Below are 72,089 nucleotides of genomic sequence, written 5' to 3'. Positions count from 1 at the left end.
ACGGCAAAGCGGCCGCTGTAGACGAATGGCTTGGTGCGTGACTACCATTCAGAATTTACAGAGAGAACGTTGGTTCGAATCTCGCTGAAACACCAAAATTAAGAAAATCGTTTTTCTAGTAGCGGTCGCCCCTCGGCAGGCAATGGCAAACCTCCGAGCGTATTTCTGCCATGAAAAAGCTCCTCATAAAAATATCTGCCGTTCCGAGTCGGCTTGAAACATGGAGTGACCCATTTGTAGAACAACACCAAGACCCACACCACAAATAGAAGGAGAAGCTCGACTAAACACCCAAAAAGGGTGTACGCGCCAATTATAATTTAATTTGTAATTTATTTGTAATTTATTTATTTATTGTCTTTGAATGGATACATTCTTACAGACTATATTAAGCTAATGTACAAAAGTTTAGTAGTTACTAAGAAAAGAACGATTTACCATGTTAAATCAGCGGCATATTTAAATCTGCACATGCCCTAGGAATCGGAGCATTCACCCCATAGTTGGTTCTCGAGAAGCCAATTTTAAAGGTTTCGTACTGTCGGAGCCTCATATTGTGTGTATTAAATTGCATTTTACTTAAAAGGGAAGGACAATCAATAGATCCAGAAATGATACGAATAATAAATGAGCACTATAGAATAGATCGCCTGCTATCAAGAGGTCTTAAGTCAATCAATAAACATCGAGAGCGGTACGATGGTACAGGTTCAGAAAAGTTTAAAGATCGGAGCGCTAAACGGAGAAAGACTTTCTGAACTCTCTCAATCCGATTAGACAGACCTATTTGGTACGGTCTCCAAATAACAGCGGCATACTCTAATCTCGATCTAACAAAAGCACAATACAATGTTTTGAGGGTGTGTGGAATGGTAAATGCAGAACAATTTCGGCGTACGAATGCTAGCATCGCATATGATTGTCTTATGACGTGGTTAACATGGCTAGTGTAATTCAGCTTAGAGTCGAAAATAACGCCTAAGTCTTTAATTTCCTCAACGGATTGCAAAGGTAAGCCTGCAATACTATACGAAGTATGCAAATTATTGTTTGATTAAGCATATTTTACGTGAAAGTATTTGCTTATATTTAGTGACAAACGTTTTAAATAGCACCAGTTCCGGAAATTGTGCAAGTCGGTTAGCAAATTTTCAGAGTCACTAACACTGTTAATCACCGCAAATATTTTAAGATCATCAGCATACAAGAAGTGTTCAGCAAAAGAAAAGCAAGAATCAATATGGGTAATAAAGAGTATAAAGAGAAGGGGTCCTAGAATACTTCCCTGTGGGGCAGCTACAACGCAGTGCCTGTTGGACAAATATGATTTGATCCACGACAAAAACGTGGAGTGTATACCTAATGACGCAAGTTTCGACAAGAGTATTCGGTGCGATACTTTGTCAAATGCTTTAGAGAAGTCTGTATAAATTGTATCAACTTAAGATCTGTTCTGGAAGGCTGAAATGCAGTACTCATTGAAAATAGACAAATTAGTGACAGTGGAGCGACTTGCAACGAAACCATGCTGGTTGGTAGATATTGGCCTTTGACAGCAAAATATATCTTATCATTCACTGTTATCGCAAAAAGTTTTGAGACAGACGAAAGCTTCGAAATCGGTCTGTAATTGCTAACATCGTTTTTATTTCCACTCTTAAATATAGGCGTAACGGAAGTAAATTTCCAGTCGTCAACAAAGATACCGGGCGACAACGATGTATTAAATATAATTCTAAGAGGCTCAGCAGTTCTTCAGCAAGATGCCCGAAAGGCCATCCGAGTCAGTTTTCGATGTAGGCTTGAGCTTCATAATACCCTTGACGACATCAGTAACAGATAAGCACAATGTCCCAAAATTTAGAGGTGAAAAACTATTAGAGGGCAAACTAGAATCGAAGTTTAAGTCGAGTTCAAAACTAGAGCAAAAAAAGTCGGCAAATAATAAATATGAAAAACTATGTTTGGCACCGTTGAGCAAGACTTTTTTGATTTGATGAATTGCCAAAAGGCCTTCGAATCCGAAATAATATTGTTTTCGAAATTCAAGACGTAATTTCTATATAAGAACTTGTTCAAACAGTTAAATTCTTTTAAATGGCATTGAAATTTTGAGTAGTGCATTGAGTCTCCAGACCTTTTATACAGTTTAGAAAATTTGTTTTTTTAGATTCTTTAGATGCCTAAGCCGTTTGGTATGCCAAGATGTCTTATATACTTTCTTATGATAAATAGGAATGTGCTTCAAACACAGCTCAGAAACCTTAGTCTTAAAAAAATGAAAACAAGAGGTAACATCATTGTCGTTTAAGGTATTATTCCAGTCAATACTTAATAAAATTTCGTTAAAAATTGCATGAGTTGTAGTTAAATTTGATGTTAGGCTCATCGGATACCTCAGAAAATTCATAAAATTCCAACTCAAGAGAAAGAGGAACATGATGTTTATCAGTTAAAGATATTGAAGCAATGCCTTCCGACAAGGTGTAGTTGATGTTATTTGAAGTAAACACTAGATCTAGGATTCTATTAAGGCTATTATAAAAACCATTAATTTTTGATAAATCAATATTTAAAAAGCTATCAATGACATGAATTTCGGTTGAAGAATTTACGTTAGAAGCCATAAAAGCAGCCGAGTTTCTAAGTGAGGACCAACTGAGGCGACATAAATTAAAATTACTGAGGACACAGAGATGACTGTCACCACCTATGCTTGATGCTAATAACACAACATTATCAGCATGTGCAAAGTATAAATAATCCGGACTATTCGGCGGAATGTAGGATGCACACACATAAACTGTTCAAGATGAGCCATAAATACGTATACAAAGCTGATCGATGAATGTGTCAGAATTGGTAAGCGTTACCAATGATAACCCGACATTTTCTCCGAACAGCAATGAGAACACCACTTCCTCTGGAACATCCTGATTTGACAGGGTCACGGTCTTTACGGAAAACATCGTACAAATTGAGGTAAAAAATTTCACAGTCGAAAAAATTTTCATTCATCCAAGATTCAACGAATACAAAAATATCAAAGTCTAAGAAAGAACTTTTCATATACACCGTAGAACATTTAGTCCGAACTCCAGATATATTTTGAAAATACAATTTTAGTAATTTATTACTAGCGATGGAGTTAGCTGCGAGCAGTTACGGAATTAGAGGTGGAGTGACGTCTTTTTGAAAAAAAGTTAATGGCCGAATTTTTACGTTCGTAGGCTATATATCCGCATTTAAAAGCTTATCACAAGAAAACTCAGAAACGCCTAGCTTAAAGTTGATTTTCTTGAAATCCTTTACGAGAGTATCCTTCTTGATAAACCTATAGCAGGAAAGAAATTTGCGGTCCATTTCTGTATGTTTCGCAACATAGTCCACAATATCGGCAGCTGTCACAGTGTTTGAGAATGACGATATGTGCAGCCACTTCATGTTAGGAACTACACTTAATTCATTATTTTGGTTTGAATCGATAACTAAAGCTTGTTTAACCTTTTTTCTATTAGCTCTAGTTACGGTTTTCCATACACGTGTACGATTAGAGAGATCATTTAACCCATCAGCCATGGCTAATTGAGCTGGCACTTCCAGTTGAATGCGATTTGATGAAGGTGCAGGAGAAGTCGGCATTGCCGACGCTTTTTTACAAGTTGATGTTGATGGGAGAACGGACGAGTAGCAGCAGCAGCAATTCGCGTCAGCTTCACTTAACCCTCCGATGTTCGGTGCCTTATGATGCGGTAAGTGCATCATAAGGGTCTGCCCAGACCCATACAAATAATGTAAGAAATACGGTTTTAAAAATAATTTTATTTATTGATTGAACGGATTAGTATTAATTACGAAGAGCAATTGTCCTGTCCATATAATTTTCTATCAATTTCATGACGACCCGTTCACCTTGATTCGTTTCTCGCTGGCCACCTGGTGGTTTTCCGGTATAAATTATACCTTTCAAAGGGTAGTTTGAAACAGAGTCACAAATCCATTACACTTTCATGCCATATTTTGCCGGCTTACTAGGAATATATTGGGTGAATCGAGTGCGCCCACGATATGGAAATAACTGTTCATCGACGGTTACATGACAATCCGGAGTGTATGCTTTCTCTAAATTGGCCATCAGCATGAGCCATACATCGTCCAGGACAGCAGATTTGCTTTGCTTCAACCTCTCAGCACGAGTACCACTGTTATCGAAACGGATGAAAGTAGTTAAGCTCTTGAACCGATTCAATGACATAGTGGTCTTATAAATTGGCATATTGTAACTGGCCCACAATTCTTTCGCTGGCTGAGAATTCGAGTGGAATACACCAGCAATAAGTAGCATCCCAAAAAAAGCATACATTTCGTCTTCGTTAGTCATTACCCAAGAACGCTGTTTATTACTGGGATGCTTTTCATTCCATAGACGAAACGCTTCAACGGCTTTTCTGTTGGTTTCCCGCACAATGCTACTTACGATTTCAGGAGACAGCAATAGCTTGAAAAGAGCTTTATGACTCGGTGACGCTCCTCGTAGTGGCCCTTTACGAGTAAAAGTTGTAACATTGTGACAACGAGGCATTCCAAGTGGTGGAGGATTTGAATTCCACATCTTACCATCTTTCGACCTGTATATAAGGCCCTGGGTAATAGATGTGCTGCATGGTTCCATTGTGGTTGAAGCCTGAAGGGCGATAGCTTCTTTATACAAATCCTCAATATCATCATGGTTTTCATCCAGAACAGCCTCTAACTCGATTTCCTGTTCTATATCTGATGATTCCCCGAAGTCATCTTCATCTGGAAAATATTCATCATCTTCTACCTCGCCACTTGTTTCAAATGGATCGGACTCCTGTCCCATAATTTCTTCAATTTGTGTCAGAAGTCGCTAACGTTCTTCCGGACTCACATTTGCTGCACTTAGCTTACGAAGCAAACGCGTCATCACATCAACTTCATCCATATTTACTTGTTCCATTTTATTTAAAAAAACGTTTCCCACTAATTAAAAAACACGTGTTCACTTTAATTTTCAAATGTCAACTAAAAAATTATCTCCTCCGCCAACAGTTTAGTTGTTTACACCTAACGGTTAACCAATTTATATGAGAAGCTTATATGGGTCTGCACAGATCCATGTGAACTTAATTAACGAAATTAGTTTAAAATTATTATTTTTACAACAAATATAGCAAAAATCTTAATTTTGCTACTTCATTGTGTTTAGCACACTACATTTTAGGAAGTCATGGATTAAGAAGCCTCAGATATTAAAAATAAAAGATCTACATACATTTAAAGATCGAATGGGTCTGGCCAGACCCATATGAACATCGGAGGGTTAAGCTGTATTAGTAACAGCAGCGCTATAAGAGAGCGGCGCATCGCCAACAGCAGCATGAGAGTGCGAAGCAGAGGAAGACGATGCGGAGCAGCAACAATAGACACGTTTACAGGCGACGTAGCAGCAGTCACTGGTAGTAGTGTCTCCTGTCTCTGAGATTTGCTTTTCGCATTTTTTGTGTTCCTTGCATGACACTCACATGCAAGAACACAAGCACTAAGGTCTTTCACCTTAGCTATACAAGAGCAGAGGAGACATCAATCGTTTGATGTTTTCGTAATTCCTTTACTTCTGCACACAATTCAATTATTTGCGAAATCAGCAACTGCTTATCCTCTTTGAGAGAGCTAATTGCAGCCATCGCACGACCATTTTCTGATTTCAGAGCAGCAATTTCTCTGATAATTGTTTTCAGACTTATATCTAATTTTTTTACCTCATCAGCTGATGTTGATTTCGGCAGTTGTTGATGTGGTGATAATTGTGCACTTAGGTTAGCTGGATTCACTGGTACATTATCAGCAATGGCAATTTCATCATCCAGGTTGATGGGAGCTGATGGTGCTCGAAGGGATTGACGTCGAACAGCGGCACACTTATCACAGATAAATTGCTTACCCGTTTTAAGCAAAAATTCTAAGTCAGCAGGTTGTAGGTTGACACAATTTAAATGAAGAAGATCATTGCACTTGTCGCACTGCACTTTCTCTTATGTGCGCTCAACTTTGTTGGCACATAGACACGGCATTGTTAGTTCGGTATAATATGCAATAGCCAAAAAGAATAAGTGTAATAAACTAGAGTCACTGTCTCATTAAGAAAATTACAGAATTTCTAATTTTTGTTGGTTTATGTTCATATTTAAAACTTCGATAGCGGAGCAATCAAAAACCCGACCGTTCAAGTTTGCACAGCAACGAAAAATGTTTGCTATAGGGAATGACACGAAACAAGTTCTCACGCTTGGGAAATTGATATTCTTCGATATCAATTTGCGAATTGATAGCTCGTTTGAAGTCTCCACATGTTCTTATGAAATCATCCGATGTTCACATTATGAGATGGTTTGGTTCCCATTGGGAAAATTTTAGAAGTTTCCAAATATACGCATTTGTAATTGCTTCGGCTTCTTGTTTAATTTCGACATTTGTGAATGAGAAATTTGACGGCAATTGTAAAATTTAGGGACTGTGTTTGGCTATGGGTATATCGTGGCTTAAAAGTTTTGGAATGTGCCAAGAGCAGCCTCGCATAATTCACATTGCTTAAATAAGTTCAATCTGAAAAGATTATCTCCATTGTGAACTACCGCAAATTCTACTTCTATTGTACTTTTGGATGCCGCTAGTATGTTATTCGCCATGATGGAAAGAGTTATGAAATGGCGCCTATCGTGGTACCGTTACTTTTCGGTCAGCGAATTTGACAATGAGTTAAGTCGTTCTAACACCAGTATGGCCAGATTACCATTTTCGTAACTTGATTTAGCATTCTTTGTTATTTAGTCTCGGAGATGTAATAGGACTATGAATAAGTTCGTTTCGGTTTTACAACAGATGGCGTAACTTGATTATTATTCCATCGATCCACATTTCCAAACATTCATTGGAGAGCTACTGTCGTAAGGCACAAACGTCAGTATAAGTTTTTTATTTGAAGCGTAAACAACAATATTTTTACCACACTTGAAAATGTCGAATTTCGTGCCAAATAATGTGTTTTTGCGGGGAATTCTTCTTCATTATTTTAATATGAAGAAAAAAGCAGCCGAAAGTCATCGTATCTTGGTGGAAGTTTATGGTGAGCATGCTCTATCTGAGCGAACGTGCCAGAAGTGGTTTGCACGCTTTAAAAGTGGTGATTTTGGCTTGGAAGACGAAGAACGCGAGGGTGCGCCGCCAAAGTTCATGGATACCGAATTGGAGGAATTGCTCGATCAAGATCCGGCTCAAACGCAAGAAGAGGTTGCAAAAACTTTGGGAGTTGATCAATCAACCATTTCCAAACGTTTAAAAGCCATGGGAATGATCCGAAAGGTAGGCCATTGGGTGCCGTATGAATTGAAGCCAAGAGACGTTGAACGCCGTTTTATGGCATGCGAACAACTGCTTCAACGGCACAAAAGAAAGGGTTTTTTGCATCGAATTGTGACTGGCGATGAAAAGTGGGTCCATTACGACAATCCAAAACGTCGGGCAACGTATGGATACCCTGGCCATGCTTCAACATCGACGTCGGCGCAGACTATTCATGGCCTGAAGGTTATGCTGTGTATCTGGTGGGACCAGCTGGGTGTTGTGTATTATGAGCTACTGAAACCGAATGAAACGATTACGGGGGATGTCTACCGACGACAATTGATGCGTTTGAGCCGAGCACTGCGAGAAAAACGGCCGCAATACGCCGATAGACACGACAAAGTTATTTTGCAACATGACAATGCTCGGCCACATGTTGCACAAGTGGTCAAAACATACTTAGAAACGCTCAAATGGGATGTCCTACCCCACCCGCCGTATAGTCCAGACCTTGCGCCATCCGATTACTATCTCTTCCGATCGATGCAACATGGCCTGGCTGACCAGCACTTCCGTAATTACGATGAAGTCAAAAAATGGATCGATTCGTGGATTGCGGCAAAACCGACCGAATTTTTCACAAAGGGAATCCGTGAATTGCCAGAAAGATGGGAAAAAGTAGTAGTAAGCGATGGACAATATTTTGAATATTAAATTTGTAACCATTTTACGTCAATAAAGTTTCAAATTTCGAAAAAAAACCGCACGAACTTATTCATAGTCCTATTAGTTCTTTCTTCATGAATTTTTCTAGCCTGTTCTAATTAAAAGTAATCTTTATAATTTTGTAAAATATACATTTTTTAAAAAGTAGTTCAATAATTCACTCAGTTTTATTTAGCTTTACTTTTTTTTAACATCTGGTAGCATTGCCCGCGATTGCAGTTGTTGTTGGTGTTCTTCTGCTTTCAGCAGTCACATCTTTCTCTCGCTACTGCAGTGTTGTCTAGCCTTGGATATAAAAACGTACTAAAATGCCCATTTCAAGAAATTAAAACACCAAATTTTTATTGAATTACTTAAAGAACTTTGTATGCGTGACAAATTGACTTTAAAATGTGCGTTTTTAAATAAATGTGTTATGGTTATGTACAATTTAATTTATGAGTTTTTGTTTTTATGAGAAACTCTTTTGTTAAGAGAACGACTTTTTTGCTATATTTGAGGTTATGTTAAGATAAGGTATTTTGTATTGTTGCTTATTTTTACTATGATTACACTTCTTGATACCCTATGTCCCACTAAGGATTTAATTCGCATTCAGTATATTCAAACGCTTTTTCAAATGTGTAGAAAGGTTTTCAATCTTAGGAAGAGTTGAGAAAAGGAGATTTCATATTCTTGCGTAGCCTTAAAAGCAACAAAAAATTAAATTTGCACTTTCAAAATATCAAATTTTATAAGAATCAACAAATTTTCATTAGCACTAAAATCTTCTCAGAGTGACCATTTTTAACTTTCTTTTGTTTAATAATACAGTTTTTTTAACTTTCGGTAGCTTTAAATTAAAGACAAAAAGAAATAAACACCAAACTTAAAAATTTTCGCCTTTTGGGTATAGAAAAGCGCTATTTATTGCAAAGAGAAACTAGTTGGAACATTGCACAACTCGGCAAACTTGACGTCACGCCCTCTCTGATGGGCGCAATCTTGTTTCTATCATTCTTGGTTATTCTCTAACTGTCCAGTGCAAGCATAGATGACTAGATGCGAAATTCTTTTTCTCGTGAGAGCGCTGAAAAATTTGCATTTTTTATAACATTCTTCAGTATTGCCATCCTAGTTCGTATTTAGTGTGCGGTTGCCCAATAGCCTTATATGACTCGTATACATCTACATATACTAAAAATAGGCACAATCCGTATGAAATATGTACAAAAATGAGCAAAAAATTTTAAAATTGATATGTAAATGAAATTATTTAAAACTGTGCACAAGACTAATAAAAGTAGAAGGGGTAAGAGACTATGGGTAGGAAGGGTATAAGAGGATTTGGAAAATTCTAAAACTCCCTAAACTTAAAAGCCTTTGGGGGACAGTAGTTTTCTACAGGAGCTGCATTGTAATTTTTCTTTACCTCTGCAGACAGGCCTAAAGTGTTAGAAATTTCAATTGTTTCTGGCCCACTTGCATTGAGAAATATGCCGACTTTCTGTGCTCCCTTTTTCAAAATCTATTCTATCTAAGGCATATAGATACATATACCAAAATGTTGTGCTTAAGTACAACTGTAGCACCAGAGTCCATTTGCAATTTTACATGAACTTGTAAGTTGATACAACTTTTACGATTTTCGTTCTTTACAACACCTGCAACATTGTGCACTATGTCTACACTATTAATACGGCTGTTGTTGTAGCACTACTGTTGTGGCCTGGCGTTGAGTGGCGGCCGCGCCACTGGGGGCGGTTACGGGTGCAGAGCTCTGCAGCAGGGGGAACGAAGTCGCGTGGCCACTCACGCGTGGTGCCGGAGCACCTCCGAAAATAGCACCAGCCACTGCAAGAATTGCATTGGACAGTTGTCAAGTTCCGAGGAACTACGGTCTGACACACGGAGCAGACTGTGCGGGGGACCGAGAGCTGCTGGTTTGTCCCCGCACTGGTGTAGGAGCAGGAGGGTTGTGGGCCAGTGAGGGAGTTGTGTTGCACGTGGGGGCTCCTTACCGTTGAGGGGATGTTGGTGGCGGCAGTTTGACGTGCCGTCACTGAGGACAGTATCGCCGTTGATGCAGGGGCCGCCTGAGGGCGGGAGCAACACGTGGCCACATACCTTGTGGGCCACTTCCTGTGAGTCTTAAGGCCTGAGCAGGTCTTAAGATGGCACCACCCTTTGCACTTATTTCACCTAACCGAGGTGGAGTTCGGGTGGAGCCGTTTGTGGCAGATGCAGCAGTAAAATACTTCTGGTCCGGGGTTGGGTTCGACGCCAGGCCGGAAGACAAGTATTTGGAGCAAACGTGCTGCAATGAGTTGCTCCTCTGACGAAAGATTGGGGGTGGGATACACTAGACAAGGCTAGTTTACTGGGGCGGCAGCCCTTTGTCGGGAAAAACCCGAGTCGTTCCGGTATCGTAGAACCGGCTGCCATGGGAACGTAATACGGCTATTCCCTTTCACTTTATTTACATTTGTATTTTTTTCTATAATAATATTTAATATGATTTGTATATGCGTGACCGCTTTTTCTATATTTATTGCATATTGATTTTCTGAATTGGCAGTTTTGCATTATTGTTCTTGCTATTGTCTTTGCCTTTGCACTTTTTCGCATTCTCTGCATTCGTGGGCATTTCGTTTTCTTACACTTCTTCTTTAATTCCCGCAACTGTTTTTGCTCTTGCTTTAAACGTCGGTAATGCTGGCCACAGACCGAAAACAAATCTAAACAATCGGTTGAAACTCATTTCGCCACACACGTAAGGATTTGTTGACAATTTTAGTTTCACGCTGTTCGTTGCTGAGAGAACATCGAACGCGAAAAAAAAAAGATTGTCATTTATGGTATTTTATTTATTGTGCTTGGAAAGAAGAGGGGAGGGCAGATCTTTTCGCACTTTCTGTATTAGCGTTTTTGTCTACTTTATATATTTCTTATAATTCGGTTTTTAATTTGACATTTTTGTATTGATAGCCATCGCTCTCATTTTTCCACAATGATGGCTGGTCGTTGAACAAATCTTTGGTTCCTCAATAAATTATAATATTTATTTATTAATTTAAAAGATATATTATTACGAATAATTATAATGCATTACGAAAGGCGCTAGTAGCTAAGACTGTCGGCCTGTCTCAATAAATGTTTTGCTTAATGTTCTCTTTTGGCCGCTCATGTGTACAGCTCAAAATTTCAAAAGAAATGAGAATAATCGTTAACTCCGTTACACGCACGCAACCGATTGCAAAACCCGAAAGAGAAATCGTCAACTACGCCACACACACGCAACCGATTGTAAGTTGAAAAAGTGTTTGTCAATTTTCGATCAGTTTGTCAACTGCGCCACACAGGCGTCAATCTTCAAACTATTGTTTCGATTTGTTTACCGTTCGTGGTCTGCATAGAAGAAGGTTTAACCTTTTGTAACGCAGATGTGCGTACAGTATACTTCAGGGTGTGAGTGATTATTTGATCGTGAATCATCTCACCTACGAAGTAATGAACACAATTTTCTGCTGGGCACACAACTGACAATCTTTTGCTAGCCCTCGGAGACTACTGACATAATCCCGATACGATGTTCAGCTGGCTTTTCCATTTATTGTTTGTATGTTTGCTCATGTAATTTTGCACTTCCAAAGAGATGTTTGAGGATTTCAAAAATTTCCGTGCCAGCCCAAGCAAGAAAAAAAAATGTTTTTGCAGCTGTTCTAAATAAAATACGCCTATTGGTCCTTCGCAAAGCTTTGAAATGTTGGCACTATGGCTTGACCACTACCACTATTCGCACCACCAGCATGCGTAAGGAGGATGGATTGAATAGATTAATTTTGCTGTCGAAGCGAATTTTTTGTGAAAGCTTGTTGTTCGAATAAACGCTTTTTAATTGTTTCACGTTTGTTCATCATCGCGATTTAATTACAACAAGACGCAACCCGAATTGAATTTTTTTCCTCTTTATGTAAGATTATATCCGCAGGCTTGTATAACTTATAGGAGTAGATTACCTCCGTTAACACAAATGAGAGAGTTTGCCACAACAAAACTTTGCAAAAACCTAATCGTTAATGACCAGTCAACACTTTCAAAACTTACACACAAAATAATAATTTCTAAACGAAAACACAAAATTCAATCAACACTCAAACGCATAATAGAAAAATCTCTGGAATTAGATATTCCCATCAATTATAAACCTAAGACCATCATCCGATTTCCTGGATGGCAACTACCTTACAATGCCATAGATACATCACTCCACCATTGGAAAAAAGACAATACGCCTTCAACAATATTCCAAAAACTCTTCTCAGAATTAACCAACAAACTTATAAAAAAAAAGTTCAAACTAATCTTCACAGACGGTTCAAAAAGCGCAAACCAAACAAGCTTCAGCGTTATATACAATGACAGAATATTAATTAGCAAGGTCTTACCTTATTACAGCACAAATTTTGCTGCAGAAACGATAGCCATATTTGAAGCAGTACAATATGCTAGCCAAACACCTGGAAAATTTGCAATTTGTTCCGATTCCTTAGCCTCATTAGAAATGGTAAAAAATATAAACAATAATAATTATTATACAGACTACATAAGAAACTGCTTACCAAAATTCAAAAATAAAATCGAACTCAGGACACGCTAAAATCAAGGGCAACGAACTAGCAGATTTAGCAGCAAAAGAAGCACAAAACCGCCCCCTAACTGTGTCTCTGAACCTCCTACACACAGATAAAAATATTCAAAAATACACAACACTCCACATTCGAACAAACAACAAGCTGGTACAAATTTGTTAACCCAAAGAAGCAAGCGATCAATGAACACACATTTACACATAATACTAGCATAACTAGAAGGGAAATAACAAAAATAATTAGACTACGACTTGGGCACACACGACTAACACACGAATATTTAATAAAAAAAGACCTAAATATCTGCAAATAATGCAATACCTCAGCTCCAAACATCAAACACATCCTAGACGACTGTACACATTTTACAAACCACAGAAAATCACTAAACAACACAAAACCAACTGATCTACTTTTAAACAATTCTACAGAGAACATTATTAAACTTATAAACTATTTAAAATATTGTAATATCTTAAAAGAAATTTAGCTAACACCCTACATACACATATATACACACCCAGTATATTAGCTTAAGGCCACAGTAGCCATAGCTATAAGCATTTTTTGTATTTTATAGTTAACTATAAATACAATTGTCAATAAAAAAAAAAAAAATTACATTCAGAACGATATGCTAACGATTGGTTATTGGGTAGATTTCATAACATTTTACTATAGGTTATTGGAATTAATATTTTTAAATAGTTAAATGATACTTTTAGTTGCTAACGTGAACAAAATTGTGTATGTAATAAGGTAGAGTTGGGTGAAAAGAAGAGGAAGTTGTACCAAGTTCTGGAGGCGGGCAATGCCTCGTAAAAATATATCAATATTAAAAAAAATAATAATTTTTTATTCAAATTGGTCACCATTTGCTTTTATACAAGCCTTCAACGATTAGACCATTCACTTTTGCGGCACGCACGGTTTCCATGGATATTGACATCGCTGTTCAAACCAAAGATTGTTTTTGACTCTCCAAAATTCTGTGAGGTATTGACTTCTGTGAAAATAATATTTTCACGGCCGCTGACCGCGTGCCACCGAAAAAGTTGCTTGCATCTGTCGAGTCCAGTTTTTTTCAGTTTTCATGTAGAGATCATCTCTAATGACTCTTGACATGGATCTGGTCTATACTTTCATTTCTCTGGACATGATTTTCTGCTTTCTGCACTTGTTGAAACCTCGCGAGGAAGACCATTTCTTTTCTGTCTGGGGCTTCAGAGTTTGTGAGGTAAACAAACATTCTCGAAATATTAAGTTTTTTCAGCAGTTCGTAATTTTCACTTGCACTTTTATCACACTTATGCAATGCAATCACTGCAATGCGATTTTTCTTAGATCCCCACTTCATTGTTAACAAGCGTATACAAGGTATACGAACAAAAGCAAAAATAAGCGAACTTTTTTCTGCGAATTTATTCTTGCCGTATGCATTTTAAAAATTCTCACAGAATTTATTGCAAGACTAAGGATATACATACATATATACATACAGTTTGTCGAATGGAAGCGTGACCGGCAAATTCAAGCATAGAGTTCCGTTATAAATTATTTATTTATATTTATTACTGCTACAAAGGTAAGGTGTATCCTTTTCGCAACAGGCGTCGTGAAATTTGTTAGTTTTGTGACAAATTTAGAAAGCGTACCTACGTTGTTTTTAGGAAATGAGCTCCGCGCATGAAAAACAATTTAAAGCAGTGTTCCTATGTACACACCCTAAAGGTCCAAAAATGTCACGTATATCTTTAGCCAATTACTTGAAGAAGTCGAATTCGTTCATAAATAAATGGGTGCAATACCAAAGTTAGAAACGTTGACGAGTTCGTCAGGCGAGGCCCCTCAAATATACCTCTCCAAATCAAGATCAGAAGATCATTGATTTGTTTGTGGCAAATCCGAAGGTGAAGCTGAAGCAGAAGAAAACGTGTTCATGTATCCAAAGACACGATTTTGAGGATGTTTACGTGCAGAAGCCCTCATATTCCGGAGCACATTGAAAAAACTGGTGCTCCCATTAGCACCCACTGAACAAGGACTTGCATGGAATAATGCAAATTAAGAACGGAATTGGATATCAAACGTAATATTCAGGGGCGAATTTTTCTTTTGGGCGAATATTTGAATACGTCGGTCCTGGTGTTCTGCTTATAATCGACAACTTCAACGAACTAGTAAACATCTAGTTAAGGTTCATGTTTGAGGCTGTTTCTCCGAAAACGGATTTGGTCCTTTATTTGTGTTTACGGCCAATTTGAATGCAGTTTTAATGAGTAAAATTAGCGAAGATATTTGGAAGAACTATCTAATCTTGGATTTTACAAGAGGACAACGATCCCAAGTATCGAAGCCGAAGGTGTATAAGGTGGAAAGAGCAAAATGGGATTGCTATGTTGGATATACTTTCACAGTCTCCTGAAGCCAACCCTATAGGAAATGTGTGGCCTACTGTTCCACAGCATGTGCAGAAATTAACACAAAGTATGGCTCAAAGATGTGCTGGTAGTGACTATAACACGTGGGATGGAAAGTCCCGAGTCTAGCAAAGAAATCACTTTTTTCTGTTCAAAATTAGTTTTATTCATCAACGTGATTCCCATAAAGAACGCGATCAGTACAGCACCGTTCTAACATTTTAATACCACTTTTGTATAACGATTTATCTTTTGCCTCAAAATTGGCCTCAGTTTCAGTGATAGCCTCTTCATTTGAGTGAAATTTCCTAAATGCGAGCATTTTTTTAGGTTTACGAACAGCCAGTAGTCGATGGGAGCCAAATCTGTTGCATACGGTGATTGTGGGAGCAATTCGAAGTTCAATTCATGTAGTTTGCCCATTTTTTGATTTACTTGTGACACGGTGCGTTGTCTTAAAAGTATGCAAACACGGCACCCACTCAAAGTCAAGTGCTCATGCAATATAAGGCCGATCTCTTGATATCTTTATGATATCAGCTTACTCACGCAACTTCACTTTTCGATCGTTGAAAACCGTTTTGTGGATTTTTTTGAAGTTTTCTGGTTGTTGGAGCGAGGTCCCTATAACTTATTCCAAGCCATTGCTTCGCTTGAACAGTACTTTTTCCCATCAAGAAGCAGTGTAAAGCTCAATAACGAAATTCTTTTTGATCCATTGTTTTGAAAGTAACAAAAGTTGCTTCGCTCTTAGCACAATAATTCACGAAATAATGAATAGAAAATCATGAAATTTTAACAGCTGGTTTTTTAAGGTTTGTACTAACTGAACAATAGGTGAATGCAATATAACTAGTGCCATCTATGTGTTAGGCGCGGGACTTTTCAGCCCATGTGTTATAAGAATGAAAACAATAAACACATCTCCTCTTGAACTTACTGCCAACGAAAACGTCACCGCTGTCGAAGATGTGGATGAATTTTGGTACATCACTAGCCCAATCACAAAAGATGGTAGCGCAGTTCCTGATATGGCAGCTCATATTCGTAAGGCACGAACTGCGTTAACTGAGCTTAACAGACAGTGGCGATCTCCACTGTCACCCTGTCACTAAAAACGAAACTTACAATCTTCAGTACCAGCGTAAAATTGGTCCTCTCCTCTTTTATAGTTCTGAGACCTGGCTTTTGTTTGAGCATCTAAGAGATGAAAATTGAAAAAAATGAAGCTTTACCGAATTCACCGAATTAATCAAAACTCCTCTATTACTTCGATATGGAGCAAAATTAACAGACTCTGTAATAGGAATGCGTTTAAGCCCGTTATTAGTATAAGAGTCAACGGCTGTACAACATCCTATTCTAGAGAAATTGCAAATCAATTCGCCTCCGACTGGTCAAATTACTCATCTGACTTAAATTTCTCCAGTTTATTCCGATTCTCAAAACCATTTGTGATCAATTCTCATCAACGCTCTGAAGCACAGATTCAACAGCCATGATAATCAAAAAACCAATAATTAGCACCGAGTTAAGTATGTGCCTTGCCTAAGCCAAGGGCTAAACCGCGGGCTTTGACCGTATATCCTATAAGATAATGAAATCCACCTCTAGCCTCGTGAAGTCTCGTTTGCTTAGCCTTCACAACACCATTTTGGATTCTGGCAAAATTGCAACGGTAATACCCATACCCAAAGCAAATAAGGATCATCTTGTTGTTGTTGTTTTAGGAGTAAGAGAAACCCCGTCAGTGTAGAGTATATCAACAGTCGTCTTCGTCAGGCTCATGTAAAGGTAGGCCCAGGAAACGGGATAGTGTAGTAGGTGTCTCCTGAAATGCCTGGGAGGCGGCTCTGTCTCAAGCAGGTGTCTGCAAGGGTGAAACCTACGGTAGCACCCTAACAGGAACTGCTTGCTGAGCAGTTTATTAAGCGCCTTGACAGGTAGCATATTGGCCTCGTTGTGAAGGTATTGTAATGGGGACATCAGGAGGCAGCCCGTCGCTGTCGGAATGGCAGTGTTTTGGCATGTCTGAAGCTGTATCCACTGCGTGACATTAGTTCTAGGCGACCAGACAGGCGCAGCATAGCTTAGAACCGGCCGACCAATTGCCTTAAATGTCGATAGTAACAGTTCTTTGTCTTTGCCCCAAATTCTGCCGGCACGCGATTTGAGGACCTTGTTGCGATTTTGGACTTTAGTGGCCATTGTGGTTGTGCGCGCAGAGAAGGAGAGCAAACTGTCGAAGGTTACACCCAAAGTTTTGGTATGGTTTCCCGTCGGAATTGGTGTGTCATCGACTTTTACCTTAAGGGACAGTTTGACCTCCTTTGTCCAGGTGGTAAAGAGAGTTGCCGTGGACTTAGTGGGGGAAAGTTGGAGATTCCTCGCAATGAAAAGGCGAAAAAGGCCGACGCCATTATCGTGCAGTCGTTACCATATGTGGCCAGGAAGACTCCAGCTGGTGGTTGGGGGAGCTTCGAGATAGAGAAGTTGAACAGTAAGGGAGAAAGGACACCACCCTGCGGTACACCTTGCTTTATCTTCCTCTGCTTTGATGTTTGATCTCGAAAAATCACTGACGAGTGACGACCGCTCAGGTAGTTTGCGGACCACCTCTTCAGCCCTGGCGGGAGTGTTGACTGATAAATATCATCTAGTAGCGTGGAATGGCTGACTGTGTCGAAAGCCTTCTTCAGGTCCAACGCTACTAGGACAGTCTTCTCGCAGGGGCGGTTTTGGTTAAGCCCTCCGTTTATCTGGGCGTTAATGGCGGTGAATGCAGTGGTGGTGCTATGCACTCGTCGGAAGCCGTGCTGATGTGGGGCTGGGGCTAAGGCCAGATGTTTCGTAAAGGGTGGGAGTAGGAGGGCTTCATGTGTCTTCGCTACTGGGGAAAGGACCGTTATCGGGCGATAAAAATCCCTTGGCAGGCGGGTTTCCTAGGTTTCAGTAGTGGGACCACTCTCCCTGCTTTCCACTTGTCAGGGATGATGAGAGTGGCCAAGGACAGATTGAAAATCCTTGTGAGAAATCCTACTCCCAAGGGACCCACGTGCTTCAGCATTAGCTAGTTCAGTCCTTCGGCGCCAATGGCTTTTGATGATTTTGATTTATTGATTTATTGATGGCCCCCTGAACCTCATCGCAGGAGAAAGCAAGTGGCGCACTGTCGTTTGTCAGTTTGTGTAGCCGTCTGGTGGCACGATACTTGGTTCTGCCGGGCGGAGGATGCAGTCTAAACAGTTGGCTAAAGTAGCTTGGGCATCGCTTCGGGTCCGACGAAGTACAACCGTTGAATGGGATTGCCACCTTGTCGTTGTGCTTCGTCAGGTTCGACAATGTCCTAACGGTGGGCCAGAGCTTACCCACACCAGCGGTGGGATGGCAGGTCTTCATATGCTCAACCCATTTAGTCCGCTTATGTTGGTCTACCAGTTGCCGGATATCCAAATTGAGATCCCTTATGCGGGGATCCCCGGGATCGACCTGGCGTAGGTGGTCACGCTCGTTTGCTAAACTGGCTGCTTCGGCTGGGAAATTGGGACGGATGTCCTTGAGCCTTCAGTGGGAATAGGAAGAGCGGCATATCAGTGGGGATGGGAAGAGCGGCGAAGGTGTTTCGGTGAATTCCGCGAAGCCGGCCCAATTAGCTTTGTCCGGTGGTTCGCGGAAACAAAGTCGGCAGGTCTCTCAATCGAGACGATAATGGGCAAATGGTCTTATGCAAGCGATAGCATAGGTCGCCACGTTATGCTATTTATCAGACCAGCGCTAGCAATTTTTATGTCGGGCGAGCTGCTGCAATTGCCCACTATACCTTGACATTCTAAGGTACTGTCCCTGCGGTCGACGCCTTCATCGATGATACGATACTGCACTGTGTGTTGGACTATGAATGCTAGGCCGCTACCATTCGCCCTTATCGGGAAGTTCGCCCGGAAAAAATTTCGTCCAAAATATTTTTGGTCGGGCGAAATTTTTTCGCCTATCGCAAATTTCTCCCGAGGAAAATTTCACTTCGAATGAGCTGATATACTCTATTGTGAATTGATTGCGAACAAATTATTTACTTTCTATTGTGCTAATTTCGTAAGCAAACGTATATTTCCTTAAAATAAAGTAAAAATATACCTCAAAATTTTCTAGAACTATGTATAGTATTGCGCTTAGGTTACTATTGAGAGAGCGTGAGGAAAATTTGAACGTGAAAGTGCTCAGGAGGCGATTAAGGGACAATTCCAACCCTTTGGAGCTAAGTGATTCAATGTGAGATAACAAAAAATGCTAATGGGAATTTGCAATACTAACTTAATTTCTTATTTTTTAGGTTTCGGCAATATTACAGGCTACACAAGCCGGCATTTAAGTACTTGCTAGATGTCCTTACTAACTCCTTGCCACAATTGAAGCAGAAATTCGGAATTCCACCTATTGTAAAATTGAGCGCATGTTTGCGATTTTTCGCAGAAGGAGGACATCAAAAAGGCGTTGGGAAGGACCATGAAGTTGGCCTTGCTCAATCTTCTTTCGGTGAAGTACTGACAGAAGTGCTGAGTATTTTCGTGCTACTACTTTGTCCACAATGGATAAGTTGGCCCCCTTTAGTTGAACAACCCCAAATAGCACACGATTTTTTTACAAAATACGCAATGCCAGGAGTTATAGGATGAGTTGACGAAACACACATTAACATAATATCCCCTTAAAAAAACATTCATCAATTTTACAACAGAAAAGGCAAGTGCAGTTTGAACGTTATGCTCGTAAGTACTATATTCGTAATAAAAGTTAAAGTAGGAAATAAATATGTATACATAAATGGCTTTTCAGGTATGCGATAGTAATCTGAAGATTCGTTTTATAGATGCGACACATCCTGGTGCTTGCCACGATGCCTTTATATGGAACTTAAGCAGCTTATGACATGAAATGATGAGAAAATATTTGCAAACCCACAACAGAGTTTGGTTACTAGGTAACAGATTAAAACCAACGAAGAGCATATATAATTTCAAACTTTTCAGGAGACGCTGGGTACCCGCTAGAGCCGTGGCTACTTACTCCATATAGAGCACCAGAAAATAATTCAGCTCAGGCCAAATTTAATGAAGTACACACACGTTGTCGAAATATAATCGAAAGAACAAATGGTGTTCTAAAAAGCGATGGAGGTGTCTGTTAAGCGCTAGAGAGTTGTACTATGCTCCTGTAAAGGCAGTAAAAATAATTAACGTTTGCGCTGCATTGAATAATATTTGCATTCGTTACAAAAGTGATCTACATTTTTCTAACCCATCTGTTAATGGAGAATTCAATTAGATTTCCATGACAGATAATCAACAAATTGTCGAAGTCAACAGTAACTATCTGGCAGAAGGTCAGCGCATTCGTACAGATATTGCAAACACTTTTATTACAATACATTATATATTTTGGCAGATATGAAAAATTAGCTGTATTTAAAATAATAAAAATCAGTCTTACTTAAATTATTTTTAGTCTTTGGATTGGCGATTTCGCAAAATTTCTATTTTTAGTTCCTTTAATTCTAACGTCCTTCGATTAGTTGCAATTAGCTTTTCGATTTCTATTTTACGCCACTTTTCCAATTCTAAATTATGTCTTTCCAATTCATTTAGTTTTTTTTTTTCATTTTGATCGGATAAACGGTCTAATGTAAGATATATCTTTTTTGTACCGTATTGCATTTCTTTATTGTGCGTCTTCATCTCTTCCAAAGTTTCGGCTACTTTAGTGCATAGTTCTTGTTATGTTTCCAGCTCTTTTATGACCAATTCACTACTTGTTTGCTTTTTGGGCTTCGTTGCACTGTTTGGCTGCTTGCTGCTCTTTGGTGAATATTCGCTTTCATGCTGAGGAACAGGAGGTTCACTAACCCACGCGCTACTACCAGGAACTTCTTCATCCAAAACAACAATTTCTGACAAGTCTTCCGTATTAGGATTGACTCTTGCTTTTTTTGCAGGCAAACCATAGCATGGGGAAGTTTCAATGCCATCAACAGATTCTTTAATATCTAGCAGTTGGTATATTGCCTCTTCTGCACTCGAAAAAGTCTGTGTTCTATTGGGTCCACCTCCTGTTCCTCTTTCATGCATTTTGTTTGTGTGAAGCCTTCATGCGTACGTAGCGTTTTTGGTCAGTCCATACCTAGTTAATAGATAGCTTGTGAAAATAATCAGGCTTTATAAACATAACTTTTTACCTTTTTCCACTCAAACTCAGTCTTACCAGGCGGGCTTACGCTATTTAACGCCAAAGTAAGCTGCTTCCAGAATTCGGCCACCTTCTGGCGATTTTCTTCCCCAAACCCTCTTGCAATATCTGGGTTTTGCAGCATTTCATCCAACAGCCTCTCAGATTGCGATTTATTTATTGATTTACTCCTAAAAATAAGAGTACATTTATTTAAAAAATGTATATTGCTTAAAAGAAAAAAATACTTACATTTGAATTCTTTCGTGTTCGCCTGCAAAACAAAAGTGAATAAATTTCTGTTTCCCGCTCGTTCATTTCGCCCGAATAAAGAGTTGCCAATAAGGCGAAATATTTTTCGAACATGAAAAATACCATGCCGATAGGCGAACAAAAAAGGTGAACTTTTTCGGGTGAAAATATAACTCGCGATAAGGGCGATTGTCTCGCTCGCGATCGTGTCAGTGCACGTTATAGCCATCTCTGGTGATCAGGAAGGACCTAGCGTGCAGCTTGGTTTCCTGGACCGCAGCTATTGGGATACTGTGTCGTCTCATAAAGTCAACTATCTCGTCGACCTTAATCGTGAGTCCGTTGCAGTTATATTGAAAAAGCTTGAAGCATCCGGGTAAGGTGGTGGAGGATCGGGTGTGTTGGGGGAGTTATGTTGCTCTGATAGGCTCCTTTCCGTGGAGGAATGGGTTGTAGTGGCGGTGGGAGGTGCCGGCCTATCAGGGGCGGTAATAGCCGTTGAGGCAACAGACGGCTGCTGGCGGTAGCAACACGTTGGCACTTACCGTGTGGACCACTTCCTATGAAACTTAAGGCCTGAACAGGTTTTAAGGTGGCTCCACCCGTTGCACTTGTTGCACCTAACCGAGTTGGAGGTGAAGTGGAGCCGTTTATGGCATACGCAGCAATAGAATACATCTGGTTAGATTCAATACCAGCCCTGAGGAGAAGATTGTGGAGTATAATTGTTGCGAGCAGTTGCTCCTGTGACGTAAGGGGTGGGATGATAAACTGTTACCTAGGCAGGGCTAGTATACTGGGGCGGCAGCCCTTGGTCGGGCAAAAACCCGATTCATTCTTGTAACGCAGAACCGGCTACCATGGGAATGACCCTCTCGATACAAACGGATACAGATCTATATCGTATGGCATGGTTTTGTAGGTCCCTTCATTTGTAGAACAACATCAAGACGCACGCCACAAATAGGAGGAGGAGCTCGGCCAAGCACCCATAACGTGGATATATATAGATATATATATAGCATGGTTCTTGCACACACTGCAACTCATTGCCGATAACCAAGTAGAGGTTTTTTAGACGCTCTCCTCCATATCAATTATTAGGAAACAAAATCTTTATCTGCGTGACAGCACATATCTATTCTTTCTGTGGATTTTGAAAGAGCCTTTGTCCGAATTGATCCACACGTAATCCTAAAATGTCTTCATACTTCTGGAATAGGTAATAAAATTTACGCTTTGTGAAATCCTTCTCGACATATAGACAATTCAGGGTAAGGCTTGGCAATACAATTTTAGATTCGTATCTCTTACGTAATGGAGTACCACAAGTATCGCCTTTGTCTGCCATTCTATTGGGTTGGTAACTAAATAATTGTGGATTTTTTTAAGAAAATCAAAGACAATTTTTTCATGGAACTAAATAACCTTATTCTGCCTATTATATTCTTGCCATCTTTCAGGTAGCATTATAATCGCACGTTGATAAAACGTCTGGTTTTTATTAGCAAAAACCTGAATCAGGTACGATTTGACATCATTATCATCATTGAAATTTTTAATATTCAAGGAGTTTTGTAAAGATCTAAACAAAAAGTAATCATTTTGTGCAAGGTCAGGACTATATGGTGGATGTGGCAAAACATCCCAACCAAGCTCCAATAATTTTTGCCGATTGGCCAAAGATGTGTGTGGCCTTGTATTGTCATGATGGAATACGTCAATTCGGGCCACTTGTCTTCTGCATTGTTTAATTTCGTTAGTTATTCAATGTTGACATCAGAATTGATCGTTCGGTTGGGTGGTAAGAGTTCAAAGTAGACAATTCCTTTGTAATCCCACCAAACTGATAACAAAACCTTCTTTTGAAGAATATCAGCTCTTAATGTTGTTTGACTTGGATCACCTGGCCTGTTCCACGATCTTTCCGCTTGATATTGTTGTAAACAACCCATTTTTCGTCGCCAGTTATAAGTTGTTTTAAAAATTGATAATTTTCATTATGTTTCTTTAGCAAATCGCAGCTGTTAATGCGTTGCGGTAAATAAGTCTCTTTCAGTTCGTAAGGAACCCATGTATCGAGATTTTAAACATAGCCAACTTGTTTTAAATGATTTTCAATGAATGTATGTAATACATGAAGCTTCTTTGCAATCTCACGTGTTGTACTGCGACGATCCGAATCGATTTTTGATTTGATTAGGGCGTCATCAACTTCAATTGGACGACCAGAGCGTTTTTTATCTTTGAGTGAAAAATCAGCAGAACGAAATTTGTCAAACCAATTTTGACACTGCCGTTCTTTTAAGGCTTCGTCACCATAAACAGCACTTAACTTTTTATGAGCCTGCGATGCGGGTTTTCCTTTGCGGAAATAAAAAAAGCAAAATATGACGAAAATGTTCCTTTAGATTTTCCAAACTTCAACGAACGCCAAACGAAAACTGCGCAACCGATCACAAATTTTTTTTTTACTGATTGACAGCTGAATTGCCAACTATGAGTGAAATCCGCAATTTCTAGTTGCCAACCCAATATTTTCAATAGCTTTTAACGAGATCAGCAGAATAATCCGAAGCAATAACGAAGTCGATCACTGTCCTTAAGCAGTCGATCTTTATATCCTCTGTAACAAGAATAACGCCACCGAAACAAACCCCTTATTCTAAGGTTAGGTTAGGTTATACTGGCTGGCCGAAGCCACGTAGAGACCATTTTGGTGCATAGCGATACCAGATCAAGAGTCCTATCATAAGCGTGTTTACACATGATCCAGGGAAATGTGCAATTGGTTAGGCTAAGCCATCTGCCTTTTGCCTTTCTTAGCATGCGTTCCTGTAGTTCTTTTTGAATAATGCACAGGGGTTTAGGTATCAGGCTTATTTGATCTCCTGCAAGTTTCGCGGCTTCTTTAGCTATTCCATCCACTGTCTCGTTTTCCTCTATGTCCTTATGTCCAGGAACCCAACAAACACTAGCAACTCTTCAATTTGACGGTACATATTTTAACCTCAAACATCCCTTGAAAACATTCTTCAACCATGGTGTTACTAAACGTGAAGGTTTTGTATCATGACCGGAACGATACCTACTGGTCCAGGCGATTTGAAAGATTCAAATGAATTGATTGTCCAATCTAGTCTTTCGTGGGTAATTGCGTCGGGTTTAGTGAATCCCACTGTCATCCTGGCTGGATCGGTATTGCTTACGTCAACAGAGCCTGGAAAGTGAGGCTAATGAGATCCTCTAGAGATTCTGCGCTGTTTTTGTCCATGTACCATCCTCCTTCTTGACAAGGTTATGTACAAAAGGAGGCTTTGACAATAGCTTTCTAAGCTTCGCCACTCCTTCCATTAGTTTCTTTTGGGAACACGGATTTACTTTTTAAAGAGCTTAAGTATATCTCTATATTCTTCCCAAAAAACTTCATATTCTGTCAACTTCGCTAGCTTGAAGGTATCGCGAACATATTGCCTTCTAGCGCTCAGCTCCATGTTCCAGCAAGGAGGTTGAGATTTGGGTTTTGTTCGTTTTAATTAAGGCCTTTGTAAGCCTGGTAAGTAAAACTTCGATATGTTCATGCGAATTTCAAATTTCCTTTGCCAGAATCTTTCCATAGAGGTTCAGTTAGTGTTTCTGGGACTCCTCAGAACTTTACTGATTTTTGTGAAATGGGAATCAATATTAAAGCTGATGTAATTATGATCTGAGAATCAGGGTTCTTCTAGAACTTTCCAGTCTCTGATTATAGTTTTATCATCAGTAAAGAGCGTTACATTCAGAATGTTTTCCGAGGTAGGGGCCGCGAACCCCGGTTCGTCCATTCGATTTGCAAGACTTAGCTTACTTTGAATTATATAAATAAAAAGTGACTCACCTCTTTGTTGTTGTTGTTGTAGCAGTAACTTTCCCCTGTCAGTGTAGTGTAATCACCGGTCGTCTTCGTTCAGCTCATATAACGGTAGGCCCAGGAAACTAGCTGTTTCGTCGGGTTTCGTCCAGAGGGAGAGGGGTGTTAGATTAGTGGGTATGATGGGCATGTGAAAAAGTGGTTAGTGTTTAGTATGTCGGGGTCGATTCTGGATAAGTAGGAGTTTAACCTGCTACAATATCCAGAACGTAATTGTGCCAAGGTTACGCGGGACTCTCGGGGCAGTTGGAGCTCTTCGTCTGTGGTTCGTGGTGGTTGGACTCCAATGACGGCATTCGAGAGTCGGCAGCTTAAGAAGGTGGTAAGGGTCTCCCAAAAAAGTCATTTATGGCCTGTTTGTACACTGTCCGATCCAGTAGCTGTCTGTCTGTTTTGCCTTTTATTTCGTCCGCGTAGTTGAGGAAATGCCTCCTAACGTGCCTGGGAGGTGGCTCAGGCTCAAGAAGGTTTCTGCATGGGTGGGGCCTGCGGTAACACCCTAGCAGAAACTGCTTGCTGAGCAGTTTGTTATGCTCCTTCACAGGCAGCATCTGGGCCTTATCGTGTAGGTGTTCTATTGGTTTCATCAAAAGCCATCCTGTCGCGGTCCTTAATGCAGTGTTTTGGCAAGTCTGAAGCTTCGTCCACTGCGAATCACTGCTTCCAAGCGACCAGACAGGAGCAGCATAGTTTAGAAGCGGTCGGCCTATTGCCTTGAAAGTCGACAGTACTGCCGACAAGCGACTTGAGGACCTTGTTGCGATTCTGTACTTAAGTTGCATTAGCGGTTGTGTGCGCTGAGAAGGAGAGCAAGCTGTCAAAGGTAACTCCCAGTATTGTGGGGTTGTTAGCGGTCGGAATTTGTGTGCCACCGACTTTTACCTTGAGTTGTAACTTGACCTCCTTTGTCCAGGTGGTGAAAAGCTTTGCCGTGGATTTAGTTGGGGAAAGTTGTAATTCCTCGCAGCGAAGAAGCGAGAAAGGTCGGTGAGGTAGTTGTTCACTTTGGAACACAGGCCATCGAGATGTAGAAATTGAACAGCAAGGGAGAAAGGACACCACCCTACGGTACGCCTTGCTTAATCTTCCTCTGCTTTGACATTTGATCTCGAAAAATCACTGACGAGTGCCGACCGCTCAGGTAGTTCGCGGACCACCTGTTGTTGTTGTTGTTGTTGTTTTAACAGCATAGGTAGCCCTGTCAGTGTAGGCACATCATCGTTCGTCTTCGTCTAGCTCATCTAGGGGTAGGTCCAGGAAACATGCTGTTTCGACAGGTTGGGTCCAGAGGGAGAGGGGGGGTTAGATGAGTCGGTTTGAGGGGGCATGTGAAGAGGTAGTTAGTGTCGTGCGGGGTACCTTCACATGCCGGACATGTGTTTGGTATGTCGGGGTCGATTCTGGATATGTAGGAGTTTAACCTGCTACAGTATCCAGAACGTAGTTGTGCCAGTGTTACACGAGTCTCACGGGGAAGCTGGAGATCTTCATCTGCAATAGGTGGTGGTTGGACTCCGATTACGGCATTCACAGGACGGGAGTTCATGAAGGTGGTAACGGTCTCCCGGTGAATGTCGTTTATTGACTGTCTAAATACTGTCCGGTCCAGTAGGTTACGGTCAGTTTTGTCCTGGAGTTCGTCAGCGTAGTCTAGGAGGTGTCTCCTGACGTGCCTGGGAGGCGGCTCGGGCTCAAGCAGGTGTCTGCAGGGATGAGACCTACGGTAACATCCAAGCAGGAACTGCTTGCTGAGCAATTTGTTGTGCTTCATAACTGGGAGCATTTGTGCCTCGTTATGAAGGTGTTGGATGGGTGACATCAGGCGGCACCCGGTCGCTGTCCGAATGGCGGTATTTTGACAAGTCTGTAGCTTTGTCCACTGCGAATCAATAGTTCCAGGCGACCAGACAGGTGCAGCATAGTTTAGAATCAGCCGGCCAATTGCCTTAAATGTCGAAAGCAACAGTTCCTTGTCTTTGCCCCAAGTGCTGCCGGCTAGCGATTTGAGGACCTTGTTGCGATTTTGGACTTTAGTGGCAATTGCGGTTGTATGCGCAGAGAAGGAGAGCAAGCTGTCAAAGGTTACACCCAAAATTTTGGGGTTATTTACCGTCGGAATTGGTGTATCATCGACTTTTACCTTAAGGGACAGCTTGACCTCCTTTGTCCAGGTGGTGAAAAGGGTCGCCGTGGACTTGGTGGGGGAGAGTTGGAGATTCCTCGCAGTGAAAAAGCGAGAAAGGTCGGTGAGGTAGTTGTTCACTTTGGAACACAGGCCACCGATGTCATTGCCCGACGCCATTATCGTGCAGTCGTCAGCGTATGAGATCAGGGAAACTCCCGCTGGTGGTTAGGGGAGCTTCGAGATGTAGAAATTGAACAGCAAGGGAGAAAGGACACCACCCTGCGGTACGCCTTGCTTAATCTTTCTCTGCTTTGAAGTTTGATCTCGAAATATCACTGACGAGTGCCGACCGCTCAGATAGTTCGCGGACCACCTCTTCAGCTCTGGCGGGAGTGTGGACTGATAAATATCATCTAGTAGCGTGGAGTGGCTGACTGTATCGAAAGCCTTCTTCAGGCCCAACGCTACTAGGACAGTCCTCTCGCAGGGGCGGTTTTGGTTAAGCCCGCGATTTATCTGGGCGTTTATGGCGGTGAGTGCAGTGGTGGTGCTGTGCACTCGTCGGAATCCGTGCTGATGTGGGGCTGGGGCCAGGTGTTTCGTGAAGAGTGGGAGTAGGAGGGCTTCAAGTGTCTTCACTACTGGGGAAGGGAGAGTTATCGGGCGATAAGACTCCCCTTGGTTGGCGGGTTTCCCAGGTTTCAGTAGTGGGACCACTCTCCCTGCTTTCCACTTGTCAGGGATGATGAGAGTGGCCAGGGACAGATTGAAAACCCTTGTGAGGAATCCTACTCCCAGGGGTCCCAGATGCTTCAGCATCAGCGCGTTTAAACCGTCAGGGTTTTCGGTGATTCGACTTGTGGATGGCCCCCTGAACCTCATCACCGGAGAAAGTAAGTGGCGCACTGTCGTTCGTCAGTTTGTGCAGCCTTCTGGTAGCACGACGTTTGGTTCTGTCGCCCGGAGGATGCAGTATGAACTGCCGGCTAAAATAGCTCGCGCATCTCTTCGGGTCCGACGAAGTACAACCGTTGAAGGTGATAACCACCTTGTCGTTGTGCTTCGTCGGGTTTGACAGGGACCTAACGGTGGACCAGAGCTTACTCACCCCAGAGGTGAGGTTGCAGGTCTTCAGGTGCTCAACCCATTTAGTCCGCTTATGCTGATTTACCAGTTGCCGGATCTCCAAATTGAGATCCTTTATCCGAGGATCCCCGGGGTCGGCCTGGCGTAGGCAGTCACGCTCGTTCGCCATAACGGCTGGGGAATTGGGACGTAATTCCCGGATCCGTCCAGCGGGTATGAAGTGAGCCGCGGCGGCTGTGAGCGCCTTGCGGAATGAGCGTTCTCCTGCGCGCACATCGGTGGGAGTGGGTAGAGCTCCTCAGTAAGTTCCGCGAAGCCTGCCCAATTAGCTTTTTTAAAGTTAAAGTAGGGCCGGTGATTCGCGGAAACAAAGTCGGCAGGTCTCTCAATCGAGACGATAATGGGCAAGTGCTCTGATGCAAGCGATAGCATAGGTCGCCACGTTATGCTATTTATCAGATCCGCGCTAGCTATTGTTAGGTCAGGCGAGCTGCTACAATTGCCCACTACTCTGGTGGGGGCGTCGTCGTTCACAGTGCTGAATGTCGAGTCGTCTATCTGCTCTGCCAATTGCTGTCCCCTACGATCATTTGGCAGGCTTGAATGCCAAAGATCGTGATGCGCATTAAAGTCACCTACAACCAATCGGTTTTCACCTCTGATGAGCGCACCTATATCAGGGAGATATCCTGCCGGGCAGCAGGTGACAGGGGGTATATATATGTTAAATATTTCGAGCTCGGAATCGCCTGACCGGACCGCTATGCCTTGACATTCTAAGGTGCTGTCCCTGCAGTCGATTCCTTCATCGATAAGACGATACTGCACAGTGTGGTGGACTATAAACGCTAGGCCACCACCATTGTCTCGCTCGCGATCGTGTCTGTGCACGTTATAGCCATCCCTGGTGATCAGAGAGGACCTAGCGTGCAGTTTTGTTTCTTGGACCGCAGCTATTTGAATACTGTGTCGGCTCATAAAGTCAACTATCTCGTCGAACTTACTCGTAAGTCCGTTGCAGTTGAATTAGAGAAGCTTGAAGCTTCTCGGTGAGGTCTGTGTGATTCGGGGGGTGAGGGACGCGTGGGGTTGTCGACGTTGGACCTGCTGCGTAATCCACTGTGGTTCTTGCGGCCTGATGGTGGTGGGCGGCCGCGCCTCCGGGGGCAGTAGTGGGTGCAGAGCTCTGCAGCAGGGGGCAACGTAAGCAGTTGTCCACTCACGGGTGGTGCGCAGGCCGGAACATCTCCGAAAATGGCACCAGCCATTGCAAGAATTGCACTGGACGGATACCAGATTCCGAGGTATTACGGTCTGACACACGGAACAGACTGTACGGGGGACCAGGAGCTGCTGGTTTGTCCCCGCACTGGGGTAGGAGCAGGAAGGGATGGGAGGGGTTGAAGGGGAGTTGTGTTGCTCCGATAGGCTCCTCACCGTGGAGGTGTGGGTAGTGGTGGCGGTTGGCAGTGCCGACCTATCAGGGGGTGTAGTAGCCGTTGAGGCATCAGACGCCTGCTGGCGGGAGCAACACGTGGCCACATACCGTGTAGACCACTCCCTATGTGACTTAAGACCCGAGCAGGTCTTAAGGTGGCTCCACCCGTTGCACTTGTTACACCTAACCGAGGTGGAGCTCGGGTGAAGCCGTTTGGGGCAGACGCAGCAGTAGAATATTTCTGGCTCAGGGTTGGATTCGATTCCAGCCCTGAGGAGAAGCATTTGGAGCAGGATTGCTGCGAGAGTTTGCTCCTGTGACGTAAGGGGTGGGATGATGTGTGTTTCACTAGACAGGGCTAGTATACTGGGGCGGCAGCCCTTGGTCGGGAAAAACCCGAGTCATTCCGGTACGTAGAACCGGCTGCCATGGGAATGTGGGCGAGGTAGTCGTTTACCTTGGAGTACAGGCCATCAATGTGTTTGCCCGACGCTATTATCGTGCAGTCGTCGGCGTATGAGACCAGGGAGACTCCCTCTGGTGGCTGGGGAGTATTGAGATATTGAAATTGAAAAGCAAGGATGAAAGGACACCACCCTGTGGTACTCCTGGCTTTAGTTTCCTTTGTTTAGATGTTCAGTCTCGAAATATCACCGTCGAATGACGACCGCTCCGGTAGTTCGCGGTCCACCTCTTCAGCCTTGGCGGGAGTGTCGACTGTAGCGCTACTAGGACAGTCCTCTCGCAGGGGTGGTTTTGGTTGAGTCCGCGGTTTACGTGGGTGTTAATGACGGCGCGTGCCATGGTGATGCCATTCACTCTTCGGAAACCCTGCTGGTGTGGGGCTGGGGTCAGGTGTTTCGTAAAGAGTGGGAGTAGAAGGGCCTCAAGAGTCTTCACTACTGGGGAAAGGAGAGTTATTGGGCCATAAGACTCCCCTTGGCTGGCGGGTTTCCCAGGCTTCAGTAGTGGGAGCACTCTCCCTATTTCCCACTTATCACGAATGACGAGAGTGGCTGCAGACAAATTGAAGACCTTGGTGAGATATTCTACTCCCAATGGACCCAGCTTTTACAGCATCAGTATGTTTAGTCCGTCAGGGCCAATGGCTTTAGATGGTTTCATGTGTTTGATGGCGCCCTGAACCTCATCGCTGGAGAAAGAAAGTGGCGCACTGTTGTATGTCAGTTTGTGCAGCACTACGTTTGGATCTATCAGCCGGAGGACGCAGTGTGAATTGCAGGCTAAAATAGCTCGCGCACCTCTTCGGATCCGACGAAGTACGACCGTTGAAAGTGATATCCACCTTTTCGTTTTGCTTCGTCGGGTGCGACAGGGACCTTACGGTGGACCAGAACTTTCTCAAACCAGAGGTGAGGTTGCAGGACTTCAGATGCTCAACCCATGTAATCCGCTTATATCGGGTTACCAGTTGCATAACCTGCGAATTGAGATCCTTTATCCGAGGATCCCCGGGGTCGGCCTGTCGTAGAAGATCACGCTCGTTTGCCAGAATAGCTGCTTCAGCTGGAAATTGGGACGTCATTCCCATGACAGCCGGTTCTACGTTACCGGAATGCCTCGGGTTTTTTCCGACCAAGGATAGCCGCCCCAATAAACTAGCCCTGCCTAGTGTACCGTATCCCACTCACCTCTTGCGTTGATGTTGGTGTTGCCCCACACGAATGATGGGCATTGGCGTCGGCACCAATAACAAGGCTTTCTCTACCAGCCTTTGAAGCTCTCTAGATCGTGTTATTTTATCGTATGGTATCTAACAGGACGCCAGGAGTAGGTTACTGCCATCCTCCTTTGCTATCAGCGCTACAATAGTTACATCATCTGTAGAGAGTGAATTGAGAATATAAGAATTTATACCTTTTTACCAGTACAACAGTTCTTACCCTATCCACTCCGTTCGGTATATAAGTGTTGAGGTTTGGTGACTTTAGTCCAGATAGCTCGTTGTCCTAACTAACCATGACTCCTGTACAAGGGCCACGTCGTAGCCGCCCTTCTCTAGAGTAAGTAGAAGCTTGGTTGAGGCCAGTTTGTTGCGGTGAAGATTAATTTGTAGAACCTTCAGCAATTGTCTTTGGTTCTACCGCGTAGCCGTTGCACCCGCATCTTCAGCTTCACGACGATTTAGAGAAGAAATATGGATTTCCTCCGATCCGAGGTCGTTCTCAATCTCCTCTGCCGCTAGCGCTTTGTGCTTTTTGTCCTTCGGATGCCGCTTTTGGAGGCGGAGTGCACGCTCCCTTCGGTCTACGACACTTCTCCGAAGCGTGGGTATAGAATATCCTCGGCCAACTTACTGATTGGGAGGATGTAAATTTGTCCCTGGCCTCTAACCGGGTTCATGACCGTTAACACTCTCCAATCACCCGTTGGCACATCAGGATTCTGCCGTTGTTGTAGACGTAGTGCATTTTCTGGCTTTACCACTCAAGGGATAAGGGGGCGTCCATAAATTACGTGAGGTGGTTTTTTCAATTTTCTGACCCTCCCTCCCCCCCCTGGTGAGATGTCGTGAGATTTTATTCAACCCCCTCCCCCATCCCCAAATCTCACGTGAGATTTTTCAAAATGTGGGTTTCTTATGTAAACGCGTTGGATTGTTATTGTAAAAAGAAAAAAAATTTGCTTCGTGCTTTTATTTACGACTAGTTAAGACTAGTAATCAATATTGCTGAGAGTTATAAGTGTAATAAAAATTTAACAATAGAAGACTTAAATCGTAACTACTGCGATTAAAAAAAGAATATCTACTCTAATTCAGTCCATGGAGAATCATGCGCGGTTTCAAGAGAGACTATTGGGACCAACATGTCCATATGATTTTCAGTAAAATCATGTGCTCCTTCAACTTCGTTCTAATCTAGCCACTCTTAAGCCGTTGACGCTTGCGCACAGTAACTCATTAGCTCGTCTTGTGACAATCCGTGAGGGTCGCACTTTGCGGAACATACGCGCTTGCTTAGCTGGTGCAATGTGAGCTGCTCTCCTGTGCTCTGCAGCTCTTGTGATAGATGCGAAGTAAATACCGCATATACTGCAGCATATTTTCTCTAAATCATCACGTATACTTGGGCAATAGAGATCAATAGGCGTGCTGATGAAGGCATTCAGCGGTTGAATCGGTACGCGTATTAGAAATGGAGCAAATGATTTTGCGTCATGTTCTTTAAAGTCCGGAATTGTCAAACGTCAACCTGAGTGATAGGGCTTTCGGCTCATAGTGGTGCGAAAACAACCGACGGGCTACACTGTACCGCAAATTCAGATTAAATTGAGCTATTTGGTATAAAACAAATACGGTGGTTTGACAGTAGAAATGTATAACGTCGAAGTATGAATGAAATTATTTTCTTTCGAACGAATTAGTGAATGATCTTAATCATACTTCGATTACGCTTGAGAATAAATCTTAAGCATGTACAATTTTTTTGTTTCAGTCAGAAAAAAAATTGCGTGATATTTGCCGAGACCCCCCCCCCTCTCTCCAACGTAAGATTAGATGAGATTTGACTCGACCCCCTCCCCCCCTTAAACATCTCACGTAATTTATGGACGCCCCCTAAGAACCTTCACTTTGGGCATAGCTAGAATGCTGCTATGGTCTACTACTTTCAGCGATATACCCATAGGCCTTGGAGCGTTTTAACAATCTCCCTTAACCGCTTTATGTTCGGCTCATCCATACATTTTAGTATATTGACACCGCTGAACCAGCCAGCGCCATCGCATGATGGCATTGGAGAGTCTGGTTCAGCATCCATTTTGGCGATCATGGTGTCTAGTAGTTTCATTTCTACTACTTTCCATCTGTCTGCCCTAGAGCCTTGCTGTGATCGACAAGTGCCGAGATCAAGTGTCGTTTAGCTACCATCTCTGCCATAACTGCTTTGGATGTGGACGCTTTCGGCTCTTTGGTATTGCCAGCTGTCGTCCTTGGATTTATGTTGGCAGTAGCATAATATTTTTCCCTTAGTCTCTTACCAGTAGGACCTTCGCATTCCGTTGATCGCCACTGTTTGCTTGCTAGCTCTTCTTCTATATGGCTTGCAAACTTCGTATCTGAGGCCTCGCACCATTTTTTGTCGCTGAAGTATGCACGACTTTCCTCAACCTTGTCTTCTGCCCAGACCAACCTATCTCCTCCTTCGAAAGATCAGTCCGGTTTGCCAGACGAGCGCAGAGTTTGATCGCCGCTTTAGCTTTGAGTCCCTCTTTGTGCGGCTTAGTTGTAGACCTCTTCTCCATTATGGGGTTGGGTTTGGCAGCTTCGCCAGGAGAACGCAGAAGACACTCCTCATCGGCGGTGTTTATGTTTGCAACCCTTTCGAGATCAGAGTCCACTGGGACCATGGCATCGCTACCTTCCAACATGCTGGAGTTGTTGTTGCAGTTACGACCCGGGTCTAGAGGGACTCTGGCATCACAACTCCTTATAGAGGCAGTAGTATTACAATTGCTGGAACCTTCTCCAATCCCAGCACAGATGCAGTCGCTGCACAGTGGGAGAAATGGTCAATCTAGCGGCGCTTTCTAAATAGCTTCTTAAATACAATGAAAAAAATACATTACTTTATTCTAAAAATATGTGTTAATTATTTATTTCTATGTTTTTATGTTTTATTAGCAGCGAAACTGCTCCTGTGGTTGTCTCAATTGAACATTATTTAGATTATTCACCAATTTTGGTGTTGCTCCACAAATTCCACAGGCCAGCGATGATGAGCCCGCTAAAGTGTTAAAAACTTTCCCATCAATCATTGTTAAATGGAATTCATGTACTACTTCGAAAAAACTCAACTTTGTCGGAACAATGCTTACAATTTGCCTTTTAATATTATCTATCTCAACCTTAACTAACTCCGCTGACTCTTTTTCAAAAATTATTTTAACCCTTTCGCTCCGACTTTTGCAGGGGATTTGCTCAAACTTTATTTTTGAGTTTTTGGATACCCATTGGTACTTTATGTGCGTGGAAACTAGATGAAGCTTGTTACTTATGTAGATAACGGTATTTTGAGGTGGGACATATGTGTCCCAACAGTATTTAAAAATGGGATATATTTGTCCCAACAGGGTACAAACTACACCTAGAAAGTAGAAACATTTTTTTGGTAATAACATATGATTTGCACTTTTATTTATTTTATGAATGTGATGAAGCGAAACATTGTATACAGAATGGCAAATTGCAAGCCCGGCAAATAATTTTTGTTTTTTTCGCGACTTTTCGATTGGCGCATGCTACGCACCGACGTCTTTTAGACTGCTCTATGGGTAAATGATCCCCCACATTTGTCATTGATTTGTACGTATTCGATGATCGTCCAGACCGGCGGGATCGTTTATATGCAGTAGATTCCTTTCCTTTTTCAATTAGCGACTCAGCAATCTCGACCAGCAATGGTAAGAAGGCAGGTTTCTTCCTATTCAGCTCCGAATATATAATATAATATAAGCCAAGTGTTTACAGCAGCCATCATCATGCCACGATAAAATACTTTTTTCCACCATTTATTTGATTTTCTGTTTATATCATGCAATCCCGACATTTGATCTGCCAAGTCCACACCGCCCATTATTGCGCGGTACGTCTTTACGATGTCAGGGCATCGAAACTCTGCCTCATGGTTATACGACATGACAAACATGCATCCAAGTACTCGTAATATATCAATTTCACCGGAGTCCGTCTGAAGAAGTTTTTTTTTGTTATGCTCCGTTATGAGTATTTTCCTGAACCTCTCATTAGTACATTGGGCAATGTACAAAGACATGCTTCTTGGAAACAATTTGCGAAAAATTTCGTAGGGGGTTGAATGGCGCCCAATATTTACCAGAGAACGTAAATTCATATTCAATTCAATTTACGTTCTCTGTATTTACTGCAATTTTGCATTCGCGGTGGTTACTAACCGATTTTCTTGAAACAAATGACTCATTTGGTGTGCTCCAAATAACCTTGCCTGAGTCTTCCTCAACTCGTGCAGGTGGATCGTCTATGCCACCATTCTCGTCACTCAATCCGGTCTGCTCTGAGTCGCTGGAAGAATCGTCATTGCCAGTGGTTTTATCTAACTCAGGTCTATAAATATCATCACTTTCGTCACTAAAATCAGTCCATGGATTCATCATCATCTTCTTGAAGTAATGCACTAATTTGATCGCCATTTAATTTCGACATTTTTGCTGTCTACGAGGTTGCAAAAATAAAAAAATAGCTGTGTGATACATTATGTGCAATGTACTGCTGGGACATATATGTCCCTATATAAAGCCCTGCTGGGACACATGCATCCCAAAATTAATTCTCGCTGAATATTTTTCACAAAACTCTTATTAAAATATATATTTGTACTTACCAGTAAAAGGGCAATATTTTTCTTTAGAAAAATCAACACTTATAAAAATACGTATTATTTCACCAAAATTACGCGTAAATTTGATGCAATATTAGCGACTGCTCACAAACAACTGATCAAAACTAAACACGGTTGAGACAGTGTGGAATGCGGTAAATGTAAATTGTAAGTATTGTTCGCAGCTACTGATTGGAACATTTTTGTTGAGTTTTCTATGAAAATTGCAAGTTTCAGGGTGAAGTGAACATGCTGTGGGATATCAGTGTCCCAGCAGTAGTTGAAGAAGGCCTGTTTCTTTGCCATAGAACAGCCGAACTTTGTGCAAACAATTTTGAATCAACCTGTGAAGCATTTCTTTTTCCAGCTTTGTAAAGACTTGCGCTTGCCGCTACCGTTAACTTTTGGTTAGGTGTTTCGTTAACAATTGATGGAATTGTTTTTTTGAGTTTTCATTGTACACTCTGAAAAAGGTTTTTGTATACGGTGATCAACAGTTGGCTTAGAAGAAATTATATTTTCATCCAACCATTTCTTATTTCGCTCTTCGAACACTGACATAATCCTATGACATTCTTTCCACTTTTCTACAAGTTTGCTTATGAAATTTCTTAATTGTTTTTGAATTTTGCGAGTGTGCTCTTCACTATACTTTGAGCGATCAATGGCATTAGAAAATATATGATTTTCAACCATTAGAAATTTTTTTGTCGGTACTGGTTCACTGTGCCATATTAAAAAAAGGGTGCGTTTGGACTCTGCCATAGTATCTAAAAAGGGGAAAAATCAGTAACTTGCAAATACTTCCAGCCAATTTTTTGACAAGACGTAGACCACAACATATTTTAACAAATTATACAAACATTGAATCGAATCCCATCGAATCCACCACACTTATTTTCTACGGAACATTGGATTACATAAATAAAAACACCCGCCCAGTACTGTACCTACTCTATACCGCAGACCTACCAGTACCGAAAATGTGCAAAGTAGCTACATTCGCTGACGATACATGCATCTTAGCCGTTGGATCAACTGAAAACGAATCCATCCAGAAACTGCAGAAGTCCATTGACGAAGTAGTCACATGGACTGAAAATTGGAACATAAAGCTAAACGAAACCAAATCAGTTCACGTGGATTTTACTAATAAAAAAATTATCTACAAACCAGTTCATATTTTGTCAGCAATAGTGCCAAATGCTAATAGTGCAAAGTATCTAGGCATGACTTTAGATCTAAAGCTCAAGTGGAAAGAGCACGTGAAAATCAAAGCTGCTGAGCTGAATCTAAAGACGCAAAAACTCCAATGGCTAATTGGCAGAAACTCTGAGCTATCAACTCAAAATAAACTCCTCATATACTACCAAGTGCTAAAGCCGGTGTGGACCTATGGTCTTCAATTATGGGGATGTACTGCAAAGACCAACATCGACATTACACAGCGCCTCCAAAATAGAGTAATCAGGGGAATCGTTAAAGCTCCCTGGCACGTGCGTAATGAAGATCTGCACAAGGATTTAAATTTAAAAACCGTCTCAGACACAGCCAATTTCTGTGCAGTTAAGCATGCTGAAAAATTAAAAAAACACATTAACGCAGAAGCTTCCGTTCTAAGCGATGAAGCAACTGTAAAAAGAAGATTGAAAAGAAAGAAACCTCAAGACTTAGTTGTCAATATTGTTTAAGCTACTTCAAATTGTGAAATGAAAATTACTTATTAGTTTTATACTAGGTGTAATCTTTATGGAATGTAAATAAAAATTTATAACATTTCAATAAAAAAAAAAAAATAAAAACAAATAAAAAAAAAAAAAAAAAAAAAAAAAAAAAAAAAAAAAAAAAAAAAAAACCTTGATATAGGACAATTTCTTTTTCCAGTGTAAAGATCTAAAACATATATTAACAGACCACAATGACTTTTTGTTTTATTTAACACATACCAAATTATAATAATTAAGTCGCAAATCTTATTAAAAAATTTTATATTTAAGTTTTTCAGTTCAACAAAATTGCACTCAAAAATAGGTAAGTAGTAACACTGTGCTACAAAAAAAAAAAAACGAAATACACCTGACAAATTACACACTGTAGGTTGTTTATATGGTCGAATAATGTATAAAAATATTTTTGTTATATTTTTTGTACCCTCCAATTTTTATTTATTTATAAAAAACCGTTTTTTCAGACTTTGCGCGGTAATCTACGGGTATCTCAGTCATTTTGTCACCGATTTTCAATATTTTATATGTTTTGAAAAGGATATTGTCAGACCTTTCAAATGATGTACAACAAGTAATTATTCAAACTAGTTTGTTGTGATTTTTATTTGAGTGCATTTATTAACGAAGAAATTAATGCATTACTTTCAATAATCGGACAAAAATTGCGTAAACTACGCTAGTTTTTCGTTAATAGAAAATATGGGCCATCATGTGTATTGCAGTGTGTACAATGTATTGGTTTAGCAAAAGTAGTCTTCTGGTCTGTGAATGACTTGATGATGCCAAACCATTGGGCTCGAAAATGGCAAACGATCTTGAAAACACTGACTAGATTTCCACTTTTTTAGAAATACACATACTCACAAAAAATATCCAAAGGATTCCCCTTACCTTACACCTAGTTCCTAAGACCGTAAAGAACTTAAATCTACCCTGCATTTTAGCCCCACCCACCATGATTATCAAAATTCGACTCATGCCCGCAGTTGTCGACAAAATGCGTCACGTCCAAAAAATGCAAATACTACCAGACATTGCATCTGCGCTCACTGCAGAAGCGACCGCCATCCGCAGCGCAATCATAATGGCGTATCAAATGTACTCATATGTACCGACGGCTTGTCGGTTCTGAAAGCAGTCCAAAACTCTACTCATGCCTCGGTTACACTTAATTCGATTAGAGATATGCTCATCGAAAACGATCAAAAGTTTAAATTGCTATGGATATCTGGACACATTGGTATCATGGGCAACGAAGCAGCAGATCGTGTCGCAAAATCGACTGACTCCTGTAACAACAGAGAACACAGTTGCAAAGTAGACGTCGGGCGATTTATACTAAACTACATCCGAAACGTAAGAGTACAGAATTGGTGTAATTACAACCACCATTACACAGCTATAAATCGAGAACTCACGACGCCTACTTATCCAACAAATGTTTCAAAAAAGCACATCCAAACGTTTATAAGACCCCGCCTAGGTCACACTCTTTGCACCCATCCACACTTTCAACAGGCAATCCACCACCAACTTGCCACCACCAACTTTATCACATGTTTTGATTCTAAAGTACATCTTTTCTCAATGTACTGCTCTCGAAGAAACCAGAAACCGTCTTCACAAACACAACTGGATTGAACTCCTCAAGATTCCGAATGAAGTGAACATAATTTCAACCAACAATTTTATCCAAGCTGTGAAATCAACACTCTTGTAAAATTATATTAGTATAAAGAAAAAAATATGCATTATATTCATATAAGAGCTGATAGCCCTGGCAGTTAATGCTTATTAGTAAATTTTTAGCACATTAATTTATTTAAAAAATTACAATATAATAATAATATTCCTGTTAGAAAAGCGCGAAACCAGATCGATAATATTGTAATAGATGGAAGACACGCTTCTTGTGTATTAGATGTACGTACCATACGAGGACCCAACATCGACTCGGATCATTACCTCGTTGAAGCCAAACTGCGCACATGCCTCTGTGCAGCAAAAAACGTACATCTATCTACCTAAAGAATGATCAAAATCAAAAAGCAACAATCACAACAGACAGCCAAAAGATTCGTCACTCAGCTCTCACTCCTGCTCTCAGAGAGTACTGCCTAACAAACTGACATTCACGAGCAATGGAGCAACATTTCTCGTTCTCTACGTACCGCCGCCGAAGAAGAAAACGGATTCCGGATAGCCGGTATGACGAGGAATGTCATGCTGCCGCAGAAAGAAAATATATTGCCTATAGAGCCACGTTGCGATCGGGCCGAAAGCTAAGAGAGGCCGAAATACGTGAGTTCGAGGAGCTTGAGATGCTGACCAATAGGAACAACTCGCGAAAATTCTACCAGAAAGTTCGGCAGCTTACAGAAGTTTTTAAGACCGGGGCGTTTCGCTGTAAGGACAAAGACGGCGAACTGGTTACCGACATCCAGAGAATACTTAAATTATGGAGAGAACACTTCTCGAACCTGTTAAATAGCGCATGTCACGGAGAAGATACCATGTGAAGATACCGATACCACAATCGTTGACGACGGAATTGTCGTTCCGTTACCCGACCATGACGAAGTGAGAATATCGATATCGCGGCTAAGGAACAACAAAGCCGCGGGCGCCGACGGACTGCCGGCTGAGCTTTTCAAACATGTCGGCGAGGTGCTGGTAAGGTGCACATGCATCAGTTTCTATGCAAAATATGGTCGGATGATAGCATACCTGCCGATTGGAATTTTAGTGTGCTCTGCCCTATCCATAAGAAGGGAATTGCTGCAATCTGTGCCAATTACCGCGAGATTAGTCTCCTAATTATCGGTTATAAGGTTCTAGCGAGCGTATTGTGTGAAGGGCTGAAGCCCACCGTCAACCAGTGTGGGTTTATACCTGGAAAGTCTACCATCTACCAAATCCACCTTCTCGTCGATTTCAAAGCAGCTCTCAACAGTACGAAAAGGAGTTGTCTGTGTGCCGCGATGTCTGAATTTGATATCCCCTCAAAACTAATATGGCTACGCAAGATGACGTTGCTCAACACCAGCGCCGCCGTCAGAATTGGGAAGGACCTCTCCGAGCCGTTTGATACCAAACGAGGTTTCAGACAGGGTGACTCGCTGTCGTGTGACTTCTTTTACCTCATGTTGGAGAGCATCGTACGAGCCACAGAACTTACTCGCTCAGGCACAATATTTTATAAGAGCGTACAATTGCTGACGTATGCCGATGATATCGACATCATCGGCCTTAACAACCGCGCTATTAGTTCTGCCTCCTCCAAACTGGATAAGGAGGCAAAGCGAATGGGTCTGGTAGTGAACGAGGACAAAACGAAGTACCTCCTGTTTTCAAACAAACAGTCGGTGCACTCGCGTATCGGCACCCAAGTCACTGTTGACAGTTATAATTTCGAGGTTCTAAAAAACTTCGTTTATACAGGAACCAGCATTAGCACCGATAACAATGTCAGTGTTGAAATCCAACGTAGAATATCTCTTGCCAACAAGTGCTACTTTGGACTAAGTAGGCAATTGGGTAGTAAAGTCCTCTCTCGACGAACAAAACTAACACTCTACAAAGCTCTCATCATGCCCGTCCTAACGTATGGCGCAGAAGCGTGGACGATGACAACATCCGATGAAATGACGCTTGGAGTGTTTGAGAAAAAGATTCTGCCTAAGATTTTTGGACCTTTGCACGTTGGCAACGGTGAATATCGCAGCTTTACGACGACATAGACATAACGCAGCGAATAAAGATCCAGCGGCTACGTTGGCTGGGTCATGTCGTCCGAATGGATACAAACGCTCCGGCTTTGGAAGTATTCGATGTGGTACCAGCTGGTGGTAGCAGAGGAAGAGGAAGGCCACCTCTGCGTTGGAAAGATCAGGTGGGAAGGACTGGGATTCACTTGGTGTGTCCAAATGGCGCCGGTTAGCCCGAGAAAGAAACGACTGGCGCGCTTTGTCGCGCCAATTAAGAAGAAAAATATAATAATAATAATATATATGTATATATATATATATATATCTGTCCCCTACACCCTTTTGAGGGTTTGCCTGAGTTCCTTCTCATATTTTTGGTGTGCGTGTTAATGTTGATCCACAAATGGAGTGACCTACAGTTTCAAGCCGACTCCGAACGGCAGATATTTTTTATTAGGAGCTTTTTCATGGCAGAAATACACTCGGAGGCTTGCCATTGCCTGCCGAGGGGCGACCGCTATTAGAAACAAACTTTTTCTTAATTTTAATCTTTCACCGAGATTCGAACCGACGTTCTCTCTCTGAATTGCGAATGGTAGTCATGCACCAATACCCGTATAAAATTGGTCCTCTTATATGTTCTGAGCATCTAAGTCGACGCCTTCAACGTTTGTCAGCAAATGCTTCAGAATTATATGTCGTATCTCTTGGTCGAGAACAATCTCCAATATGTACCTACCTTTTTCTGCATACTAGAAGCTGCCCAATTAATTCCGAAATAAAAAGACGAAAATGGAATTTGATTGGACATACTCTCTGTAGAGAGGACGACAACTTTTCCAAAATGGCTTTTCAATGGAATCCGCAAGGAGGTCGACGAAGAGGTCGCCTAAGTCAAATTTGGCTGAACTTAGACGAGAGTTCTTCCAACGCCACTTGGAACCAAATCAGACACATACCGGCTGACAGAAATCGTTGTAGAACATTTTTGCTCGTCCTATGATCCGACTAGGACCGATATAATATGCAGTAGGATATTTTTCTTACATAATTTTTTAATTGCAATTGAGAAAGTCATCTATATGTATAATTTATCAAGGAATAAAAAAAAAGAGGTTGTCTGTAAAGTCGGTTTACTGACGATAGTTTAACGTGACAACGTCATAAGAAAATACTGATGTAAGGGTTGTAATTTTCAAAACAAAATTTTAATTTTATTTGTTTGATAGATATTTTGTATGGATATAGAGGAGGAGGTAAATGGAATTGGAATGGAATAGGTGAAGTTACATTTACACAAACGTGAAAATTTACGAAACATTTATCAAATTCATGAAAGTTATGTTCAATTTCGATTGTGCATCAGACGTTAATAAGTCAACAACACTAAGAGGCACCATCATCGATTTGCCTTTTTCAAGACACTACACGCGAAACACTCCCTTTCATTTCCTACTTTTTCTATCACCGTCCTATTCTCAACAGAGAAATGGTTCATTACCATGCACACAGGAAGAAGGCATATGCAAATACAAGTATACATATATATGCTCACTCAAGTAGGACAGAGCCAGATGTCGAACGTTGCCGAACGCGGGGGCCGATTGTGCTCTTTGTCGTTCGTTCCGCGCTCTCGCTTGCAGTTCAAGCACATTAGCTTACATTTGCTTGCGTACGGAATAGATTCGTATATTTCATATGTCCATATGACTTGTATGCATCTTTACATATAGATTTGTTCTTTTAGAAAATTGCGCGAAATTGTATATGTATATGCATGTTTATATACATATATTAGTATACAACATATCTTATAAGGTATATGGTAAATATTACCATACATTTTTTCCTTCATATATAATAAAAAAATTAATAATAATAACATTAAAACAACAGGTATTATTAACGAACTTGGTTTTATTTTAAATTCTTCAAGTAAATCAAATTAATAATAATCAATAAGAAGGCATATGCAAATACAAATACGTGAATTTATATATGTACATATGCGCATATACATACATATATACGCTCACTTAAATAGGAGAGAGCAAGATGTCGAACGTTGCCGTTCGTTTGCTTTGTTTGCTTTGTTCGTTCCGCGCTTTCGCTGGCAGTTTATTCAAGGTAACGGCTATGAGCAAGGTAACGACAAATGAGCAAGTTAACGACAAAATGAGCAAGGTAGCGACAAATGAGCAAGGTAACGACAAATGAGCAAGGTAACGACAAATGAGCAAGGTAACACTAATGAGCAAGGTAACGACAAATGGGCTAGGTAACGACACATTTTTTCGTGCGTGCAGCCGGCTAAATCGAATTATAAGACGTTATCACGTCAAAAACAAATTTAAAATCCGAGAAATTACGAAGATTAAAATTAAACAAATCTAAACAAGGAGATTTTAATCAAACTGTCATGTGCTCCAGTAATGTAGAGACTAGCAGTTTTGAAAAGGCACCTAGAATCAGAATGTTATCCTATAACATTAATGGATTTACAATAAAATACAATAAGTTTTCCAAAATTGGGAGTTTCGGTGGATATTATAATGACTTTTAAGATTTCTGCTATAGATGAACTCGTGTTTACATCAATTTTGCACCTCCAAATCCGTGGTGCAGGCTTTCCAATCTTGGCACTTTGATCCATGTACAGATTAACTCTTTTCGTGTTGATAGATTTCCCGCGATAGTTATAAGCACAAAGCGGGAGGCTAGGAACTATCGTCCTTTAATGGCAAAATACAAAGCCAAAACGCTCGTAATGACACTAGAATAATCATAGGCACTCAGGATTTGTAAAGTGTTCGGTACAACCCAGAAACCTTTCTGAGATTCTCCCCTCCTAGCTACTGAACCCTGTCATATCTAAAGTCCTTTCACTATCCGCAACCTGTAACCCATCCGTTTGCTTACAGCTCCGCATTTGCGAAACATCCCTAATTCCGCAATCGGAAGGCTCTATGCTCTAATGGGAGATAAGAGAAATGATTATGAAGTGGGGGTTTTTATATGGGGTGAAAACACGCCGAAAATCAAAGGATAAGAATTAAAATGCAAATGAAAATAAATGCACATGCGCCACAAAGTCTGCGTTCACCCGAATAGCCTTCTTAAATTTATTAAAAACAAAATATATTAGAATATTATGATTAAATTGAAATCTTTACAATTTGTTTATTCACTACATTCCCAGCTGTTAAGGGCAAAAAAAAACAAGATTCCTCACTTCACTTTTTAGATAACGGGAAAATAATTTCAGCAGCATGTAAATGTGGGACCAAAAAGTCTGCGTTCAGCCTTTTTATTTTAATGATACCATTAATTATAAGATATTTTTCCTTGTTTATATTAATTTTTGATTGCGCATTACTTCGACAGAATGTTAACAAAGCTTAGTTAAACATTTTATTTACATATAACTGGAGATAATTAAAGAACAAAGAAGGAAAGGGAAAAGAAATATGGGTTTCTGAGAGGAAAATAATTATAAAAATGTGGAAAGACGGAAAAAGTTTCCGATATATAGGAAAATCTATTGGGAGAACGTATTCCTCTATTCAGCGAGTTGTAACAAATTTTCGGCGAACTGGAATTTTTATATCTAAGCCCAGGTCAGGGCGTCCGAAAAAATGATCGACCCGGGAAGAGCGTTCTATAACATAAATCAAACATTTAAAAAAAGTATTTGCGCTGAAACTGCCAGAAAAGTTCTACGTCAAGCTGGATACCATGGTAGAGTCGCCCGAAGGAAGCCTTTCATTTCTCTTGTGAGCAGACGTAAACGCATTCAGTTTGCTAATGAGTGCATAAATAAGCCTCCCGAGCTCTGGAAAAAAGTAATATTTTCAGACGAAAGTAAATTTTGTATATTCGGAATAAAAGGCCGTCAAATTGTTTGGCGAAAACCTGGAACTTGAAAAGCAAAATCTTGTTGGCACGTTTAAGCACGGAGGTGGCGGGGTTATGGTTTGGGGCTGCATGGCGGCAAATGGGGTGGGTCAGTTAGAATTTATTGATACGAAGATGGATAAATGGGGATACTTGAACATACTAAAACGGAATTTAAAGCAAAGTGCAGAAAATCTCGGCTTATCAAGAACATTTTGGTTTCAACAAGATAACGACTCGAAGCACACAGCCGAGATCGTTAAGCTTTGGCTCTTGAACAACTACCCAAAACAGCTTAAAACACCGCCACAGTCCCCAGATCTTAACCCCATCAAGCATCTGTGGGATCTATTGGAAAAAAGAATTCGTCAGCAAGTGATTACTAGTAAAGAGGTTTTGCGGAGTGTCATGCAGGCGGAATAGAGGAAGATAACAGCAGAGGAAACAAAGAAACTAGTAAGTTCACTGCCAAATAAACTGACTGAAGTCCTGAAGCATTGTGGATATCCAACTAAATATTATATTTAACTAGCAAACCCGGCCCGCTTCGCTGGGCATACTAAAATAGAATAGATATGGTTTAGAACAGAAAAGATATCGTTTTCATATTTTTTATTTCTTTATTCTTTATTCAAGCGCTTTGGCATAAACAATATTTTTTGTTTTTCTATTTGTTTTTGAGTAAATATATAATGTTGTTGGTTTCCCAACACGTGAACAGCCAACGTATAGTTGACCATGGGTGAATACTGGTTATTCTAAATTCATCCCGCATATTTCTAAAGTTAGCCCTTGTGATTTATTGATAGTTATTGCAAATGCTAAACGAATGGGCGGTTGCAAACGCTTGAATTCAAATGGGAATTCAGGTGGAATCATTGGAATTCTTGGTATTAGAACGTGTTCATTCTTGAATTTGCCAATTAAAATAGTTGCTTGGATAACATTATTCATCAATCGTTTGACTACTTCATTTTGTTCTTGACGTTCTTCTGATGTCGCGTTATTCCGGGCATTTCTCATGCGCCTATTAATATATTATTTGTCGAACGACCAATATGATTACGTGATTCTCTTGGCATTTGTACTGTAATAAACATGATTGTAATTATGGTATTCTGAGACTTTAAAACATGTTTTTTTTTTCAATTTTGTGGATTATATTTTCGATGCATATGTGTTTAAAAGCCCAAGTCCACATGGTCAGGATTATTTTATTTTGTTGTGATTTTCTTAAATCATCTCTTTTCTTCTGAAGATTGTTGACAATTTGCATGATAAGACTATTAAATTTTTCATCAAAGTTACGCATTTTTCGTGCTCTTCTTTTTCATCCTTTAACAATTTCTTTTGTTTTTTCATTTTTTTTACCATCTTTTTCACTCACGGTGTATCGTAGCTTATCGCATATGAACCGAAAAACTAAATCCACGAAACATAATTTCATTTGAACATTCGGATTTCACATTAAATTCTCAAATTTCGTAAGAAATTATTCACCACTCCAAAAAAAATTCACAAAAAATGTTTACACTTTGCACTTAGGTCTTCTCCTTATGGCATCCAAATCAGAAAGAAATATTGACACATTGTAACTCACACTGTCAATTTGACAGTTCAGTTCCGCCCCAAGCGTTAAAAAAGTAAACGAAATTATGGCTGGTTCAAAAGAACGCTGTACGCGTTGCCGGTGTTCCGAATTACAACCAAACTTTACGAAACCCATTTTCAATACTTACTTAACAATGTGTGTAAGTTTGGTTTAATTCGGTGCAAAGACACGGCGGGTCCACGTTTTGGCATATATTTTGAGACCCTAGTCATCAAAAGGTACGAAAATTACCCCGTATTAAAGCACTTATCAACAGCTTTCATTTGATACCCATATTGTACATACACAACCAAAGGTTACTCGGGTCCACGTTTTGACCTATATCTCGAGACCCCAGCCACGGAGCTGCATGAAAAATACTCTGTACTAAAGCATTCACCAAAAGCTTCCATTTGATTTCCATATTGTACACACACATCCTAGGGTTACCCGGGTCCACGTTTTGGCCTATATCTTGAGACCCTAGTCACGAAACGGTATGAAAACTACTCTATACTATAGAAACCATCAACAGTTTCCATTTGATACCCATATTGTACAAACACATTCTTTTGTTACCCGGGTCCACGTTTTGGCCTATCTCTCGAGACACTGGTATCCAATTCTTAAAATTTCAAAACAAAAACCTTCTCCACATGTGTCTCTTCAATGTGGCAAAGTTTGGTTAAAATCGGTTGAGCCATTCTCCGTAAAGTTCATCACAACGCGAAAAACGACTGAATTTTTATATATATAGAGTATCCTATATTACTTCTAACACCTCCAAAAACATGTGTGCAAAGTGTCATAATAATCGGTTAAGTAGTTTTTGCGTGAAAGCGTAACAAACAAACTTACATTCACATTTATATTAGTAGGGATTTTTGCATATAGCATATCATGTTTTTCTATTAGAATTTAAGACTGAGTGCAGACTTTACGGTCGCTTTATTTACTTGTTACAACCACTTAAACATATAATATAATAAACATATTAATATATACAAATTTATAAAAATTATAAAATCAGCCAATCCTTGAGCCATCAAGATAATTTTAAAGTAGAGAAACAAATTTGGTTGTTGTTGTTGTTGTTTTAACAGCATAGGTAGCCCTGTCAGTGTAGGCATATCATCGTTCGTCTTCGTCTAGCTCATCTAGGGGTAGGCCCAGGAAACATGCTGTTTCGACAGGTTGGGTCCAGAGGGAGACGGGGGTTAGATGAGTCGGTTTAAGGGGGCATGTGAAGAGGTGCTTAGTGTCGTGCGGGGTACCTTCACATGCCGGACATGTGTTTGGTATGTCGGGGTCGATTCTGGACATGTAGGAGTTTAAGCTGCTACAGTATCCAGAACGTAGTTGTGCCAGTGTTACACGAGTCTCACGGGGAAGCTGGAGATCTTCATCTGCAATAGGTGGTGGTTGGACTCCGATTACGGCATTCACAGGACGGGAGTTCATGAAGGTGGTAACGGTCTCCCGGTGAATGTCGTTTATTGACTGTCTAAATACTGTCAGGTCCAGTAGGTTGCGGTCAGTTTTGTCCTGGATATCGTCAGCGTAGTCTAGGAGGTGTCTCCTGACGTGCCTAGGAGGCGGCTCAGGCTCAAGCAGGTGTCTGCAGGGGTGAAACCTACAGTAACATCCAAGCAGGAACTGCTTGCTGAGCAGTTTGTTGTGCTCCACTACTGGGAGCATTTGTGCCTCGTTATGTAGGTTATGGATGGGTGACATCAGGAGGCACCCGGTCGCTGTCCGAATGGCGGTATTTTGACAAGTCTGTAGCTTTGTCCACTGCGAATCACTAGTTCCAGGCGACCAGACAGGCGCAGCATAGTTTAGAGCCGGCCGGCCGAAAGCAACAGTTCCTTGTCTTTGCCGCAAGTGTTGCCGGCCAGCGATTTGAGGACCTTGTTGCGATTTTGGACTTTAGTCGCAATTGCGGTTGTGTGCGCAGAGAAGGAGAGCAAGCTGTCAAAGGTTACACCCAAAATTTTGGGGTTATTTACCGTCGGAATTGGTGTATCATCGACTTTTATCTTAAGGGGTTATACGCAGTTATGAAGCAAATAAAAGACGGGTTGTCAAGGATTTATCCTGAAGAAACTTCAGAATATTTTAATTTGAAAATTTTTGGCGGTTATAAAAGCATCCTTCAAGAACGTAACAAAATTTTTTATTTATGAAAACGTTGATTATAGAGCGCGCTGCAGGCGATTTCTGGAACCTCCTTTAAAAAAAGACGATTTACGGTGTACATCGTAACTCAGGATTGGATTATCTGAAATCAAAAAACCAAACAAATTTTGTTAATATATTAGATTATCTAGTAATTAATCGTTCGGCTAATCAAAATAGTGAATTTTCAAAAAATGGCAGCTTTTAAAAGAAATGATTTCGATTTTTACGTTAAAATTTGGCCGTAAATCTTATATATAAAACTAGCAAACCCGGCCCGCTTCGCTGGGCACACTAAAATAGAATAGATATGGTTTAGAACAGAAAAGATATGGTTTTCATATAATTTGTTTCTTTATTCTCATACTATTTATTTATTTATTCAATACCACGTTTTGGTCTCTATCTCGAGACCCTAGTCACGGAGCGGCATGAAAAATACTCTGAACTAAAGCATTCACCAACAGCTTCCATTTGATACCCATATTGAACATACACATCCGAAGGTTACCTGAGTCCACGTTTTGACCTATATCTCGAGGCCCTAGTCACGGAGCGGCATGAAAAATACTCTGAACTAAAGCATTCACCAACAGCTTCAATTTGATATCCATATTGTACAAACACATTCTAGGCTCCATGTTTTGGTCTCTATCTCGAGACCCTAGTCACGGAGCGGCATGAAAAATACTCTGAACTAAAGCATTCACTAACAGCTTCCATTTGATACCCATATTGTACATACACATCCGAAGGTTACCCGGGTCCACGTTTTGACCTATATCTCGAAACCCTAGTCACGGAGCGGCATGAAAAATACACTGCACTAAAGCATTCACCAACAGCTTCCAATTGATATCCATATTGTACAAACACATTCTAAGGTCCACGTGTTGGTCTCTATCTCGAGGCCCTAGTCACGGAGCGGCATGAAAACTACTCTGTACTAAAGCTTTCACCAACAGCTTCCATTTGATACCCATATTGTACATACACATCCGAAGGTTACCCGGGTCCACGTGTTGGTCTCTATCTCGAGGCCCTAGACACGGAGCGGCATGAAAACTACTCTGTACTAAAGCTTTCACCAACAGCTTCCATTTAATACCCATATTGTACATACACATCCGAAGGTTACCCGGGTCCACGTTTTGACCTATCTCTCGAGACCCTAGTCACGGAGCGGCATGAAAAATACTCTGTACTAAAGCATTCACCAACAGCTTCGAATTGATATCCATATTGTACAAACACATTCTAGGGTCCACGTGTTGGTCTCTATCTCGAGGCCCTAGTCACGGAGCGGCATGAAAAATACTCTGAACTAAAGCATTCACCAACAGCTTCCAATTGATATCCATATTGTACAAACACATTCTAGGGTCCACGTGTTGGTCTCTATCTCGAGGCCCTAGTCACGGAGCGGCATGGAAAATACTCTGAACTAAAGCATTCACCAACAGCTTCAATTTGATATCCATATTGTACAAACATTCTAGGCTCCACGTTTTGGTCTCTATCTCGAGGCCCTAGTCACGGAGCGGCATGAAAAATACTGCGAACTAAAGCATTCACTAACAGCTTCCATTTGATATCCATATTGTACAAACACATTCTAGGCTCCACGTTTTGGTCTCTTATCTCGAGGCCCTAGTCACGGAACGGTATGAAAAATACTCTATACTATAGAAATCATCAACAGCTTCCATTTGCTACCCATATTGTACATATACGTCCGAAGGTTACCCGGGTCCACGTTTTGACCTATATCTCGAGACCCTATCTACCAATAGGTATTCAAACTATACGGAAACCATCTTCAATACCTACTTAACAATGTGTGTAAGTTTGGTTTAATTCGGTTTAAAGACACGGCGGGTCCACGTTTTGGCATATATTTCGAGACCCTAGTCATCAATAGGTATGAAAATTACCCCACATTAAAGCACTTATCGACAGCTTTCATTTGATGCCCATATTGCACATCCACAACCAAAGGTTACCCGGGCCCACGTTTTGACCTATATCTCGAGACCCCAGTCTCACGGAGCTGTTGGTGAATGCTTTAGTCCAGAGTATTTTTCATGCCGCTCCGTGACTAGGGTCTCGAGATAGAGACCAAAACGTGGACCCGGGTAACCAAAGAATGTGTTTGTACAATATGGATATCAAATTGAAGCTGTTGGTGAATGCTTTAGTACAGAGTATTTTTCATGCCGCTCCGTGACTGGGGTCTCGAGATATAGGTCAAAACGTGGACCCGGGTAACCTTTGGTTGTGTATGTACAATATGGGTATCAAATGAAAGCTGTTGATAAGTGCTTTAATACGGGGTAATTTTCATACCTATTGATGACTAGGGTCTGGAAATATATGCCAAAACGTGGACCCGCCGTGTCTTTGCACCGAATTAAACCAAACTTACACACATTGTTAAGTAGGTATTGAAGATGGTTTATGTATAGTTTGGATGCCTATTGGTGGATAGGGCTCGAGATATAGGTCAAAACGTGGACCCGGGTAACCTTCGGATGTGTATGTACAATATGGGTATCAAATGGAAGCTGTTAGTGAATGCTTTAGTTCAGAGTATGTTTCATGCCGCTCCGTGACTAGGGTCTCTAGATAGAGACCAAAACGTGGAGCCTAGAATGTGTTTGTACAATATGGATATCAAATTGAAGCTGTTGGTGAATGCTTTAGTACAGATTATTTTTCATGCCGCTCCGAGACTGGGGTCTCGAGATATAGGTCAAAACGTGGACCCGGGTAACCTTCGGATGTGTATGTACAATATGGGTATCAAATGGAAGCTGTTAGTGAATGCTTTAGTTCAGAGTATTTTTCATGCCGCTCCGTGACTAGGGTCTCGAGATAGAGACCAAAACGTGGAGCCTAGAATGTGTTTGTACAATATGGATATCAAATTGAAGCTGTTGGTGAATGCTTTAGTACAAAGTATTTTTCATGCCGCTCCGTGACTGGGGTCTCGAGATATAGGTCAAAACGTGGACCCGGGTAACCTTTGGTTATGTATGTACAATATGGGTATCAAATGAAAGCTGTTGATAAGTGCTTTAATACGGGGAAATTTTCATACCAATTGATGACTAGGGTCTCGAAATATATGCCAAAACGTGGACCCGCCGTGTCTTTGCTCCGAATTAAACCAAACTGACACACATTGTTAAGTAGGTATTGAAGATGGTTTCCGTATAGTTTGGATACCTATTGGTGGATAGGGTCTCGAGATAGAGACCAAAACGTGGAGCCTAGAATGTGTTTGTACAATATGGATATCAAATGGAAGCTGTTGGTGAATGTTTTAGTTCAGAGTATTTTTCATGCCGCCCCGTGACTAGGGTCTTGAGATAGAGACCAAAACATGGACCCTAGAATGTGTTTGTACAATATGGATATCAAATTGAAGCTGTTGGTGAATGCTTTGGTACAGAGTATTTTTCATGCCGCTCCGTGACTGGGGTCTTGGGAGATAGGTCAAAACGTGGACCCGGGTAACCTTTGGTTGTGTATGTACAATATGGGTATCAACTGAAAGCAGTTGATAAGTGCTTTAATGCGGGGTAATTTTCATACCTATTGATGACTAGGGTCTCGAAATATATGCCAAAACGTGGACCCGCCGTGTCTTTGCACCGAATTAAACCAAACTTACACACATTGTTAAGAAGGTATTGAAGATGGTTTCCGTAAAGTTTGGATACCTATTGGTCTATAGGGTTCGAGATATAGGTCAAAACGTGGACCCGGGTAACCTTCGGATGTGTATGTACAACATGGGTATCAAATGGAAGCTGTTGGTGAATGCTTTAGTTCAGAGTATTTTTCATGCCGCCCCGTGACTAGGGTCTCGAGATAGAGACCAAAACGTGGACCCTAGAATGTGTTTGTACAATATGGATATCAAATGGAAGCTGTTGGTGAATGCTTTAGTACAGAGTATTTTTCATGCCGCTCCATGACTGGGGTCTCGAGATATAGGTCAAAACGTGGACCCGGGTAACCTTTGGTTGTGTATGTACAATATGGGTATCAAATGAAAGCTGTTGATAAGTGCTTTAAGACATGGTAATTTTCAAACCTATTGATGACTAGGGTCTCGAAATATATGCCAAAACGTGGACCCGACGTGTCTGCACCGAATTAAACCAAACTTACACACATTGTTAAGTAAGTATTTAAAATGGGTTTCGTAAAGTGTGGTTGTAATTCGGAACACTGGCAACGCGTACAGCGTTCTTTTGAACCAGCCATAATGTCGTTTACTTTTTTAACGCTTGGGGCGGAACTGAACTGTCAAATTTACAGTGTGAGTTACAATGTGTCAATATTTCTTTCTGTTTTGGATGCCATAAGGAGAAGACGTGAGTGCAAAGTGTAAAAATTTTTTGTGAATTTTTTTGGAGTGGATTTTGGAACAGTGAATAATTTCTTACGAGATTTGAGAATTTAATGTGAAATCCGAATGTTCAAATGAAATTATGTGTTCGTGTTTTCGTGTTCGTGTTTCGTTTTTTTTTTTTGAAAATATAAATGGATAATGGTTAAAAAAGCTCCACTGCTTAATAAAACATATAAATTGAAACGAAAAATTCATGGGTGATCAGGAAAAAAGACGATTGTTTCTTAGTTATTCATTCGCGTTGATTTGAAATTTAAAAACAATCTTCTTTTTTCCTGATTTTCAATTTATATTTTATATTTACTCAAAAACAAACAGAAAAACAAAAAATTTTGTTTATGCCAAAGCGCTTGAATAAAGAATAAAGAAATAAATAATATGAAAACCATATGTCTTCTGTTCTAAACCATATCTATCCTATTTTAGTGTGCCCAGCGAAGCGGGCCGGGTTTGCTAGTTGATTATAAAATGGAAAATAAGTAACAGATTTACAAAAGGAACGATTAATTACTGGAAAATGTATCTTTAAAGATTGAGTTAAAACGGTTGACCGATCAAACAAGCCGTTTTCGAGATATCGTGTACACCGACTTGAAAAATGCCGTTTTGAAAAAAACACGTTTAAAGTTTCAATACCTACCTTAAAACGTGCCGAGGCATCTCTACATATTTAGGTATAACTCGGAAAGTATTGCTTAGATCTACTTCAAATTTCGTGCGTATACTTTTGAATATATGTACATTACAAAAGTGCAATAAAAAATCGATTTTTTGAAAGTCATAACTGCGTATAACCCCTTAAGGGACAGCTTGACCTCCTTTGTCCAGGTGGTAAAGAGGGTCGCCGTGGACTTGGTGGGGGAAAGTTGGAGATTCCTCGCAGTGAAAAAGCGAGAAAGGTCGGTGAGGTAGTTGTTCACTTTGGAACACAGGCCATCGAGATGTAGAAATTGAACAGCAAGGGAGAAAGGACACCACCCTGTGGTACACCTTGCTTAATCTTTCTCTGCTTCGAAGTTTGATCTCGAAATATCAGTGACGAGTGCCGATCGCTCAGATAGTTCGCGGACCACCTCTTCAGCCCTGGCGGGAGTGTTGACTGATAAATATCATCTAGTAGCGTGGAATGGCTGACTGTGTCGAAAGCCTTTTTCAGGTCCAACGCTACTAGGACAGTCTTCTCGCAGGGGCGGTTTTGGTTAAGTCCTCCGTTTATCTGGGCGTTAATGGCGGTGAATGCAGTGGTGGTGCTATGCACTCGTCGGAAGCCGTGCTGATGTGGGGCAGGGGCTAAGGCCAGATGTTTCGTAAAGGGTGGGAGTAGGAGGGCTTCATGTGTCTTTGCTACTGGGGAAAGGAGAGTTATCGGGCGATAAGAATCCCTAGGCAGGCGGGTTTCCTAGGTTTCAGTAGTGGGACCACTCTCCCTGCTTTCCACTTGTCAGGGATGATGAGAGTGGCCAAGGACAGATTGAAAATCCTTGTGTGTGAGAAATCCTACTCCCAAGGGACCCACGTGCTTCAGCATTAGCTAGTTCAGTCCTTCGGCGCCAATGGCTTTTGATGATTTTGATTTATTGATTTATTGATGGCCCCCTGAACCTCATCGCAGGAGAAAGCAAGTGGCGCACTGTCGTTTGTCAGTTTGTGCAGCCTTCTGTTAGCACGACGTTTGGATCTGTCGGCCAGAGGATGCAGTACAAAAATCCGGCTAAAAAACTCACACATCTCTTCGGGTCCGACGAAGTACAACCGTTGAAGGTGATAGCCACATACAGCTGCGATATTTTCTTCAGTTTGCACTCTACGTAAGCGTGTTGGTGGTTTGATGTTCAATAATGTAAATTTGGTTCTAAATTTAGTCACAATAGCTCGAATAGCCGTTTCGGTGGGTCGATTAAACTGACCATAAAATGGAAGAAGCGCGCGATAAACTTTCTTAACAGAACTCACATTTTTATAATAAAATTCAATGATTAGCAAGCGTTGTTCGTTTGTAAGACGATTCATGGTTAAATTATAGACCAAACTGAAGATGTTTGTCAGTGAAACCAAACACGAAACATGGTTGTTTAAACTAACTGTTTAAAAAGATAATAGCTAAAAAATCACCCGTTATGTATATATATATAAGAGGCAACTGATGTTTTTGTTTTTTACAACAACATTAAAAGTTATCTAAAAACTTTTGAATGATTCTGAAGTGGCAGTGCACATAGGTAGATTTTGAAGATTTAGGCGGCCAAAAATGTTTGACTGCATATATCGTCTTAAAACTGTTTAATAACTAGAAATTTATTATAATTTATTTTACTAATCGGTTAAATTAAAAAAAATATATGTATTACACTGTGTAACACTAAAAAATACCTTAGCAGTAAAGCTCCTTTTCTTGTAGTATGACAAGAACTGTCATCACTTGTTTGAATGTTATTGTGGGCTACACATTGACTTTATACAACAAATCTTGACCTTTTCCAAAGTAAAAATAGAGCCCATATTTCACTAGTATTTGCATAAAAGTTACCTTAATTGATTTTTTAAAAATTGTTTTATATATAATAGAAAAATATTTATAGATATATTTGTTAAAAATACACCAAAAGTGCAATAGATATGTATATACAGAAATTGATTAATTTATTAGTTTTCGCCTTCTGAATTAAGGTGTTCTGTCACATCTTTGACCACATATTTAAAGGGTACGAGCAGCTTAATTGTGTCTGGGCTAAACGACTTTGATGCTTTTTTCTTTGTTCTGTGATGAACTGAAATACTGCTCAAAAAGGGGTCCGAGCTTAACAACAATCGGTGGTATATGTCGCGATTGCACTCTTCACGAGAAAACTTCCGTGCATAATTTTCTCGATACATCCGGAAGTGCTTGTTGCGCGCCTCTTGAGCCTCCTCTGACAGTTGTCCTATTGGTAATAATGAGTTTTCAATTATAGCAGCGCCATGGACTAGTATCTTGTGCATTGTGGGTGTCATCGGATGCCACGCGTAAAGCTTTATATATAATTTAGCGGTATCCAATGCATATTCATCATATTTAGCAGAATCAATTTCATACCCACTAGATATGGCTTCCAGTATTATTTTAAGCCTGTAAATGAAATTATAATCAACACCTGTGATATGTGCAGCCAATTTTGGGTTTTCGAAAAATCGCCGGCTTGTATTGCCATCATTGGTGTTACCATAATTTGCTTTGGGCATGTCTATAAGTGAGCCTAGCTCATCCCGAAATCTTTTTTAAATGGTTTCTTTTGTGGTTTTTCCAACAGTTCTTCCTCCGCTGTTCTCTTTGCTCTATACTTTTTCACTGGCAATTTGTAAGCCAAATGCAAAATACTTTCGAATAATCTTATTCTAGCATGCAGAACGGATAGTCCAAAATCAAGGGAATCTAGGCTAACTTCATTCTTTTTGTCTAAATTGTTAAAGTCTTTCGATGTTGCTTTACACAAATAACATTGGCTAGTGGATCTGGTATCGGTGGCAGCATTGTAAACCTTACCATCAATCATCGTCATCTTAAAAATATGCCGGAAAACAAATTTATTTCCTTGCAGCTCTATTTCAGAAGTAACTAAGTTGTTTACTGAGGATTCAACAAAATTTATTTCTTCTTTCGTGACGTCTATACTTTCTTTGATAAACCTAAATCTTATCGGTCTACAGAATCTAGGAGATGACGGAGAAGGGTTTTGCCAAACAATTTTTCTGTTTTCGTTTCCACAGGTGATTTGTAGAGGCACAAAAGAGCTAAGAAAAATGTTAGCATCCGAACAAGAAGTATCCTCAATTTTTTGTTTATATTTAGCTTGCTGGGAACCATCGCATCCCCACTTGCATATTATTGTAAGAGAATTTCTTTCGTCCTCGCTTAGAGTGAGGAGCACCTCCTCTAAATACATTGATAAGCGCATAATTGTCTTATCGATGAGGCTTTGCAAGTCAGTTTCTGCGTAAGAACTAGTTACCCGTATTTGCGTTTGATAACATTCTTTTTTAGCTTCTAATAAGCGATCGTAACAGGGGTAAAGATAAGGATTTGTATTACGAATTATTTCATATTGCTCTCTTGTTAAGTCTGCTTCTACAAACATAGCTAAGGCTGCATGTGGTGTCAATATATTACCTCTCCCCGGGCTTGTTGATTCTTTGTATGCACTTTTGTATTTTGCTGCGCGTGATGGTGATTCTGCGATTTCTTTCAGAATTCGCGAGGCGTCCCTCTGCCCTTTTGCTATTAGAGTGGATTGCGCAGCATGTATAATAACTGTATCTTCTACCATGGAACGGACTTCTTCCGTTTTCCTACGTTTACTTCGCTCACTACACTTTTCGAATGATTTCAATGGACGGCCAGGGCGAAAATGTGACTTATTTGGAATTTCGATTGTTCCATTTAACCAAGACTGGTTAGCTTTTAGAAAAGCGTCCTCCTTTCTTCTGGCTTTAGTCCACTTTTCCTTAAGCTGTGCTTTAAAATAAGAAAAGCTTTTCTTAAATGTTTGCACATATTCAGCTGAATATGCATGACAAGACAGCAGGTTATCTTCTAAGAAATCTAATTTTTCCTCCAAAGATGTCAATTTCTGCCCTTGCATTTGATTGTAGAGATATTGACGAGTTACTTGTTTAGTGCCTAATGAGCTGGGTATACCTAAGATAAGCAAAATTGGCTTAGAAATCAAAACAAATGCAATAATTTTTATATTGACTTTAGACAAGCGTGTATCAAACCCTTTATATGACCCTCTATCTGCAAGTATCTGCAGCTAACTTTTATGCACGTGGCGAGCTAATTGCACCAGGTATCATGTTCAACACTAACTTTCACTTGGACGGACTTGGAAATATACCAAACCGGGTTTTCAAAACCAAAAAACAAAAATAAATTATACCCTAAATGAAATAGGCACCACTTATCCATTTATAACTATCAAAATCACAAACACCATTAACAAATGATAGTATTCACCTGAAATATCATAATCCATCATGATTACTCAGCTCGGTAACTTAAATCCGTAAATATTCACGTTAAAACATACGATTTTACAGCGGTTAAACAAAAACGATAACGTGCGTTTCAGAAATAGCTATGTTTTGATTAACTGACAGCTAATGCAAAGTATGGGATTGACCGTAGAAGGTTGAGTTATTGTTCTTCGGTCTATTTTCAAGTTGTGGGAGTGATTTTTTTTGTAGTTGTGACAACTGTCTGAAATCCAATTATGGTCGCCTAAATAGCTTAAATCTACCTATGTGCAGTGGTTGGTTGGTTCTTTAGAGTGGTGATTCGTCCAGAATGCAACTAGCGCTTCCGCACCATTATGTTGCCACATCCTTATTACTAATTTGCTTAACAGTTCTTTACAGCATCACTATATCCAGTCTGTGCGGTTTAAGAACCTTATTAGGTTGTTGGCCCAACCGTTGTTCGAGACTGAGGTTTGCCCAGGGTTAACATTCTGTCCATCTATAAGGCGGGGCATTCACAGAGGAAATGGAAGATTGTTTCCTTTTTCTCCGGTTGCTTGCAACTATGACAGTATGTGTTGTGAGGTATGCCCATTTTGGCTGCTTGTTCTCCGACAGAGCAAAAGCCAATTATGCCGTGAGTCTACAGGCGTTTCATGTTTATCAATGTTGACAATTGCTTGAGGTTGTAGGTGGGCCATAACGTTCTGATAATTTTGCATTTCCTCTGGTCTCTCCATCTACAATCCGCGATTCGGAGGTATTTAAGGGAAATTGTACTCTTAACTGAGCCTAATGGAGTGAATATCGATTCTTCAAGAGCGTTATTCACTGCAGATCCCCCTCTTACCAGTTCATCTGATTTTCCGTTACCTTCAATATTCCGATGTTCTGGGACCCGGATTAAGGTAACTTGATGGTTTTCGCTCAAGGTGGTAAGGCTATTCCTATTCCTATTTTTTGCATCCGATCCCAGTGCCTGGATTGCAGCTTGGCTATCTGGAAAAATAGCGATATTACCCATAAAAGAGTATTCTGCGATTCGTAGCCTAAAAGTCTCCCCAATTGCAAGTACTTCCGCCTAGAAGACACTGCAGGCATTAGAAAGATGCACAGATTTTTTAATTTTAAGTCTATGAGAATGCACTTTATACCAGCTCCAAGACCACAATTCATTTTAGACCCACCTGTAATTGTTGTGAGAAACCCTTATTCCATTCCTCTTTAGATGGTAAGAGAGTGGCAAAATTCCTATTGAATGTTACCGTCGGGACGATGAAGTCAGTCCTCTCCGAGGTTAACTGAGTTTGTCGCAATAAAAGACTGGCATATTCATAAGTTTCTTTCTTTCCAGCGATCCGCTTCATTTAACACATCTGCACTCATGGTTGCATGAGTTGATATGTAGGTCTATCGCAATAACGTGTGTCAGTGGACACGATCGGATTGTACCGACCGTTATTGTACAGGCTAATCTTTGTATTCTGCCGAGTAATTTGGTATTGCATTCTCTCGCTAGAGCTTTCCACCAAACTACCGAATCATACGATACAATTGGTTGTATAATCGCCTTATACAACGATAATGTATGCTTAGGTTGAAGACCCCATCTTCTTCTAAGCATACGTTTACAGGAATATAAAGCAAGTTCTCCTTTCCTTACCCGTTCTTCGACGTTAAATTTCCAACTAAGTTTGGAGTCCAGATTCACCCCTAAGTACTTTACACTGGGTGAAAGTGAGTTTGAGTGAGAGTTTGTCCGTTAATATTTGGTAGAGTAAAAATTGGCACCTTATATCTGGTGGTATACGCGGGTTTAAACTTAGGCCACATCCTATGGCCCAAGAGTTGAGCTCGCCTAACGCCTTTTGGATGATCCTACTGTTCGTATTGAGACACAGTCCTGACGCCATTAGCACCACATCATCAGCGTACGCCACTGCTTTTACCCCACCTATATTAAGTTTTTTTAAGATTTTGTCTTATCACACATAGCCAAAGAAGTGGTGATAATATCGTACTCCCCCCTGTGAAGTGCCCCTGCGGACCTTCTTTGTTATGTTGATATTACCCATATTAGCTGTGATGATCCTGGTTTCTAGCATAGAGATGACCCAATTACTAATGCAATTGTCCACCTCTAAGTCTATCAATGCCCGTTGCATGAGGTCTGTACTAACATTGTTAAAGGCGCCTTCTATATCTAAGAATGCCGCCATGGTATAATGTTTGTTTTATAGAGCCTCTATTACCTCGTGAAGTGCTGTCTCCGTAGATAGGTACGCATGTTGTGCAGTTGATATACCAGCGCTCTCCAAAAGCTTCTGTGGTGTATATCCGAAAGTCTTTCAAAAGTTCTCAACAGGAAAGGCGAAAGACTGATTGGCCTCAAGTCCTTCGCTGATTCCTACCTTTTTGTGGTATGATGACGACCTTGACTAGTTCCCAACTATCTGGAATATGGAAATACGCTTTAAGCATTTCCTGTGGCCATGGTAGGATACAGTCCAGGGCTTCCTGTAACATATTTGGAATGATCCGATCTGGCCCCGGAGATTTAAAAGGTGAAAAAGATTTGATTGCCCATACAACTTTTTTCTTGGTAAGTATTTCATGTGCAAGATGCTGTGGATTATATTGGCTCCGCCTAATATTTTCTTTTCCACATTCGTGGGCACTGCATCCTGGAAAATGCGTGTTTAGCAGAAGTTCTAGCCATTCTTCTGCAGTAGCAGTCTTTGAATGGTATTGGCAAAGAACACCGCTAAGCCTAGCAGAATCACTGGTGGATTCGATTGACGTTGAAAATATCCTCCAGCTCTCTTTCTTGGCGGCCCTAACTGCCTTGTTGTACTGTCTCTGACTTTCCCTGTACAATTCCCAATTTCCTGTCGAGTAGCTGAGGCTAAACGTTGATCTAGATTTTTCCCTTAATTTTAAGAGAACATTGCTCCACCAAGTAGGGTGAGTTTTTTTACTAAATTTTATTAGGCAGGCCTTACTAAATGCCTTTTCTAGTGTTATAACCCTACTCTCAAGGTTAGGTTAGGTTAGTATGGTTGCCCAGGGAGTGGGCACACTTGGACGAAGAGAGATTCGTCCTTTGTGATACCATTGTCAAGGAAGTGAGGAGAGGGGAAGGACCGATGAGGTGCAGGGAGAGGGCGGGGAGAGGTGGTGATGGGAAGGTTAGGAGCGTGCGGATTATGAACGATGACTATGTTTGCGTCAACCGCTTAATGCTGCTGATGAAACTCATCAGATTTTTAATGTCAGCGCCAGCTATCTCAGCAGGCGTGGCAAAGAAGTAAGAGCCAAGATGCCTGAATCTTAGCCCCGCCAGGGCAGGGTAGCTAAGGAGAAGGTGCTGAGATGATTCCACCTCATCCTCCATACATCCAGCACAGAAAGGACTCGAGATGATTCCAAGTCTCACAGCATGCATTCCTCGCGCATTGTGTCCTGTGAGAGAACCCACTAGATTGGAGAGCTGATATTTTGTCAGCCTCAGAAGCTCACCCGAGCGCCTTCGGTCCACACGTGGCCAGAAGGATTTCGCGACCTTGCACGTTTGTGCATTTTCCCAGCGCTCGCTGAGTTTGCGCGATGCCCATCTTTCCAGGAGCAGACCGCAGGTAGTCAGGGGGATTCCAATTTTCTCCCTCCGCGGGGAAATTACCTCACAAGTCCCTTGTGTAGCCAGCTCATCCGCCTCACAGTTTCCCGCAATGTCGCTGTGACCGGGAACCCAGATGAGGCTGATGTCAAAGAATTCGGACGCAGTCGAAAGTGAGGTCAAGCATTCCTTGACCAATTCCGAATGCACCGTCATAGACCCGAGGGCCCTTATTGCCGCTTGGCTATCGGAGTAAATATTTACCTTCTTGACTGTTAGTACACATTTGAGCAGCCAATCAGCTGCCTCCTTGATTGCGGCTACCTCTGCCTGGAACACACTGCAGTGGTCCGGTAACCTGAATTTTAGTCTGACGGGGAGCCCTTCGCAAAAGGCTCCTCCGCCAACCTTTCCTTCCAACTTCGATCCATCCGTGAACAAGTTCACCAGGCCCTGCCCCCAAGTGTAGCCCCCCGTCCACTCTTCCCTTGACGGGATGTGAGTGGTGAATGTTCCGGTTGGACTAAATGAGGGTATACACTGGTCTGTTGACAGAGGGATGAACTCAAAGTTTCTAAGGATGCTGGAGTGCCCATAAGGGAGATTGAGCTTATAGCTCCAGCCCCTCAGTCTGATTGCGGTACGTGTAGCGGCAGTTCTGCCTGCGATATCTACGGGTACCACATTTAACATTGCGTTGAGCGCCAGAGTAGGAGTCGTTCGAAGCGCCCCACTGATTCCAATGAGTGCCGACCTCTGAACTCTTTCCAGCTTCTTCACCAATGTCGTCTTCTCTAGTGAGTTCCACCAGACTATGACTCCATATAACAAGATAGGCTTTACAATGGTATTATACAGCCAGAAAACAACTCGAGGCGAGAGGCCCCATCTTTTGCCAATTGCGCCCTTGCACCCATACAAGGCGATTGTTGCCTTCCTCACCCTTTCCTCAATATTGGGCTTCCATGTATGCTTACTGTCAAGAATAATACCAAGGTACTTCACCTTGTCAGAAAGCATCAGAGGAGCGCCCCCTAGTGAGGGAAGTTGAGCTCTGGGTATTTTATATTTCCTCGTAAATAGGACGAGCTCCGTCTTAAGAGGATTCACCGACAGGCCACAATCCGTTGCCCATCTAACAACTGCATTCAGATATCCCTGCATCAAGTTGTACAGAGTATCCAAAAATTTTCCTCTAACAATTAGTGCCACGTCATCCGCGTAGGCAATTACCCTGCAGCCTCCCTTCACCAGCTCCTCCAACAGATCATTTAGAACAACAACCCAGAGGAATGGTGAGAGAACCCCACCTTGCGGAGTGCCTCTACTCACCTGCCGGTGGATGGAGATACCGCCCCACTCTGCCGTGACAGTTCTGTCGCTAAGCATTTTGTGGATAAGTCTTATAAGGTCGGTTTCGACCCCTAGTTTACCTAGAGACCTGGTAATTGCCTCCGGAAGGACGTTGTTAAAAGCCCCCTCAATGTCGAGGAAGGCGCCTACCGCAAACTCCTTCTGAAGAAGAGACTCTTCGATTTCTTCCACGATTGTATGTAGGGCAGATTCCACCGATCTACCCTTGCAATAAGCATGTTGAGTATGCGACAGTCGACCCCGAGGAATTTCGCTTCTTATGTGCAGGTCAATCAGTCTCTCAAGGGTTTTCAGTAAGAAAGATGAGAGACTAATTGGTCTGAAGTCCTTAGGGGAGACGTGCGAGCTCTTACCTGCCTTGGGTATAAAGACAACCCTCACGGCCCTCCATGATCTTGGTATGTAGCCCCTGGCTACGCAGCTCGCATAGATGGGGCTCAACCAACGGCATGATACCTCCACAGATTTCTGTAGTTGGGCAGGAATGATGCCGTCAGGACCAGGAGACTTGAAGGGCCTAAAGGAGTCAATGGCCCAAGCCAGGCGACGCTTATCCAGCAACCAGCCCCGGTCCGGAATGCAAGTTGAAATGCTATCCAGGCCGGTGCTGCTAGGTGCTGGGCTCGTCGGAAAATGGGCGTCGAGAAGTAACTTCAGTGACTCCTCGCCGCTCATCGCCCAACGCCCCGATTCGTCTCTTAGGTACCCCAAGGGAGCGGGACTCTTCGTGAGTACTCGTCTAAACCTGGAGGACTCATGGCAGCCCTCTACGCTTTCGCAGAAGCTTCTCCAGGAGTCCTTCTTAGCCTTCCTAATTTCGGACTTGTATATTCCTAGCCCTGCTTTATACAGTTCCCATCCCGAGGGAGACCTAATTCTTTTAGCCCTGTTAAAAAGGCGTCTGCATGGGGCCCTAAGCTCAGATAGCTCCGTTGTCCACCAGGGCGGGTTTTCCTTCCTGGGAAAAACTGTTATTGGACAAGAAGTTTCCAAGGCCGTGTTGCAAGCTGAGGTGAAAGTTTCCACCAGTTCGTCGATCGTTTCTTCCGATAGATCTAGATTTCCTCCCGGTGCCTTGGGGAGTAAGCTCAGCAAATTTCTATAATATGCATCCCAGTCCGTCCTCCTCAGGTTCCTGTAGGGGGATCTTATTGGACGAGTTTGAGTGAGAGAGAACTGAATGTACCTATGGTCCGAGAAGGAATGAGTGTTTAGCACCCTCCAATCGGAGATTCGGTTTATCAGTGAGGAAGAAGCCAGAGTAAGGTCAAGCACCTCTTCTCTGGCTGCGGTAATAAAAGTGGGGTCCTTACCCCTATTACACATAAACAAGTACTCGTTTAAAATATAATCAAAAAGTGACTCACCTCGTGCATTGATGTTAGAACTTCCCCAGCAGGTGTGATGGGAGTTCGCGTCAGTGCCTATGATAACGCCGATTTTCCTGCGTTTTGCTTCAGCCAAGGTTTCCCTTAGCAGCGCCGGAGGTGGTTACACCTCGTCATCGTGTGCCATATATACGGACATCAGCCATAGCTTTCCAGCCGGGTCCTCCAGACTCACCGTCACAATGTCTTCATTGCTGAAATTAGGCAAAATAAATGCGTTAAGTTCCCTCCTGATGAGTATACAGGATCTTGGTTTACCTGCCCTGCTATACGCCACCAGTTTGTAGCTTTTCGTCCTGAGCCCAGAAATGCCGTTGCTGCTCAGCCACGGCTCCTGAATCAGGACTATATCAGCTCCACCTTGCTACTCTCAAGGTTGTTTACTATATTTTTGAACCTCTTCCAGTTGGTTCTTAAAGAATTTCGATATGGTAAGGGTGGATCTACCTTAAGATCCAAATCTTTGAGGATCCAACTGTGACCCGAAAATTAACTTTTATTGGATACCCTCCAAATTTCTACCCTTATTGAGATAGTTTCAGACAGTAAAGTAACATGTATCACTTCCTCCCATCCTCTGAAATACTCCGTACTAGGAAAGGTGTTACGTACCGATAAGTTAGTATTGATAATGAAATCGGAAAGAGATTCACCTCGGCCGTTTGTCTCAGAACTTCCCCATAAGGCATACTTCGCGTGGGTGCCGCATTCGAGTAGCAGGATTTTGTTTTTGATTCCTTTAAACACAAGCCTACGAACCTCCTCGGGCGGTGCTGACCGATCAAGTGCCATATAAATAGAAGCAAGTGTGATGCTGACACCGTCAGCGGCCTCCACTTCAACAGCCGTTACATCCTGTGAAGTATATGATGGGATTAAAAAATATGAAAAATATGTTTTTTGACTAAAATACATGATCTGGAATTACCTTGAAATAGCTTATAGTACAGATTGTAGTTTCTTCCCGAGAACCCCTCCACGTCGTTGCGCCGCACTCAGGGTTTCTGGATTAAGGCTATGTCAACGTTCTCCTCCCCTAGGAGAACGGTTAGGTTGTCCGTTGCAGTATGTGAATGCTGCAAGTTCATTTGGACAGCCTATACAACCATTTTTATTGGTTTGTTTCCCCTGGCTCGGCGTCATTTAGCTGAATGCCAGTCAGCAGTTCGCTGGTGCCGTCAACCTCATTCTGCTCCTCCTTCGAATTTGCAGAACGAAATATCTTCAGCTGGGCCTTCCGTATACCGAACCGAAGTTTAGAGGGCCAGGATTTCATCCTCCGAGGAAAACCCGAACACCAGTTTGTCATGGAGACCGATTGCTTGTCCTGTCACTTAGTATGTATGTCCGTTTGTCTGTCTTGTGCTGTAAATGTGTTCTTTGTTTGTTTGTTTGTTAACAGTAATAGTAGCCCCGCCAGAGTATCCCTATGTCATTGTCTATGCAATAATTTGATTTGTTTTGTTTGTTTGTTAACAGTACTAGCCAGTGTCGGGCATATCACCGGTCGTCTTCGTCTAGCTCATCTAGGGGTAGGCCCAGGAAACATGCTGTTTCGACGGGTTGGGTCCAGAGGGAGAGGGGGGTTAGATGAGTCTGATTAAGGGGGCATGTGAAGAGGTGGTTAGTGTCGTGCGGGGTACCTTCACATGCCGGACATGTGTTCGGTATGTCGGGGTCAATTCTGGATAAGTAGGAGTTTAACCTGCTACAATATCCAGAACGTAATTGTGCCAATGTTACACGAGTCTCACGGGGAAGCTGGAGCTCTTCATCTGCAATGGGTGGTGGTTGGACTCCGATTACGGCATTCACGGGACGGGAGTTCATGAAGGTGGTACCGGTCTCCCGGTGAATGTCGTTTATTGACTGTCTGAATACTGTCCGGTCCAGTAGGCTACGGTCAGTTTTGTCCTGGAGTTCGTCAGCGTAGTCGAGGAGGTGTCTCCTGACGTGCCTGGGAGGCGGCTCAGGCTCAAGCAGGTGTCTGCAGGGGTGAAACCTGCGGTAACACCCCAGCAGGAACTGCTTGATGAGCAATTTGTTGTGCTCCGCGACTGGGAGCATTTGTGCCTCGTTGTGCAGGTGTTGTATGGGTGACATCAGGAGGCACCGGTCGCTGTCCGAATGGCGGTATTCTGACATGTCTGAAGCTTTATCCACTGCGAATCACTAGTACCAGGCGACCAGACAGGCGCAGCATAGTTTAGAACCGGCCGGCCAATTGCCTTAAATGTCGAAAGCAACAGTTCTTTGTCCTTGCCCCAAGTGCTGCCGGCCAGCGATTTGAGGACCTTGTTGCGATTTTGGACTTTAGTGGCAATTGCGGTTGTGTGCGCAGAGAAGGAGAGCAAGCTGTCAAAGGTTACACCCAAAATTTTGGGGTTATTCACAGTCGGAATTGGTGTGTCGTCGACTTTTACCTTAAGGGACAGCTTGACCTCCTTTGTCCAGGTGGTGAAAAGGGTCGCCGTGGACTTGGTGGGGGAAAGTTGGAGATTCCTCGCAGTGAAAAAGCGAGAAAGGTCGGTGAGGTAGTTGTTCACTTTGGAACACAGGCCATCGATGTCATTGCCCGACGCCATTATCGTGCAATCGTCAGCGTATGAGATCAGGGAAACTCCCGCTGGTGGTTGGGGGAGCTTCGAGATGTAGAAGTTAAAAAGCAAGGGTGAAAAGACACCACCCTGCGGTACGCCTTGCTTAATCTTCCTCTGCTTTGACATTTGATCTCGAAAAATCACTGACGAGTGCCGACCGCTCAGGTAGTTCGCGGACCACCTCTCCAGCCCTGGCGGGAGTGTCGACTGATAAATATCATCTAGTAGCGTGGAATGGCTGACTGTATCGAAAGCCTTCTTTAGGTCCAACGCTACTAGGACAGTCCTCTCGCAGGGGCGGTTTTGGTTAAGCCCGCGATTTATCTGGGCGTTTATGGCGGTGAGTGCCGTGGTGGTGCTGTGCACTCGTCGGAATCCGTGCTGATGTCGGGCTGGGGCCAGGTGTTTCGTGAAGTGAGTGGGAGTAGGAGGGCTTCAAGTGTATTCACTACTGGGAAAAGGAGAGTTATCGGCCGATAAGACTCCCCTTGGTTGGCGGGTTTCCCAGGTTTCAGTAGTGGGACCACTCTCCTGCTTTCCACTTGTAAGGGATGATGAGAGTGGCCAGATACAAATTGAAGACCCTTGTGAGGAATCCTACTCCCAGGGGTCCGAGATGCTTCAGCATCAGCGCGTTAAGTCCGTCAGGGCCAATGGCTTTCGATGATTTCGACTTGTTGATGGCCCCCTGAACCTCATCACCGGAGAAAGTAAGTGGCGCACTGTCGTTCGTCAGTTTGTGCAGCCTTCTGGTAACACGACGTTTGGTTCTGTCGCCCGGAGGATGCAGTGTAAACAGCCGGCTAAAATAGCTCGCGCATCTCTTCGGGTCCGACGAAGTACAACCGTTGAAGGTGATAGCCACCTTGTCGTTGTGTTTCGTCGGGTTCGACAGGGACCTAACGGTGGACCAGAGCTTACTCACTCCAGAAGTGAGGTTACAAGTCTTGAAGTGCTCAACCCATTTAGTCCGCTTGTGTTGATTTACCAGTTGCCGGATCTCCAAATTGAGATCCCTTATGCGGGGATCCCCGGGATCGGCCTGGCGTAGGTGGTCACGCTCGTTTGCTAAACTGGCTGCTTCTGAGGGGAAGTGAGGACGGATGTCCTTATAACATCCAGCGGGGATGAAGCGAGCCGCAGCAGCTGTGAGCACCTTGCGGAATGCGCGTTCGCCGACGCGCACATCAGTGGGGATGGGAAGAGCGGCGAAGGTGTCCTCGGTGAATTCCGTGAAGCCGACCCAATTAGCTTTTATTTAAATAGGACCGGTGATTCGCGGAAACGAAATCGGCAGGTCTCTCAATCGAGACGATAATGGGCAAGTGGTCTGATGCAAGCGATAGCATAGGTCGCCACGTTATGCTATTTATCAGACCCGCGCTAGCTATTGTTAGGTCAGGCGAGCTGCTACAATTGCCCACTACCCTGGTGGGGGCGTCGACGTTCACTGTGCTGAATGTCGAGTCGTCTATCTGCTCTGCCAATTGCTGTCCCCTACGATCATTTGGCAGGCTTGAATGCCAAAGATCGTGATGCGCATTAAAGTCACCTACAACCAATCGGTTTTCACCTCTGATGAGCGCACCTATATCAGGGTGATATCCTGCCGGGCAGCAGGTGACAGGGGGTATGTATATATTAAAAATTTCGAGCTCGGAATCGCCTGACCGGACAGCTATGCCTTGACATTCTAAGGTGCTGTCCCTGGGGTCGATTCCTTCATCGATAAGACGATACTGCACAGAGTGGTGGACTATAAACGCTAGGCCACCACCATTGTCTCGCTCGCGATCGTGTCTGTGCACGTTATAGCCATCCCTGGTGATCAGAGAGGACCTAGCGTGCAACTTTGTTTCTTGGACCGCAGCTATCTTGATACTGTGCCGGTTCATAAAGTCGACTATCTCGTCGACCTTACTCGTAAGTCCGTTGCAGTTAAACTGGAGAAGCTTGAAGCTTCTCGGTGAGGTCAGTGTAATTAGGGGGTGAGGGACGCGTGGGGTTGTCTACGTTGGACCTGCTGTGCAATCCACTGTGGTTGTTGCGGCCTGATGGTGGTGGGCGGCCACGCCTCCGGGGGAGGTAGTGGGTGCAGAGCTCTGCAGCAGGGGGCAACGTAGGCAGTTGTCCACTCACGGGTGGTGCGCAGGCCGGAACATCTCCGAAAATGGCACCAGCCACTGCAGGAATTGCATTGGACTGATACCAGATTCCGAGGTATTACGGTCTGACACACGGAACAGACTGTACGGGGGACCAGGAGCTGCTGGTTTGTCCCCGCACTGGGGTTGGAGCAGGAAGGGATAGGAGGGGTTAAAGGGGAGTTGTGTTGCTCCGATAGGCTCCTCACCGTGGAGGTGTGGGTTGTGGAGGCGGTTGGTAGTGCCGGCCTATCAGGGGGTGTGGTAGCTGTTGAGGCATCAGACGCCTGTTGGCGGGAGCAACACGTGGCCACATACCGTGTGGACCACTCCCTGTGCGACTTAAGGCCTGAGCAGGTCTTAAGGTGGCTCCACCCGTTGCACTTATTGCACCTAACCGAGGTGGAGTTCGGGTGGAGCCGTTGATGGCAGACGCAGCAGTAGAATACCTCTGGGCCAGGGTTGGATTCGACTCCAGCCCTGAGGAGAAGTATTTGGAGCAGGTTAGCTGCGAGAGTTTGCTCCTGTGACGTAAGGGGTGGGGTGATATACGATACACTAGACAGGGCTAGTGTACTGGGGCGGCAGCCCTTGATCGGGAAAAACCCGAGTCATTCCGGTAACGTAGAACCGGCTTCGTCTCTTCTGCAACTGTGACAATCTTCTCGTCTATGAAAAGAATATTTTCATGGGCGTTAACCGAGTGCCACCGAAGAAGCTGCTTGCATTTGTTGACTCTAATTTTCTTCAAGCGCGTTGTCAAAAGAGGACTAGTTGAACGAGGGAAGACTTTCATGTGGAGAGCATCTCTAATTAGTCTTGACATGGAACTGATCAATATGGATATGATTTTAAGCTTTCTAAGGGGATTTCTGCGAATTCTCTCTCGAACAGCGCGAGGATGACCACTTCTTTTTTTGTCTGGCTCTTTGGACGTTTGGGCGGTAAACAAAAATCCTCGAAATATTAAGTTTTTTCAGCGATTCGCAAATCTTACTTGCACTTTTACCTCACTTACCTTACCAATTACAGCAATGCGATTTTCTCTAGATCCCCAATCCATTGTTAACACGCGAAATTTGAATCAAAACTGAGTACAATTTATGAGTACACAATGCAGACGAACAAAAGCAAAAATAAGCGAGCTTTGTTCTGCGAATTTGTTCTCGTTGTATATGTATTGTAAAATTTCTCACAGAATTTATGGCAAGATTAAGTATACAACTCGACAAAAAAGATCAAAACTGTTGAAGACAGTGGTGGGATTTGGCTACCAAAATAAGATGCCAACGAAAAAATCTCGGATCAGGAATTGGTGCTTCTGCTTTTAAGGACTACTCTGAGACTCTATTAACCTGTACAACAAGCTAGAGATGCGCTCTCTGCCCAAAGTATACAATTTGGTAAACCAATAAGAAGAGAATTTGAAAAAATGTTTAAAAAAATCGAAGTCAAAGAAATGCTTTCCAAATGTTTGGGTATGTATGTTTATCGCTGATATGAATATTAGAATGCTGTTATATGCAGAGAACATAGAGATAATGGCAGATGAGGTTGACGTGTTGCAAAGTATAATAAAAGAGTTAAAGATTTACTACAACAATTGGAATATGGAGGTGAACTTGGAGATATCAGCAACAATAGTGTTTAGATGGGGCGAAAAATTATCACGTCCGGAAAAATGACAATTTAAAGGTGTAAATTACAACAATGTAAAATAAAAAAATTACAAATGAGTATTGCTATCTGGGAGTAGTACTGACCCCTAAAATGAGGTTTCAAAAACACCTTATAAAGCGTAGCACTTCAGCAAAAATTAGTATATATTCAGCTTTGTCAAACTTTTCTGCTTTTCTAAAGAAGATATAAATCTCAGTTCAAAATGGCAAATGTTTCAAGCCATATG

This window comes from Anastrepha ludens, chromosome X (assembly GCF_028408465.1).
Source record: "Anastrepha ludens isolate Willacy chromosome X, idAnaLude1.1, whole genome shotgun sequence".
In the NCBI taxonomy this organism is placed as follows: domain Eukaryota; kingdom Metazoa; phylum Arthropoda; class Insecta; order Diptera; family Tephritidae; genus Anastrepha; species Anastrepha ludens.
This window is presented reverse-complemented; position numbering follows the sequence as displayed.